Source organism: Paramisgurnus dabryanus, chromosome 6, assembly GCF_030506205.2.
Source record: "Paramisgurnus dabryanus chromosome 6, PD_genome_1.1, whole genome shotgun sequence".
Taxonomy (NCBI): Eukaryota; Metazoa; Chordata; class Actinopteri; order Cypriniformes; family Cobitidae; genus Paramisgurnus; species Paramisgurnus dabryanus.
Window position 1 is genome coordinate 41,505,246 of NC_133342.1, and position 72,089 is coordinate 41,577,334.

At 38.1% G+C, this 72,089-nt stretch overlaps 1 protein-coding gene and 3 long non-coding RNA genes across 4 annotated transcripts; 3 read left to right on the top strand and 1 right to left on the bottom strand.

Moving 5' to 3' along the window:
• The first annotated feature begins 7,141 nt into the window (after positions 1-7,141).
• LOC135765141 (macrophage mannose receptor 1-like) lies at positions 7,142-58,233 on the top strand. Its single transcript, XM_065275791.1, has 6 exons — positions 7,142-7,218; positions 34,554-34,645; positions 34,725-35,087; positions 35,173-35,502; positions 52,678-52,766; positions 58,007-58,233. The coding sequence occupies exons 2-6, from the start codon at positions 34,609-34,611 to the stop codon at positions 58,142-58,144; spliced, it is 957 nt and encodes a 318-aa protein (XP_065131863.1). The 5' UTR covers positions 7,142-7,218; positions 34,554-34,608; the 3' UTR covers positions 58,145-58,233.
• LOC135767168 (uncharacterized) lies at positions 28,029-34,008 on the top strand. The gene is made up of 3 exons (XR_010541916.2): positions 28,029-28,304; positions 30,039-30,088; positions 33,270-34,008. It is a non-coding gene; the product is annotated as an uncharacterized lncRNA (long non-coding RNA).
• Positions 31,243-33,273, bottom strand: LOC135767167 (uncharacterized). The gene is made up of 3 exons (XR_010541915.2): positions 32,607-33,273; positions 32,025-32,099; positions 31,243-31,868 (listed from the first exon to the last, which is right to left on the bottom strand). It is a non-coding gene; the product is annotated as an uncharacterized lncRNA (long non-coding RNA).
• On the top strand, positions 46,427-47,264 carry LOC135765130 (uncharacterized). The gene is made up of 3 exons (XR_010540473.2): positions 46,427-46,850; positions 46,949-47,080; positions 47,163-47,264. It is a non-coding gene; the product is annotated as an uncharacterized lncRNA (long non-coding RNA).
• Positions 58,234-72,089: the final 13,856 nt, after the last annotated feature.

A 72,089-nucleotide genomic window follows, 5' to 3' on the forward strand; every position in this document is an offset into this window, starting at 1 on the left:
CAGCAATATTTTAAAGGTCCCGTTTTCCTGATCCCATTTTCCAAACTTTAGTTAGTGTGTAATGTTGCTGTTAGAGCATAAATAATACCTGCAAAATTATAAAGCTCAAAGTCAACTGCCAGACTTTTCTTTAACAGAAGTCTCCTTTTTAAGCCTGTAGCATAGCCACATATGGAGATGACTATTTATACGCTGTTAATATTAGCGTGTTGTTAAATGTCTTTATTGTCTCCAACTGTACTGTTTTTTGTCCCTTCCGTTTGTGTTTTGTCCCATCACTCGCTATCGCGAGGTGATCTCATGTCACGTGTGAGGTTGTGGGAGACTTCCGTTATGTACATATATGGCGCCGGTTTCGGTGTGCGGGACAGCGTGTTTGATGGTTGGCAGGCGATCGCTAGTGAATACTGTATACATTTGCTGTCATTTGTGAAGATACCTTTCCTTGAGGAATAATTTTTTGGGATTATTCAACTTGGAGGACACCTTCACACTCACTATTTTGGATTATGCTGCTGGTTGCTATCATCCGCACTTGTAAATATACTGAACTTGAGACTTTCACCCACACACATTCACGCACATTCACGGTATTAATCGTTGTTTGTCTTGTATATATTTTTGTTATTGTATATGTCACAGGCCGGAGCGGACCCGAAATCTCTAAAGGGTCGCGCCCTTCTCTAATTGCCACCTCGAGGAGTTTCCCAAGACCACCCCAATGACCAGACAGACAAGTATACTATAATTAAAATATAACTTTATTTAAATATTTAAAAGCAAGGGGGAAAGGGGAAAGGGCGGTTTAAAACAGATATCTCTTTCTCGCCTCCAGGGCGGTTTGGACCATGAAACGGGGGCTGGGACTCCTTCCTGGTTTTGCCCTTTGACTTGTGGCGCCCTCCGCTTCTTCCTGGAGGCAGAACACTATTAGTGGCTTATTACGGTACTCAGTTGCTACTTGCCTAATTTCTTCGGTCTCCTGTTCACCCTACAGGTTTCCTTGGCTGGACGTCCTGGTCCCTCGGGGAACTCTCTCGCCCCACGGGTGCGAACCAGTGGCCAGAGGTAGATACTCACACTACAAAGGTGGCTCGTTTCTCGTTCGGGGATTGCTGTGGACAAAGGTAGGTTACACACCCGGCAGGTAAGTTACTCACGGAACTTGGGATCTTCGTTCGCTCTGGGGCATTCACTGAAGCAAGGTAGGTTACACACCACTAAGGTAAGCACTCACGAGGCTTGGGCTCTCCATTCACTTCGGGGCGTTCACTGGGGCACAGGTAAGTGGTTCACACTATTGACACGGTTCGTTCCTCCTTAAGACGTTGCTATAAGCAAAGGTAGGTAACACATCACAATGGTAAGTTACTCACAAGACTTAGACTTTTCGTTGCTTTTACAGGCAGTGGGTTTTCGCAGCAGCGTCCATACACAGTATACCTCCACCCGTCACCTAAACTTCCTGGGTGTCGTGGGGACTGAGGAGTCGGGTGGCACAGAGCCGAACGCTTCCCTAGCTCCCCCTTCTGTTGTAGTAACCGGGGTCGCGAGCTGGGGCGAACTCTCGACGAGGCTCCGCCCACACCCGGGGTTTCTGTTGGATAGATCTACACACAACTACGACCCTCCGTCCGTACAGTGCACGTTGGCTGCTACTCACTCTGATGTACCGCCGGGCTTCGCCACTGTCTGCTGGCTGGGGTGGTGTGACTCTTGCTAACGCACAGGAAGGCAAACAAAAGAAGTTTAATTTCCCCTTCTCATAGGGCTCAAACCACAGAGTGTTCTCTCCTTCTCACGACCCGTCCGGGGCCAGGGCAGCTTTGGTCGCTACAAGCAGAGCATACACAGCAAGCTTTAGTGTAAACACAAATGATAATCACAACTCACCCACAGCACTCTGCACACACACTTTACGTGAATTTATGGACTGGAGCCGCCTGGCTTTGACTACCTCGTGAGGCGAGTAGAGCGTTGTTCTTTCCCCAGAGAAGACGGGTTAGTACACAATTTTGATCAATGCAGCCCCTGTATGTTCACAGTTACCTCTTCGGCTCACCCACGCTTCCTTCCTCCGCAGGGCCAGATAACAAACACCACACGTTTCCCCAGTTGAGTTTCTTTCCCGTGTTTCCGGTCGATCCGCGGCTCGCCCACGCTCCTCTCTTCAGTGGGGCCAGGGACCTTCAACACACTTCAAATGTACACCAAGCAGCTCTTCTTATAAATACTTCATCAACACACATCAGCTGTTACTCACTCTTTGTTGTCAACACAATCCTACAACAATGTACTCGCTGACTCGATAGTAGCCCAGTCACACGTGAAATCGCCCAATGATCTCTTCGCCCGATCGTCTTATACCTCCTTCTTCCCCAAGGGATCGATGTAGGTCGATAAAGCGGGTCTGCACAGCAGCAACACAGCGCACACAAAGTACACCAAAAGCACGCTCGGTGTGGTGTCCCTTTAATTTTCACAGCCCCGTCCTTTTCGTCTCTTTTGGCAGCCACACTCTTTCTTAACACCATAAGTGATTCACGGATCAACGGCGCCCTTCGGCTCCTCCAGGGACGGAGCATGTGGTTAGGTTTGCCCAAGGCATAAAGGGACTCACGCCCAAAAACAACTCTTCTCCTTTGTGCTTCTTTGGACCTTTTTATGTGGCTTGTCTTCACTCCCTCCTCCAATCATGGGTTGCTCCACTGATTCGCCCCACCTGTTGCTCATTCCTCATAATTTTCGTTGTCAGGGAGACCAGGAAGTAAATTGGTGTTTTAAAATCGGGTCCGGGCGGAAACAATCTTCAACGGAACCTTTCTTCGCCACTTTTGGTTCCCGCCCTACCATAGTCACCTGGTGACATATATATCTGTGTCTTTTGTATAATACACTTGGGCAAGTTAAATGTTATTGGAGGCTTTGTCAGTATATTCTGCCGTCATATTTTACTGTTTTAAAGGAGAGCATCTTTCCCTTTATTATATTTTGTACACTCCGTGACTTAAAATAGTTGCGGAGTGTTACAAGCCTACAGCGAATGGCCGGTTTGGACTTCAGCCTTCTACTTCCTGGTTGAATGACATCAAAGTAAGAGTGTTTGACTACACTCCCCCCATAGAACAAGGAAGACATCAGACCATTTTTAGGACAGTGAAATCAGTGCTATACAGATAAGTCAATTGTGTGAAAAATTATATTGCACATCATAGCTATATATATATATATATATATATATATATATATATATATATATATATATATATATATATATATATATATATATATATATATATATATATAAATCTATCATAACATTATATTGGCAATCATAGCTTCAAAAAAACAAAAACAAAAAAACAGGAAAAACGTGACCTTTAAAATGTAAGCGATACTTGTAGAGATGCAAAAATTGGTCTGGAAGACTGCTGATAAAGCTATCTTAAGTAGTGGAGTTTCCATCCTTGATTCTGATTGGTTAATAGGTGTGCTTTATTCACGATAAAAGACGGCTATGACCGCTTCACACCCAACGGTTCTGTTTATCACTGCGCCCTTAGCAACAGTCTTAGCAACCACACATATCAGTTTGTTGTTTTTATTTGAGCTTTCATGCATATTACACATTGGAACACATTTTTGTTCATGGTCAGGGACTATTTTTTGTAGCGGAAGGAATGCTTTTTATTGATTTAACTTCATGAAAGTTGCACATTTTTTTTTTTACTTTAATATTGTGTGGTAACCGTTTTATAAAAGCAATAAGGTACTTGAGGCAAGTGCTGTATCTTGAATAAGTAACGGCTGAAGGGCGTTGTTACAGCACAGCCTCTCATACCTTATTGCTTATATATAGATTAGTGATGTTACGTTCGTGAACGAATCGTTCTCGTTCACGCCATCCACTGACTCATATTTCTCGTTCACTGTAATTTCCATCCTTTCTTGAGGAGCACGGACAAATGAAGCGCGGCTTTCTTACTGCCTTCAAAGAGTGACAAAAGTACGAGCCAATGGCAATCGAATATGAGCTGTGGCCGAGCATATGATTGGCTTAACGTACTGAATGACTACACCCTTCACTGACCGAGCCGCTGTTTTGAGTCTGAACGAACGAGAGAGAGATCGCGTTCTTAAACAAACTGAATGACTGGTACAAGTTACAACCTAATGAATGAGAGGGATCGTACAGAAAGCGAGTGCAATGTAAACAATCTTGTGAAAGAATCATGTGGTTTTATTTAAGTAAAGTTATAGTAACCATGTTTAGGCGGACTATTTACCTTAATACAAATGATTATCAAGGTAATTACTGTAGAAAAACTTGGTATTTCTGTTTAAAGCTCACGTAACACACGCTGTTTCTGCATTTCTGATATTAATCTGGAGTACCTATGGAGTAGTATGACATCCTTTATATCTCTGAAGAGTCTTTAGTTTAATCAGATTTATAAAAGAAAGATTAGCTTTACCGAATCTTTCCGATAACGTACGAAAAAATGAAGAAGGAGGAGTTATAACACGGGAGGAGCGAGTACGAGTCATGCAACACTATACAACACTGTTTTAACTTATGATTCACTACATGTTCGTGTCATTTATATAATATACACGCGCCTATTTCCAACATAAGACAGAAGTCTTACTTACCGCGTGTAACTCGTCATGAAAATCCACCGCATCAAACACACACACACAAAACTCCGCTGCTAATCCGGATAATAAACTATATCCATTGTTTCCATAAGGCTGGATGTCTTCTCCTTACATCCAAAAACACACTTCTTGTTGTGCCATTGTTGACTTTTGAAATTAAACAAAGCTGAGTGGCGTGATAAGCTGTTAGCAAGCTCTAGCGTCTCCCGCTGACTGACGGCTGGGCGGGGTTTTCCAGGGGAAGTTTTCCGGCGGATGCCCATATAAAGAAGTGATACGTATCGAAAACCCCTGAAACGTCAGTTAGAACCGTAATCGAAAAAAATTAGCCGAAACTTGTACGAACCCTGGCGAAGTGCATTCGGCACAGAAATACTCTGAAACACGCCCAACTGCATTTTTGACACTTTGCCTAAGTTTAGCATGAGGAAACAACTCTATAACTGTGTTAATAAGTCAGAATGCTTGAAATACCATTAAACCCCCCCTTTAATATAGTTTTACTACAACTATCTTGGTCACTCTGGTTACTGTGGTAAAAATAAATTAAATGTGTGGCAGCTGTTGTTCTGTTAGCATGAGCCAATCATCTCTGAGTTTGGGCTGTTAGTAAGAATAATTGGTTTGAGCTGCTGAACGAATCCACCCTTGCACTGAACTTTAACGTTAGTCAGTCATCTGTGTCTGAACGAATTCTTGAACGACATGACCGAAACTATATGATTCGTGAACGAGGATCTGATGACTGACTTAACCAGAGGAGGCATGCCAATCACTCACAGCACAGGAGTCTTTATTTACAAAAAATCCAGATTAGATGTACTATAAATGTACTTGTGTCTTAATATATTCTGTAGTTTGATAAAATTATGCTTAGTATTTCACAATTTGAGCTTTATTAAAAACTAATGAGTTTTTGCAAAAAGTCTTTCATTGTCTTATAACACATAATGACACACATCTTCGCCACCTATTGCCATATTTAAGAAAGGGATAATGTAGAGGCAGCCGGTAGTTATCGGGAAATAAGCCCCGACAGTGTGATCAGGACCCGACGCGAAGCGGCTTATTACACGGCTACTTCTCACATAAGAAAAAACCCGGACATGAATATGAATTTGAAACATTTTATTGGCATATTTGTTTTAAATTAACATTTTTATCCTTCCGCGAAACTTTGCACAGATGCATAAAATGATCGTAATACCTTATTAAGATCCTCTGCTTCATACTTGTCTGTCTCCATTTTTTCTCTTTAACCAGTCTTTGAGAAGTTTTAATGCCCATTCTGTATTTTTTTGTGTGTTGGGTTCGTAGCTGTTATGCTCTATTTTGTCAAGTTCAGTCTCAGTAAGCTCTCTGTGTCTTGTCGTGGTTGTCCAGTGTTTGTCACAAGATGGCGCCAAACAGTAATCTTTATTGATCTTTATTGGCGCGGAGCGATTTTACTCGTACAAGTAGTACCGGCTATGCGTTATTACTTTGGAGCGGTTATTATTTGAAAAGAACGAATCTGCAAATGTCTCAACTGACCAATCAGAATCAAGCATTCCAGAGAGCCGTGTAATAAGTTAACTTAAGAAATGGTCACTGAACGAATCAGCGAACAAATCATTTTAGTGAACAAACTGAAAATGAATGAGTCACCTAAATGAACGAAAATTTTCATCACTAATATAGATGACAGCAGTAGAGCTCTTCAGATTACAAACTATTTAAATACCAAAACAAGAGCCCTACAGTGACGCAATGGGTTTCAATGTGCAAAATCTTTGTGCCCCTGGATATGATTAAGTCATTTCTTTTGATGCCGCTTTATTTGTCTTTTAAATGTCTTTTATAACACACATTGTTCAGGTGACTCAGTCCCTATTTTATTTTCCTCAGGGGCTTTTATGTTGGTGGTGCAATTTCTACTTACAAGGTAATATACTGTAAGTCAGACATAGTTACATTGCAAATATAGGCTATCACATATACACGTCGTGTTGATGTGCATTAATGTTTTGTTTTCTGAATCGGTTAAAGCATCACGTCGGCAATGCAAAGGTCATGGGTTTGATCCAAAAAACACATATACTGATAAAATATGCATATAGATTGATTGCACTGGAAGTTGACAAAAACCTCTGTCAAATGTTCAAATGATAAAGTTTAATGGGGTTAAAGTCAAGACTGCGTGGTGGTCTTCTTGTTTACTGTGCAGGCCAATCATTTATCCTTTCTGAAATGGTAGCGCCTTTTCCATGAACACTAAAAAGTTTTACAGCATTTATTTTTAATCAGTTAGGGTTAAAGGAATTGTTAAATTAACATTCATATTAACCATTACAAAAGTGATCCAAAACATAGGCTGATCATGTACAGGTGCTTGATTTCATGATGTTCAGGGGGCTGGGTTATCCAAAACAGATGAGGCAGGGAGACCTGGGAGTGTTAAGTACTGGGTAACAATATCAGATTTACAAATTAGAAATTGCAAAGAGGGATGAAATCATTATAACATTTGCTCTCTCGATTGTCTCTACAGCATAAACATAAAAGATAGAAGGACAAAGGGTAAGAATTTTATTTCTGACATTGTTAATAAATCAAGTTTCACCTCACAAGATACTGTAACAAACTGTATATACACAAGCTTTTTCTAAAGAAAAAATTTAACCACAACCAAACCAGATTGGCTTTAACACTAGTTTTCATTTGACTTTTATTAGCTTTAACACTAGTTTGCACAAACCGGGACAGTAGCAGTTCATTTAACTGTGAGAGTGACATATACATAAATGCCTGTAGTGTTTTGAGTAATGTTTGCCTATGCATTTAATGTAAACTTTATATTTGTTTCAAATTTTATTCTCTGTTTAATTACTGCACATTGTATTTCTGCATGGGTTAGTGTTTTTTACTACACATATTTTCTTATCAATTAACTCTTTATTAGCTTGGAATTTATTTTACAAATTGGCTAATTCATATTAATTTGTGCAAAGTGAATCATACAAAAACAATAATAATAATACTTATAATAAATAATGATATCCCATTAATCCAACGTCACAGGGACGAAAGCAAATCTTACAAGAACGTAGGAATTTTGTCATACAAATTCATGCACTCTTAGAAAGGATGTGGTTTTTTTTACACATCTTTGTGCATTAAGCTTTTATCATATTTTAAGTTGTGTTAAAAGGAACACAAAATGTGTTGTTTTAATAATAACACAGAGATGGTGGATTCTGGGACAACACATTTAGTGGTTTGTCCCAGAATCAACACTTATGTGTTGTTTTTAACACATTCATTCTAAGAGTGTTTGAACCTTCAGATTGTGTTGGTATTGTCAGTGTTAAAATTTGATGAAGACTGATGAAGATATCTTCAAACGATCTGTTGTCACTCAACTGGAAAACTTGCAAATGCAACCAAATGACCCATTGTATTAACCTGGTATACCTTTTAAACGTGTAAAACCCTCGGTTGTAATATTACAACATCAGTTTAAAATCTAAAAGAGTATACCTGTACATGGTTTTTTTCTTTAAAAGCACATTTACACAACTTAAACCCCAGGGGTCCAAAATCGCGGTGCCGCGTTTTGACATGTTTTCTCCTTATCATAGCAGAATCATCTTAAAATACTCCATCATTAATAATCTTACACTTACGTGTTTGACATCATTTGAAACTCTGAAGGGTCTTCTTTAGTTTGTGTACATTCACAATAACAACAGATCTTTGTGTTTTTGTCAAATAAAGAAAATAAACAGGGTGCGCATCCAGACATTTCTGTCTCCGCCAGCTGTCTCTCAAAACACGTTACAAAAATCAATTGAAACTCCGCGAATACTCGTCACACAAACATGATACACATATCCAAAGAAAGCCTGAAAACAATTGCAATAATTGCACTGAAGTAAAGAGAGTACTGTTTTTTCTGGCTGACTTCATTATCTTTAATGCGGTCATGCCCACAGGCGGTACCTGCTGTTGACATGGTAATAGCAATTCAAAACATCAGATCTAAAGACTTTACCGCATGTTTGGATGATAAACTTTAAACACACACGTGAGGAAAATCTTAATTTATGTCTGGACATTGAGGAAGAAAAACGTTTATCTGTGACGTTAACGTTACCTAAGAAGAAAAACAATGGAGGATGCACTGGAGGAGGATATATACTTGAAGTAAGTAAGAGTTAATTTATCCTCATTTATATTTGCTATCATGTAACAGCTTATGGCTTGTGCCGTTCAGCCTACATAAGCGACCTCGGCAGACTGCATGCTTCGGATTAAAAAACTTTCGCATTATTTACAAACGAGGACGCGCAAATTCAATGGCGGATAGCTGTTACATGCTGTAAAGTGTTAAACACAGTTATTCACTTTCATATCCTTCATGGCAACTTTGAGTAAGGCTGCACAGCAGGATCTTTTAAGTGTGTGCTGTAATATGATTCCATATATTGTTTCCATGCAACCAATTCCATACATTGCGCTTTACACACGACACAGTTTTTATGAGGGCTGCGTTGTTTACACGGAGACGCGAGCTTGCACACATGGACGCCATATGCGATATGTTTTTAAAGTTCATACGTGCTTACAGAAACGCATTTAAAACAGAAGCTAGATGATAAGGGGATGGGCATCTGAAATGTTCTGGATTTAGTTTATGTACATGATAGTTTATCTGAATCTAGTGCTATTATTTACCCATCAGTTATGTATGTAAGGGTATTTCTGTGGACAATTTATGCTAACAGCTGTTTATACCTCTCTTACAGGTCTGCATCCCTTTCATCAGTACAAAACTATGAAGTGGAAAAACATATTCACACTTTTTGGACATAAAGTTATATGGTAACATGAGCCACATGAAGTTTACAGCTCTGTTGTTTAGCAGTTTCTTAGTTTATACAAGTTAAGTTTTTAAATAGGGTTTGTTTCCAAATAAACTGAAAATGTCCAACTGACCTTCATTTCTATTTTGATTATATTGTTAACTTCTTAATAAACCTCAAACAAACATGTATACATTTGTCCTCACATTCTTTACTGTAGTTCCCTCCTGCCTCATTATGCAGCTCATTATGCAAGGCTTTGTTTGCTAGCTGTCAATCAATGCTTCTCGCATATGGCCCCTCTAAACAAAAAGTGTCTTACAATTTCTAAATCAAAATATTGTTTAATGTGAATGAGTAGGCAGGATGATTTTCACATCATTTAAAAGAAAAAAACTCTAGACTACTAGATCCTGTTTAGAAAAGTCTTGTGAAAACATGTTTAGTATGGGTTTTGTGGTCTCATATCAGTGACTTAAAAATGTAGCTTTTTTAAAAACCACGCATAAACATTTTTCTCTCAAAAATACAAACATGTACATACATGTAGCTCATATAATATTTTAGGCCAGTTTATGCTGAACGCAGTGTTATGAGACAATTGCCATTAATGGCAGGATAGGCAGGAATTATCGAAAAAAAAAACTTTTTTTACAAATTTGCTTAAACTGTTTTTATATACCAATACATAATTAAAATGTAAGTAATCTGAAAAAGAGAGAATAAAACTCGAGTGTCTGTAGACCTCTCACGACTGTTTTAAACAGAGCTAATTATTTCCATTCGGGAAGAAACAAATGATTGGATTGCGCGACTATCACTCTCTTTCTTGACCATGGCAACACCCCTGTTGCTATGGGATCTGCCCACACATTTGCAAACCCGATTGATTTGAACGTGCATGAGGCACTTTAGGAAGAGCAAAAGTACGGCAGAGAAAGAGCATTCAGAACTCACAGTACCTGCATATCCAGTCAGCGAAGGCAAACCAGGCAAAAAAAGGAATAAACGAATCAAATGAGAGTAAATATCGCGTGGCTTTTCCTCGAGTCAACGATGCCGTAGCGGTATTGTCTCCGGAGTGTAGTCCTCATCAGAGTCACGGAAACTCTTACATGCAAACACCTTGTTATGAATCTTCCACAAAATTCACCTTCATCACAGTGTAACTGATGGTAATAAAAAAAACTTTTATCAATGCAATCTGTTTTAGCTTTGTCTTACTAGCTCGTTTGTTACCGAATCAAACAAAATATATTTTAAACTTTACCAGTATCGATATGGTAGCTTAATAGTGAGTACTAAAAGCCATCCTATTTGTTTATATTTATAGTGATAAAGTTAGGTGTGTTATTACATGTGATTGTGACATGATGTTACTACATGCACCGCGCTCCTTCCTCTTCGCTCGTCTGAGGTAAATGCTCTCCCAGCAGAGCAGGTAGTCGTCGCGCTTTCATGTGTTTTGGGGGCGTGGCTTTAGAAGAAACCCAGAAGGGAGGGGGTGGAGTGAATGGAAAAATGAGGTCGTGAGAGGTCTACAGACACTCGATTTTTATACTCTCTTTTTCAGAGTACTTACATTTTACTTATGTATTGGTATATAAAGAGAGTTTCAACAAATTTGTAAAAAAAGTTTTTTAGATAATTCCTGCCTATCCTGCCTTTAATATGTTTAAAGCAACTGAAAAAATTCCAAATGTAAGAGCATGTCAGAACCTCTGAGAGTGTCCCAAAATGATCGGACCCTAGAGGGTTAAAAAGTCCTAATGTTTTACCCTGCAATGGTTTTGCATGGTAGACCTTGTAAGTATGTTTGTTTGCCGATTAACCGGTGGGAAAATTCTGTCACCGCGGCAACCCTACCCCACCCCCAAATCCTTCTTTTTGTTTATTGGCTGGAACACTTTGTTTTGTTGCTAGGTTTGGCCACTGTGTTTATATTGAAGTTTATATATGTCTACAGAGATCGCGTTTTTTACAGTTTGATCAGCGGACAGGCAGCAAGCAGATAGTGAGGAGATGTTTGCTGTATGTAACAAAAAATGTTTTATGGTCTAAAACGCATGAATTCGCTTAGAGCACCTTTAAATGTCTTTGATACTATTGAGTTTTAATCTAAGTTTTAAGATTATGCCATTTCCTTTCATGTACCACTAGAGTACCTCAGAAGGTTTGTGTCAAGGCATGATCACAGCTCTGACAGATAAAACCAACGTGTAAAGTTTATAAAAGAGAGGAGTTTTCATAAACAACCAAATGGGATTACTATCATTGAATGTGTCTGTAAACACAGCTACTGTAAACACAGTAAATACCTTTTTTTACCAATTATCTGGTTTTGTAAATACAAATTAAGCATATTTTTATAATAAATGATTTTTCATATTTTTTTTGTCTGGTTATTATGTATTGTGTGATTATTTATATGGTTATATAGGATACTACTATTGGGGTACATAAGCAGTATATCCTGCAGAGTAACTCTTAGATGTTATTAAAATTTCTTGAGACAGTGAGTGAAAGCACGGCAATTCTGCTACACCAAAGGCCCGATGCTGTAATATTACAATATTTCCATAAAAACTTTAAAAAAAAGTACAAACCCATAGTTTTTTTTCTATATTTGGGTCTTACAGGGTTTTAAATAACTTTTGTTTTTTATGGGCCAATTTCAGTTTTATGTGTGGACTGCATTAGACTGACACAGAACAGACTCTGGGTGCTGCAGGGCTGCATGTAGACTAAATTGAGCAGCTATGTATTTAAAAAGGGGGGCAAATTCAGTCTATATAGACGTGACATATGTGGTCAAAAGTTGAAATATAAATTCTCAGAGAATGCATTTGAAGAGATTCGTTGCAAAACGAGATAACTCCGTTTTTAACATTTTTGTCAAAACATATTTATTATTATGTTATCATGTTATTATTTTGTTTTATGGTGCTACTTAAAACAAAACAAACCAACTGCAGTTGAATTGATATTAATTGGAATGCACAACCAAAAAAAAACGAGATTTCTGAAAAAAAAACCCTTCATTTGTTACCTATATAATGAACCATGTTTATATTTTCCTAAAACCTCTGATAAAAGAGTCCAGACATCACCCTGCTGAAAAAAAAACTATAAAACCATTACAGAAAATTCTAATGGTTTCCATTAAAATACCAATAGGAACCATTAGCTTTTACTATTAAAACCACTACACTGTAGTGTGTTTTGGGCCATATTCCATTAGAACCAATTAGGGGTGACCCCGAATAGTCGAAGATTCGATGCATCGATAGGAGAAGCCTGATTCGACTACCAATCTCACAGTCGAATCGTCGCAGATGTGTTATGAAATGAGGATCATTCAATTTTGGCCGTATATGGGTGCACACATTATATGATTTCACATATAACAGCTTTCTCACAATATATTAATATACTGCATATTATGATAATGCTGCAAATAATATGTGAAGTAGCAGCTTTCAATAAATATTTTTTAAATGCGTTAATAAATCCAACAACCCCTGTGACCTGTCTACACGTCCATAAGAGGTTTATATGTTAATAAACCATTGCCTCTTTGTTTCTACATTTAAAAGACAAAGCTGGCAAATTATATTATGCCTTTCGTTCTTTTAATAATTTCTATATTTTATTTTATTTATAAATCACTTTATCTGATTTGGCTATAACTATTAGTTATAGTATTAGTAACTATTTGGCTTGTGTTTTGTTTCCGTGCATATTTGTTCTGCACTTTGTTACTTCTGACCTTATTTTATGAAAAAAATTGTATTTATTATAAACGTAAATTCTGATCTAATTTAAGTATGTAAATTTTGGATAGCTTTTCATTGTATCGATGTTGCGCTATTGTGTGCTGGCCATGCTTGCGCATGTAATTTAGCCGAACAGGCTAGGTGCTCTGCGTCTCATATTTAGGAGTTCATCAAACTAAACATTAAAAAAACGGATGTTTCTCGACGAGTATAAGTTTTTAAAATGTATTTAAAACAGACTGGTTGTCTTGTCAAAAGTTACACTACAAAACAGGTAAGCCGTTTTTTTTATTTCGTTGATGAAACGGAAACTAGTATCTGCACCGAACCTATTTCTGCCTGACACGAATGTCTTTTGATTTAATATTATGGTTGGTCGGTGTTCACTTTCAAATGATAGCAAAGAGATTCCTGAAATAAATAATATCATCAGGTTTTTCTGTATCTAAATTGAATACAGAGATGATCAAAGCAAGCAAGCAGGTATTTCTGTGCTAAATAATAACGCGTAAAATCATTAATTTCAGTGTTTTTCTTGTTATAAATTAACGTTTAATGAATTGTATATAAAGCTTAGTTTTTATCATTTATAGTCACAATCACTAATTATTTGTCATTTCCCATTTGTTGGTTTTTTTTGGTCATGACTGCTTTGACGCGCTATCTCCATATTAAATAAAAACACTTAATTGTAGCCGGAGTTTCCAAGGCAGGATCACTTGTTATTTTTGTAGGTTTAGTTATCAAAATGTATTTTTGTGTGATGTTCTGTAGATAGTGGCTTTAAAATGTTATGAGGAATAATTAAACAAATGTTGCCTTACATTTTACCTTAAAATATATATATATATATATGCATCGTCAGTTTTGTCTTCGTTTATTACTTGAAAGACAGTTTTGTTCACTTTATCAGAAAGTTGTTTATGTGTGCTGCTTGTGAAAGAAAATAAAAGTTACCAATTTGTACCTGGTCTGGCTGGCCCCCTCCCAACCCATGCACACAAACATAGATGATTCGACTATCGGTCGACTATGGAAAGATTCGACAATTCTGATTCGAATATGTAAATCCTTAGTCGAGGACACCCCTAGAACCAACACATGTTCCATTAGAACCAATACATAGAACCAATACATACCATTAGAGACCAACAAAAACCAATACACTGTAGTGTGTTTTGGGTCATATTCCATTAGAACCAATACAATTTGTAATAAAACCAATAAAACCATTAGAATTTTCTGTAATGGTTTTATTGTTTTTTTCAGCAGTGCAGAAAAATCCTCTCATTGGGAGTATAAAGTTTTGGGGAGACAACATAATTTGTGGAAATTTTGTGAATTAAAATGCACAAACAAGAATCAATAACACCCAATAAATTGAGGGGGAAGGCATTTCAAAGAACAGTTAATAATAATTTTTATTTTTTATGAGCATTTATGAGAAAGAAACATTGTGGAAGTGAGATTTCACCAATCAAATTATTCTGAATTATGTATGTACATGGGAAAATTTTAAAGTGTAACTATTTTTTTTTTAGTTAAAGGGACACTTCACCCATTTGCAGTAAGCTTTGCATAGTTAGAACCCCAGTCATGTTTTTGAATGATCATGCATCATTTTCTCAGTTGTCGCTGAGTCAGGAGAAATACAGATTTCAGTGTTGCACTTCCTTCTTTCAATGATGCAAAATGATGCTTTTACATCATTGAAAGAAGGAAGTCCAATATCTTTGTTGAGGGAGTGAGACTACAAACACCCCTTTTCTCAGTCAAATAGGCACCAAATTCTAAATGTGTTACATTTTGACTACAAATATGACACACTTTCAATAAAGATTAATGTTTCTACGGGTGAAATGCTCCTTTAATGATCTGTAAGAATGGGGCTTTATTAGTGCTGTTCATTGATTTTAGTAAGTTTTTTGACATTTGGATATAAAGTGTTTCAATACTACAATATATAATAATAATAATAATAATAATAATACATTTTATTTATAAAGCACTTTTCATAAAAGAATCTAAAAGTGCTACAGAGTACATATAAAGCTAAGTTAAAAAGAAAAACAGTAAAAACACATACATAAATAAAAACAAGTCCTAAGGACAATTTAAAAAAGCCTGTCTGAACAAGACAGTTTTAAGTTCTTTTTTAAAATTGTCCACCGATTGGGGTTTTCGCAAATGTTCAGGCAGGGAGTTCCAGATACGAGGGGCGGCTGAGCAGAATGCTCGATCTCCCATGGTGCGTAGTCTTGACCGGGGCTGATGAAGAAGGTTTGTGCTTTGAGACCGAAGGTTGCGGGTGGAGGAGTGAGGAGTAAGGAGGTCTTTGAGGTATTGCGGAGCATTGTTATAGATGCAGAGGTGGGTGATGAGAGAAATCTTATATTGAATTCTTGAGGTTATGGGGAGCCAGTGAAGATTTTGAAGAATGGGAGTGATGTGTTCGTATTTGCGGGTTTTCATGAGAGTGCGGGCAGCACAGTTCTGAATGAATTGAAGTGTAAAAACGTCTGAGAGCTGCCCTCTTCAGGTTGAACGGTGGCTATTTTCCTATTGGATGTTGGGTCCAAAAAATGCCTTGTGACGTAAGCAGGTTCAAGCTCACTTGTTACGATCTCACCACACACTTACTTCGTCCCCTCTATCACCGTTTGGATCTGCCCACTTTTTTTTTGCATATTTCAAATATTGCCAGTGGGTGAAGTCAGGCTCTGACCGGGGCTGGGTTTCCCGATAACGATTGAACTTAGCACTTAAGAGCACTTTCTACGAGCTACTTAACAAACATTCGTTGTTCATTTACATGCGTTTCCCAAAAATGCACGTGAAACGATCGCTCGCAGCTGGGTTTAAGTGCTACTTACGAGTCGCTATCCGTTTGTCAAGTGCTGAAATGTCACCAATAGAATGACTCGAATTTGTAGCAGAAGCTTGTTTAGGCTAATGATCTTCAGCCAATGTGCACTAATATTTTTTATAATATTGTTTATTATTGTTCAATGACTGTTTAAATGTTTTAAAACTGTTCATAATGAAATATTATTTTATCCGTATTTAGTTAGGACTCATCCCACTGCAAAATGCCTTCTGCATTTTATATTACAGTTTAGATTAACCTATAATTGGATACAGTACAAAATGGCCTCGCGCATTAAGTTCGCACAGGACCTTTTTGTGTTTTTGTGTGATGTGAACAAATCCCTCACACTCAATTTTTCAAAACTCGCCTGTTTGTACTTATAAACCAATAAAATCATTTGGCGCAAGGTCACGGCATTTGGGTTCTGGCGCGAGGTCACAGCGTTTGGTTTCGTGCACTTACACGAAATTTGAAAAACATTTAATCAAAGCAACAGTCTCAGACTTGAAAAAAATTGCTGAACATCTAAACCAATTTTCTGCATATTCCACCATCTTTTAATGAAATAAAGAAAGTCCTCCTTCTGTTAACTTATATTTATGCATATTCCAGTATAATAAAAATATTTTTTGTAAAATCCAGCAATAAAATAATTAAAACGAAAGTCTTTCCTGGTTGTATTCCAAATTATTAACATTTACGTATTTTAACAGTGAAGTGCAGGTTAAGTTTTGTTTTATAATATACATATAACATATGTTTTATAATTTTATATTATACGTAGGGCTGGGCGGTATGACGGTATATTCCGTTACCGCGGAATAAAATGTCAGACGAAACAAATTTTTCTATTCCGTCTATTCCGCGGAATGCAAATAAGTGGGCGTGGCTAACTCTGCCTCCAGCATGTTAGACTGAGTGTGACGGAGAAACATGTAAAATAGTTCACTTATAAAAAATGAACGAGTTATTTGTGTAATTTTTATAATAAGTGCCAGTGAATCCACCGCGGGTCACGCAGCGAGACTCTTGCTTGCTCGCTCTCGCACTCTCTCTCTCTCGCGCGCGCTCTCTCTCTCCTCATGCAGCAGCCGGCCGGTCTCTCGCGTGCAGAGGTCAGAGGAGAATGCTAGGGCCAAAAAATTCTAAAAGATGTTTTAGAAAGCGAGGAGGTATATGATCTAAGGTAGTATATGACAGTTTCATGTTTCTAATCATATCCGCCAGTGCTGGAAGAGAGACCAGGTCAAAATGATCAAAAGTACAGGAGTTTTGGTAGATGCTGCTAAAACACAATACGAAGGCACAATATTTTCCTTGATTAAATCAATCTTCCTTTAAAAAAAGGTAAAAAAAATCCTCAAGTATAAAGAAGTCACTAAAAGTAGCTATAGCTGGATTAAGTACTGAATTTATTGTGCTAAACAAAGTTTTGGGACACTGAGGGGATCTATTTATTAACTCTGAAACATATTTTGTTTTAGCAGCTTTAACAACATACTGATATTTCTTAAAGGATACCTGTAATATTTCAAAAGAAATCTGTAATTTATTACTCTTTAATCTACGTTCAGCTTGTCTGTTGGCCCATCTAAGAGCCCTTGTATCATTATAAAACCAAGGCTGAGGCAAAGATTTAAGCTTTTTCTTCTTAATTGGAACAATATCATTTATAATGTCCAACCAAACAGAAGGTTTCAAAGGTCCTGCAGTTTCTAGTAACAATGAAATAGGGCTATTTGCATATGCCTTAGCAAAATGATTTGCTGTTGACTCAGTCATCGGTTAAAAATAAATATTCGTAAATGATCTCTTTAGTGGGGCAACAGCCTAAAAAACACTGGTCTATACGATGATATTGTCCTATGTAACCAGATCCTTAATAGGTACCCCAGTGGATAAAACCAGATCAAGAGTATGCCCCTGACTGTGTGTGGCATCAAGAACAAATTGGGCCCTATCTTGCACCCAGCGCAATTGACTTTGTCAGTGACGCATGTATCATTCGTATTTTGCACCGGCGCACAGCGGGTTTTTCCCTCCACAGACGCACGTCGGCAAACTAGGGAATGAACCTGCGCTCCCTGGGCGGTTCAGCGCAAAAAAAGAGGCGTGTTCCGTCGGAAACCATCCCTGATGCTATTTTGCAGTTTCAAAAAAACAATTGCTCCACTGACCAGAAAAAAGTTTAAAGTCAGTGGCGCGTTGTTCATTATGCTATTTTAAGGGCGCATGCTTGACCATAATGTATAGAGTGCACAACGCGCATACACTTTGCATCTAATCTACACAGATGCAACAGTTATTTTTGGAAATCATAAATTGTTACATAAAAAAATATTAATATACGAGATAAGGGGAATCATAGTGGTGAGCATTGCGGTGATAGTTTTTATTTATTGTGTGGCTGAGTTAAAAAATTCTCATGCAAATAAAGATTAAAATATTTTCATAAGTTTGTTGTGTGGCTGTATTACGTTTATTTTATGTAAATAATAATTAAAATGTTTTCATAAGAAACCTTAATGTATATGAACTTGATTTGTAAGAGTACTTTGGGGTTGGACCTTGCTTACGTTTCTTGGGTCCGATTTCAAAGCCCCCAAACCCTTTCAGCGGTGAGGGTGGACGCAGCGATGTCCTCTGCTGGCGTCAGGTCCTGAGGCAGATCCACCTCCCGTTACACAGCGTGCCCGATTTATGCTGGCAAGCTTGGGATTCCTCGTCTCCTGACATCATTGTAGCGCTTGGCGCAACGATGGGGATGACAGCTGATGAGACTGTGGCTATTTCCTCTCACGCCTGTTTAACCTACGCTGATTTGGGCGGGTTTCTCCCATCCCCATACAAAACAACTTCTCTGTCTTTGACTGCTCTTACAAGAATGTCAGTCTCCTCGGCTGTGAACCGCTCCTGGCGTGCGCCTGGTAAATCCGTCATAATAATAGCAACCCGCCATGGAACTTGCGCCCTTGCGTTTAAAGGGAATGTTGGATAGCGTTCTGATTGGTTTATTTGACGTTACGCCCAAACCACACCTATGAATAATGAACCTACTTCAGACCAACCCCTTATTGATTTGCGCCCGGCGCAAGAGTTATTTCTCACGCTGGGAAAATAGCAACAGCGCCCAAGATCCGCCCACAAACTCACTTGCTCGTTGCGCTTCGCACTTGCGTTTCAGATCATTAAAATAGGGCCCATTGTGTTAAATTAAAAGAGTCAATAAGATCAGTGAACTGCTGACCGAAAGGGTTTGACGAGCAGCACACATGAATATTAAAATCCCCAAAGATTAAGAAGTTATCCGTAATTGGTATGATGTGTAAGCGAAAAGTCCCGAGTGACGTCCTTGTTATATTTAGGAGGACGATAAATAAGAGTGCAGTATAGGGTCTGTGCCAGGTTAAAGTCCAATGTATAGTTGTGCCTCAGGTCTACGCCGTAGATTATCCGTTGCCACTGCTTAGCTTTGCGGAACCTGATGTGCACCTCGCCAAAATTTTTACAGTGCGCCAGTTCTACGCAGACCGCAAGCGCTGTGATTGGTCCACTAGAGCCCCTCATGTCAGGTAAAAAAACTGCGTCATAGGCAGGGGCGTAGGCAGAAATTGTATTTTGGGCAGGCCGGAGCAAAAATGAGTGGGCCTATAGTTTATCAGAATAAAATCACTTAAATAATAATTAAACCTTAGAGTGGAAAAAAGAATAGACAAACTGCAAAAACAGTGACATCTTTACTTTCAATAGTCAATAATAAAACACTGTCTAAACATGTTCAACCAACAGAGCTCAAAAAAGGCTGGACAAACCAGACTTATTCAGGCTAGTCAGCAGTGCAAACACTGTTCACCTGAAATAAAGTAGGCTAAAAATAAATTGAAATAACGAAAACTCTCAGCAGAGCACGGTTTGAAATAAATAACAACACACTGCCAACGTTGTGTTAAATCAACCATATACAGTGCAATCAGCCTGTTGGAATTTGGAAATGAAGCTTTTGTGCCAAAAATAGCAACTCATTTAAATTAAACAATGTAAGTTTAACCTATAAGGCTGGCATACATCTATACACAACACACCACTTATTTAAATCACTTATCGAGCAAAACATAAGGAAATTAGTTAAACAACATGCCTACCTTTGTTGTTTTCATTCTACAAAACAAGACGCAAACGCATGGGTTTAATGTTGAAAACAGAAATGATCTCATTATAGTCACAGAGTTCTTTTTCAAAAAAACAAAAGGTTGTTGAGGCGGGTAGTAACTCATGGATGCAAATTGGGTTGTGAAGGTGGTTCATCAATTGCAGTTAGATCAGCGGGTAACCTGTTTCAGACTGACCGGGAGAGAGCACTGGAACTGCCGCCAGGGAGCAAGCGGCAGCCGGCGCCACCAGCGCCTGACTAGCCTTCTTGTGAGTCTGAAGAACTGGGCTGGTAAGACTCGGTAGATGGAGGCAGTGGCGTATCTTCTTCATCAACTCTTGCTTTTTTAAATAACACAATAAAGAAACTTTATCCATTATTGTGGCAATGTTAATATTAGCTAAAAAAGCAGTTAGCAAAGTTAGCTGGCAGACTGCCAGGGCCTGCCAGCCGCCGCCCCCATAGAGTCTATCTGTCAGAACTCCTAGCAACCAAGCAACCAATTACGTTTCGGAGGCTTCCTACAACTTGCTTCAACAATTGCATTTTATTGAGAAAGCAAATTAAACACACACCAGTCAACAATAAATCCGGTTTATATTAATATATTTTCTTAAATACTTTTCATTTTCTTAAGTATATATGAAAACCAACGTGTATCCTTAGCCGTCGTGGCTACGCTGTAGGTTGTACGCACAACTATAATGATCCCTTAAGATTGAACAGCTGTACCTCAAAGAAAGAATATCCCCCTGCTGCCCACGACGTAACATGTGACGTATCTGCTCCGCGCGCGCGGCCGCGATCATACATGTGGACTGCACCGGCCGCTGCTGTGCCATTCATCTGAAGCTTTAGTAGTGCTGTGACGGATCCGCGGTTCGGCTCGCATGCGATTCGCGGATTAATATGCAATTTAAATAGGGTTAGTTTATCATTAACGTGTTTCTAAGGCTTGCAATTGTTTAAATGGTTAAACAATTTAACCGCAAAAAGGCGCTCAAGTGAGCAGATTTCTGTACATACATGCGGTTAAATGTGTCTGGTCCAGCTCCAGTCAGGTCCAGAGTTGCGCTTCTTTGTGTCATACTGTAGTCCATTAACATACATTTTCTGAATAGAGCCATGAAAAACAACGCTCTCCGCCTGTGTTTGAGCACGCTTTTAAGTGCCCTCAGTAGTGCACATACAGAGAGAAGTGTTTCAAAAGTTAAGCCAACATAAAATCTTTATTTTCTTGACAGGGCACATACACACAAAATGATCTCACAGTATTGTTTTTCTAACATTTGTTTATGTCTTAAGAAACCAGTCAGAAACCAGTCTGGGCTTATTTGTTCTTAAAGAGACACCTCAATTAACCTACTTAAGTCTGTGCCATTTATGTTAATCAAACAACCCAAGACAAACAGAAAATCACTTATATTGCTCTAAAAATAATAATAATATTTAATTTGTTCAATAAAGACAGAGTTATTATCCATTTAATTTAATTTCTGCACCTAATGCTAATTTTAGACCCTACTTAATGTGCAACTTTGTTCTTTTTTATAAATGTTTGTCATTTCTTTATTTGTTATTAGAGTTTTATTTGTTACAACGAGACTTGAGACTTGACTTGGACTCAAACTCAAAGACTTCAGACTTGACTTGGACTCGAGCTCAAAGACTTGAGACTTGACTTGGACTCAAGCTCAGAGACTTGTGAGCATCCCTGATGTATACTGGAACTGATAAAGGTGATTGCTAGAAGGTGAGGATGATTGAAGACAAGACACAGGTGAGGGAGCTTGGAGGATCATGGGAAATGGATTACAAGTGACGACATGGAAAAGGGAAACAGGCAGAGAAAGCGAGCAAGTTTAACACATTCACTGATGTTGTGCTTTTAAAAAGATTAGAGCTAGTGTGGTTTAGTCATCTTTATTTTGGGGGATTAATTTTTGCAGGGCTTAATGCTAAGGATTTTTTCCTACTGGCCCGGTCACTTGTCCCACCATAAAAAAGTTCTACATAAAACAGGCCCGATTATTGTTTCAATTGTTTTTCACCTGTGTGATCTTAATATAGCCTGGTTCTACCAGACTAGGGTGGCCATTCGTGCCAGTTCCGCCGGACACGTCCCGAACATGTTTTCGGGTTCGTTCTCCGGAAGTCACGTTGGTCGACCGCATATGTCATCAAGGTTTAATATTAAAAAAGCAACTGTTACATTTCAAGGTAAGAATGAAACTACAATGATTGTTTGTCTTAAAATAAATAAATCTTAATTTTCTAATGTATTTTAACGTGTCCGGCGGAACTGGCACGAATGGCCACCCTATACCAGACTCTCATACATTTCATTTGTAAAGAGAGTCTGGCCTCTCTCCATTGAGAAACATTTACTTCCTTGTAGGTGGGTTCTCTGTTAAAGTTCAACACTATTGGATCTGCCCAGAGTCACTCAGGATCTGCCATAGCCAATCGCTAACGTGTAATTAACAAAATGCCGCTCCAGTCGTTGACGCACAACGACACACAACATCAACGTCATCACATCGTTCTCAGCCACTCCCTCGGTTCGCTGATTGGTCCTACAGAAATTTGATTTCTCAAAACGCTAGAATAGACCGAAATCCCAGACGTAGTACTGAAGGAAAATTAAATTGAGCGTGAGTGCTTAGGAGGGCCCAGCCAGGCTAATCTTAATAGGGTTACGACACCAAAATCTAGTTTGTATACATTTCAAATATTGTTAAAAACAAGTTAATGGTAACATAAGAATAAATAATCAAATTATGAGCAACAATACAAATAATACAACAGAACAAACATACAAATGAAGTAAAACTGCTGTTCAGGTACAGAAACTGAATTCAAAGTTATAAAGAGTAAACCCAGATAGCAAAATTGCTGTGGCCCAGATCTGGCACACATCTGACACTCTCATCTGGCCCACATGGCATGGAATGATGGCACTTGAGTGGTCCACCCTTTTTTCCAGATCTTTACCACAAGCAAACCACAGAAATGCCACATGTCAGCAAAGCACAAAGCAAATAATGCAGATCTGGCCCAAATCTGTGTAATAGTTGATTTAAATTTTGGGCCAGATTCAGCCCAGTTCCAACACCTTTCTCCGGCCCACACCTGGCATAGATTGATGGCACGTGTGTGGTCCACCCTTACAAAAATTAACCATGGTTTTACTACGGTAAAAAAAAAACATGGTTGCTGTAGTAAAACCTTAGTAACTACAAAAGAACCATGGTTTTGACAATCATGGTTTTCAAAAACCATAGTTAAACCATAGTTAGTGTAGTAAAACCATGGTTTTGCTAATAGCAATCAATACAGCAAAAAACCATGGTTACTACACTTTTACCACAATATAACCATGGTTAATTTTCGTAAGGGCACTCCTGTTTGACACATCTCAACCACGAGCAAGCCAGAGTGATGCCACAATCAGAGTATGAATCTTAACCATGGTGACAATTAAATGAAAAACGTCATGCTACAATGCATGCTGGGTATTAACACATTACAAATCTCATCCAGGACTCCCAGCATGCACTGCGACATGGATAAACAATTAACTTTTTACAATGTTCTTTGTCACCATGGTTGAGAATCATAGTCTGATTCTTGATGTTTGTACATCCCAAATATAAATCAGTTATTTTTTTTTCAAAACTTCTTAACAAATCAGATAAGATAATTAATTAGATGATGATGATACATAACAAGCAAACAAGTCAATATAAAAAATAGTTGTTGTTTTAAACATTGTGTGAACATTAAAACAAGGACATAACTAGTCATAACATTTGAAAATGGTAAAATGTAACATTCCTCTAACGTTCAGACAACACAGAAACGTTCTTAGAACGTCAAGAAAACTGGACACTTTCTATGTTGGCAGAACATTTTTGGGAACTTTCAGGGAACGTTCTTGGAACTTTTCTCTTTTAGCTGGGTATGTGGGCCACTTCAGATTCACACCCACATGAGCCAGTGCTTAGTGTGCCATATCTTTGCCAAAACTGGCCCGGACATGTTTGTAAAGAACTGGGCCACATTTGGTTTATTTCAAGATTAAACCATGTCTGTTGTGCAGCATCTTTGCCAAAGGTGGCCCATATTTGTTGTTTGATATTTCCCTTACAGAAAAAGCACATGTATTTCACATGTGCAAAACACATGTGCTCACATGTGCAAAACACATCTGCTCACATGTGCAATACACATGTGGGCACATGTGCAATACACATGCTCACATGTGCAATACACATGTGGCCACATGTGCAATACACATGCTCAAATGAAAACATGTTAAAATCACATGTAGAACATGTGTTTTGCACATGGGAAATGTGTGCTTTTGGAACACTTTTGTGTGAATCACATGTGAATTCCCATGTGAAACACATGAGATCACATGTGAAACACATGCAAAATCCCATGTGAAACACATGCAAAATCCCATGTGAAACACATGCAGATTCACATGTGAAACACATGCAAATTCACATGTGAAACACATGCAAATTCTCATGTGAAACACATGCAAATTCACATGTGAAACACATGCAAATTCTCATGTGAAACACATGCAAATTCTCATGTGAAACACATGCAAATTCACATGTGAAACACATGGGCTCACATGTGAAACACATGCAAATTCACATGTGAAACACATGCAAATTCTCATGTGAAACACATGCAAATTCACATGTGAAACACATGCAAATTCTCATGTGAAACACATGCAAATTCACATGTGAAACACATGAGCTCACATGTGAAGCACATGCAAATTCACATGTGAAGCACATACAAATTCACATGTGAAACACATGCAAATTCACATGTGAAACACATGCAAATTCACATGTGAATCACATGGGCTCACATGTGAAACACATGGGCTCACATGTGAAGCACATGCAAATTCACATGTGAAGCACATGCAAATTCACATGTGAAACACATGCAAATTCACATGTGAAACACATGGGCTCACATGTAAAACACATGGGCTCACATGTGAAGCACATGCAAATTCACATGTGAAATACATGCAAATTCCCTTTCAATTTCACATGTGAAATGTGTGCTTTTGGAACATTTTTGTGTGAATCCCATGTGAAACACATGTGAAATTAGTGGATCACATGTGGCACATGTAAAAAAAAATGGTCACCACATTATGCACATGTGATCACATGTGTTTCACATGGGATTCACACAAAAATGTTCCAAAAGCACATATTTCACATGTGAAATTTATTGTGTGAAAACATGTTAAAATCACATGTGACACATGAAAACATGTTAGAATCACATGCAGAACATGTGTTTTGCACATGGGAAATGTGTGCTTTTGGAACACTTTTGTGTGAATCACATGTGAATTTCCATGTGAAGCACAAAAAATTGTCATCACATTATGCACATGTGATCACATGGGTTTCTCATGTGATCACGTATTTTTTTTACATGTGAACTTGAGAGTTAAAGTATATAAAGTAGGCCATACAATTGCTTATCATAACCCAGGACTCAAACTCACCCTTTGACCCCAAGGGTAAGCTATAATCTTGCTAAGATGTCGGTGTTATAAAATAAAGGCACCATGATGTGACTTTGACATAAGACACATTTTACTGTAAGGAAAAACTGATTCAAATGGAGAATTTATTTGCAAACATACAGAAAATTATAAGAAGTATCCAAACATATTCATAAAAAAACAAGTATCAATAAAATGCTGTCCATACAACAACAACTGTATATCTGAGTGTGTGTGTATGTGGGAGAGAGAGAGAGAGAGAGAGAGAGAGAGAGAGAGAGAAATGTGTCTTTATGCATGTCCATTGTTAGAGATGTGTCTTTATGCATGTCCATTGTTATATGTGTATCAGTCCTCAGATTCTCTTCCAGCAGGCTCCCTGTTTTAGGATAATAAAAATAAATAAAGATTAGAGCAATACAAGCATCAGTCTCTCTTGATAGCATTTACTTTTTCTTTTTGAATTTCAGGATTAGCTGTTTTTAGTTGTATGGTCTTTGTAGGAATGGCCACTCGAATGTGGCATCGACGATCGATTATGAAACCATGATCGTGTGGGTTTATTTATTTTTTGTGGTTATGGCAGCATTTGGTTAGCATTACAACTTTTAAATATTGATTATGATGAACTATGCATGTGCATAATGAAACACCTGTTCTTGTCGCAGGTCCTGGCATATACAGGTAGATACAACAATAAAATGCTCACTACTGTTTCACCATGCGAGAATGCATGAGAAAAGTCAGGAATCGATCAAAAGAATCAAAATGCGTGCATCGTAACGAATCCCCGGTTCTTTAAAGTTTTAATCGGTTCTAAAATGAAACTGATTCTTCATACCCAACCCTAGTAAGTATTGTTATTTGTATTGGTGTATGATCTTACTCTGCACTTATGGCGCTTTTCCATTGCATAGTACCCCACGGTTTAGTTTAGTTTGGGTCGGGTCAGCTCACCTCACTTTGGCGTGGTTAGCTTTTCCATCGAGTTTAGTATCACTTCCTAGTGGGAGGGATTATAGGGGTGTCGTTATATTTGCGCTGCAGACTGTGACATCATACAAGTGAGAGCATCATTGTACATTTCCATACATTTATTATTTTCTCAGTCCGCCACAAAATTAAAATTGGCCACCACAAATAGATGTTTGCACATCGCGTTTATCACTAACGTTACCTCTGTCTCACATGACAGTTTCTGTTCAAACACCGCGGCGTCAGTCGATGGCGCTCCGCTGAGCCTCAATGAAGTTGCATTTAAGCATATAATGCTGAAGTGCTCGATGTGAATGTTCTGCCAAAAACTGCAAGTTTGGAAAAAACTGTTATGGTGTTCCTGATTCTCAACTTGTGGATGTTTTTCATCGCTAAAAGGGAGTTTGGGAACTTATAGCAGAGCACAGATGACAACATGTTTGCTCGAGACAGCGCAAGCTAGCACAGGTAAAGCTAATCTACATTATAGGATGACGCGATTTTCTCAGACCAATCAGTGATCTACAGTGTTTTCGCATCACGTTTGGTATCAGCTCGGGTCGCTTTGAACCCCAACCGAGGTGGTACGAAAAAAAGTATCGGGTACTATGTACTGCACCCAATGGAAAAGCTCCAAAAAGTAAGCAGACCCGACCCAAACTAAACCAAACCAAACCGTGGGGTACTATGCAATAGGGCTGTCACTTTTTATTCGATATTCGAATATGCATTCGGACATGACGTGAAATATCCGTATTCGAACTATAAATAAACCATCCGGTTCTTAAAATGCCATGGGTTGCTAGATATTCTAATATATTCGGATACATTGCATGATATTCGAAACCGTTCGAATTTGATTTTTCTCAAAAGTGACAGCCCTACTATGCAATGGAAAAGCAACATTAGAATAGGAATGTAATAGTTAAAAAGAATAATATTTGTGTAAACAAGTTGGTAAACTATAATTTGCCCAAAACTCACAATATTGTAACATCCTTACCTATTACTAGCTTCACTTTCTCTGTCAGGACTCTGTCTTTGTTTACCAGTGGTCCCTTTTTTCCCTGTGACGGAGCATGTTGTCATTTTTTCTAAGGTGGAAATGGAGTCCATCACAGTTCTGGTGAGTTTCTTGTAATTCTCACACTTTTGGGCATAATCCAAGGTGACTGGGTTCAATTTAGTGACAGATGTGTTCTGTAAAGATAAAAAAAACATAATCCTATATTAACAGGCCAGCCCACCTTGGAAAAATATTTTAAATACAATAGTGTAACAACTAAAGGGACAGATGACCCCAAAATAAACATTATTTACCAATTTACCATTATGTCAATCTTCAATATTGTGAGTAAAACCTTACATTCTGTTCATCTTTCAATCTGTTTATATTACTAGGTATTATAGAAATACCTTTCTTTGTGTTCCACAGAGTAACATAAGTGTATGGAATTGAAACGACATAAGGGTGAGTAAATGACAACAGAATTTTCTTGTAAGGGTGGACTTTGCCCTTAAAGGCCTGGAGAACTTTGTAGAATCTTTTGTTGCCCTGAAAGTAATAAGAACAAAACCTATGCTTCTTTAATTTTGCTCAGTACAACTAAGAGACAAACAAAGAATTGTGTTTTGTTTTCTCTTAACTTTTACTGCCTGTCTAAAATATACTTTTTTGCACATTAAAGCAGGGGTGCCCAAACTTTTTTCTACCAAGGGCCAAAAATCCAACCTGACTAAGAGCCGAGAGTTTAAAGTAAATGTTGCTGTGTTATATATTAAAATTAAAGTTGCCCTGATTCTCCTAATTTATAAATTTCTAATATTTAAAAAATAAATAAGCAAACATTACTTTGTTGCCAACAATTTCCCGATACGGTACATATCCAGATACAAGGCCACGATACGATGCACATCACAATACTATAATATTTTGAATTACATTTTGTTCAGAATTTAGTTACATTATTATTATTATTATCTGTTTATTATACATTGAATAAGCAGTGTTGTAACTGTTGTGTGTTTGACATTCATTTATTAGCTTTTGGGGTAATTCGTAGAAATACTTTAAGTAATACTTAAATAAAGTTTTTTTTAAAGCAGATTTACAAATATAGTGCCTTACTCTAAGCATTATATTTGTCTCTCATTTAATTATTCTATATCTATGAATATATGTATACAAATGCAGTCAAACCTAATACTACTGTATTTAATAGAAGTTTGCAAGTTGTGCAGACCCGTGCGCCCTTTAACTTTAACTCTACATATTCCGCGAGTCATATGCGTATTTTCGATCAACAGCGATTCGTCATGCTACCTTCAAAAGTGCATCCGAATCGATACGGAAGGTGAGGTATATATGCGAGCATCATCAGGCGTTCATGACGATGTATCTTCGTATCAATATTTTGAACACAGCACTACTGTTTATGCATAACTAATACAGTTTTATTTTCAAAGGTAACTGAGAAAATAATTTTGCCAATCATTTTTACATTTACATTTTCCTTTGTCTGTGTGCCACTCCCTCGACCTCCCCATTATTAGCCTATAGTGCAGGGTACCTGAGTTCGTTGAGTTTCGTGATGCACACCTTCAAGTATCCATGTACATTAAAAATAAATGTATTCATTTTAATTCCTTGCATTTAATTTCAATTTACATTTTTGTAATGTACAAATAAAACAAAAAAAATTACATTTTAAAAACTGTTTAATTAGAAATATGAACATCTGCGTCAATGATGTTTCCTTATCTCACGTGGCATGACATGCCAAATTAAAGGTCATTGGCCCTAGTTTGGGCACCTCTAAATTAAAGGGATAGTTCCCCCCAAAATGGTCATAATTTACTCACTTTAATGTTGTTACAAACCTGGATACATTTCTTTGTTCTGATGAACACAAAGGAAGATATTTTGAGTAATGTTTGTAACCAAACTGATCAGAGGCCCCATTGACTTCTAGTATTCTTTTTCCTATTATGGAAGTCAATGGGGCCTCTGATCAGTTTGGTTACAAACATTACTCAAGATATCTTCCTTTGTGTTCATCAGCACAAATAAATGATGCAAGTTTGTAACAACAGGAGAGTTGGTCAATTTCCCTAATTTTATTTTTGGGTGAACTATCCCTTTAAGCAAGTGAATGTAAACAAAACAGGTTCTGTTTTATTTGGCTTACCTTTCATTGCTTTGCAGTTGAGTGTGAATCATCCACTATCTGAAAAAGAAGTGTATGGAGTGTTGAGGTCAGCAGTATTTTAAATAATGATTATGAAAAATTGCACATCTATCAGCTGTTTACAAACCCAGGTATTGCTAGTGCAGGAGTTTTTTAACGGTATGATAGCTAGTACCCCATATGATAAAGTTTTAGCGAGAGACCCGTTTCCTAAAGTTTTTATCCATATTTTGTAAAGAAACATTGTAATTATGTTTTCAGCAATTTTTTTACAAACTCAAATACTTTGCTACTACTGTGTATACGTTTACCATTTTTGATTTGTCTTTTCCCTTGAAATTTGCTGGGGAATCTCTTACTGTACGTTCACACCGCCGCCGACTTGAGCTTCCAAAGTTACCGGAAGTCATTCATTTACAATGAAAGCTGACTTCTATCAGCTGCAAGGAGCGTCAAATCCATCGGCGTCGCGTTTTGAGCGACCAGAGCATCAATCAAAAAGTTGAAAGAAGCTCAACTTTATGGTAATGAGGTATGACGGGGTTCAGCGGCAAGCAGCAGCAAAACACCAGCAACCAATCGGAATATAGCCTAGACATTCTTCGCTAGCTGATTCCGAAGAAACATTTCATGGTGACAAAGACTTCATAGCGGCCAAAGCGTCAACAAGCTTCCGCGTACTTATTGACAAATGTCCTTGACCAGGCGGCCTGAGCTTTTTTGGAAGCTCAAGTCGGCAGCAGTGTTAACGTACAGTTAGACCACAACCTGAGGGACCCCAGTTTGAAAAAACCGTGCTCTAGTGGACCAAACTGTCTATTACACAATGGCTCTGTTTACATGCACAAAATTTTGTCAATCCGACAATACGATTGAAAGTTACGACGATACAGTTTACATGCACCCTAAACACTGCAATCTTATTTAAATGTTCGTTTACATGTACATTATATAGAATCCGAACCGACAGTCTGCACAAGCACACCGCCAGCGTTGCCAGACTCGCATATCAAAACCATCCGAATGGATGTTCAAAACTAGCCCAAAAGCCCACTGACTATTCGCAGCCCAAATACCAAGAACTAAGCAACTAAATAATTTAATCTTTAACCCGCAGAAAAAACAACTGCTGGAAACAGTTTAGACAGTAGCCCAAATCTAAACTCGAAAAAAAGCAGAGGACTTGGCCACGCCACGCTGCGGACAGCATCTCTCGTCGAGTTCACGCTTTATCTCTGGATAAAAGTTAAAACTGAGTTAGAAAGTTGTTCTTAAGAAGTTTTCAGATATAGGTAATGAAAACACACATTTTAAAAGGCACAACGCTATATTAATTACTTTAAGTAGCCTAATGTTTTAAAAGTACACATAAACGCTGCAGAATTTAGTACATTGCGTGCACAGCGTGTGACCCTATTAACGTTACGTGATGCATTACCTTGTTGTTGCATGTTTCTGTGACGAGAATCATGTGATATAAGAGGTAAATATAATACGTGAACTTGGAGCACAAATGTTCAGCGCATTTGCACAATGTATTTTTGCATCCGATTTAGAAAATACTATGATTCACGCGTTTACATGCATACTTTTCTCCTGCTGATTGGATCACAGATCGGAGTACACCACTTCAATACGATCCAATTTGCATCCGATCGTCCTCAATCATATTGATTAAGGTGTTTACGACTTTTCAATACGATTGAGCCATCAATATGATTACAAACGGATTATTTGGTTGCATGTAAACGTACCTAATTTGGGGTGATACCGGGTTGCATATTCACCTTTTGGTTTGAAGGAGTCTCATCCTCTTCGTTATCATCTTCCTCACGAGCAAATGTAGCCTTACAAAACACCAAAGCACATTTAAAAGGACAGAGGACACATGAGAGTAATATATGAAAAGATATAAGAAAAGAGACAAAATGAGAGCATGACAAAGGAAATGTATTAAATATTTGATTTGAAGGACAATATCTCTCAATTATAGCATAACATACCATTTGTTTTGATGTCCACATTTTGTGTGTCTTTAACCACTGACTGGTACTCTGCCTTTTTTTACCCAAGGCTCTCTGTATTGAAGTAAAGCAAAAGTGATTATACAACAGTATCTTGCGGAGTATAAAATAATAACATAAATGAAAGCATCAAAATATTTATAGACTTTCCTTTTTAATAAAGGAAATTTATTTGTTAAAAATAAGTTAGCTGATTAACTTAAACCTATTTCTGTCAGATGAACTTTCCTGTCAGTAAGGAATCACCTCAAAAATACATTGTTGTAGATATTTTTGCTATCAAACGACATAGTTTTTTTACAACTTTACTCACAGGTTGTGGTTTTATCACGTGTATCAATTCGGAGATCGGTCCTATCAGACTGCTGTGCAAGCGCTGGTCTGAGTTCAGTTTAAGGCGCGAGGCGCGTTTTGTTATATTTCCCATTTATGTTAGCTCAACATTTAAAAATAGCAGTCTGCGTAGCATGTTAAACATGACTTATCAAATAAACATGTTTACCATGAGGCGACTTAAAACCTATAAAAGTTATATAAACGAATTAAATGAAATTCACTTACCGTTCACGTTGAGTATTTGTGCTGGAAACGCTTTCCAACCGCCTTTAGGCGGTTTGTTCCTCGTTGTCCACAAGACCAACCGTCTTTGGGTCACTTAACATTTATTGTCCTTCGCATATTTATCCAAACCAACTCTTACATGGTTTTCTTTTATCCATTTAATGAGCAAGGTTCAACTTTCTCGTCTTATTTACCTCAGACAGCAAGTTGCAACGGATAAAGAGCGCGAATCACATTAAACCAGATCAACTGACAGACGTCAAAGTTCCGCGAGAGCGATTTGAAAGCAGACTCCTCGAATCGCTTTCGCGATACTTTGACGTCATCGTCAGCCTGTCAGTTCTTTTGGCGCCGTATGAAGTCGAAAAAGCCTTTTGACTGGATGATCTGGATGAATGAATACGACAGACTGTAAAAAAAAGATGAATACACAGAACAGATTGGAACCGCCTAGAAAAAAAGAGGAGTGTGTGCGCGTGTGTGCCTGCGTGCGTGTGTGCTTGCGCATGCTCACTGGGATTGGTTAAATGCGGATCAATATACCCCTTATTTGCACAGCAGAGCCATCAAATAATTCTGTGTTCCTTGGATATGCAAGTTTGCAATTAATGCATATTTTTTTCATGATAATGCACTGTAACTAACAGGGTGGCTTTTTTCCAGGTTGATGATGACAAGGTGATGACACAAAGGAGCTTCCATTGCCTTTATTGCAACTAGGACTGACAATAATGTCTGCAAACCCTTCTCCAAATATTAAGTCTTATTCTATTACAACATTGCCACCTGCCAGCAACCAAATATCTGTTTAAAAATATGTTGTCAATTTTTGTAAATAGATCATTTTGTCAAAATAAAGATTAAAAAAATCTGCCACCACATTTGTGTGTATATTGCCTTTATGCAGATTTCAAATGTATTTATATAATTTATCATTGGAACCAAAGTACACATTATCACACTTGTTGATGCACAGTAAAGCCAAAAGTTGATGTTTACGCAAACATTAGCCTACTTGTGGTTTGGTAACATGTGATCCACATGTTGAAACTATTGCATTATATAAGACATTTCTCACATGTGCTTTATGTTATAACATGTTCCACATGTGCGCTATTATGTTGCAGCATGTGGTGAGATGTTGTTCACACGTGGTAATATTGTCCACATGTGAGCACATATTTTCCACATGTGAGCATAAATTGTCCACATGTGAGCACATATTGTCCACATGTGAGCACATATTGTACACATGTGAGCACATATTTTCCACATGTGAGCATAAATTGTCCACGTGTGAGCACATGTTGTCCACATGTGATAACATGTGATAACATGTGGTCACATGTGACCACATGTGAACAACATGTGAAAAACATGTGAAATGCATGTGCTTTTTCTGTAAGGGTTGGGCCATATTCACTATTTGTCGGATGGGCCACTTTTGGTTCATATTCAGATGACATGTTGCCGTGGGCACCGCATTTTGCCTAAAAACAACTTTAGGATCACATCCCTTTTATTTGGGCCATAAGAAGGCCAGCAGTGCCGCATCTTTGCCTGAAGTGGCCCACATGTGCTTGCTATCTGGGAAGTATAATACTGCATTCACTGTAAATTAAATGTAGATTTATCCCTAATAAAAACAGTTAATCAGTCCATTGTTGGTTAAATTAATCTTAACCAACATTAGTTTTAAGGTTTATCTGATCAGCTGTCTCTTTAAGATCTACTATAATGCACAGATACAATATACTGTTTCACATGCATTTTATTTCTGAACTGTACTTAAGACATAATTGACAGTGTTAACAAGGATAAATGTGTCACTGAGATAATTTTGGGTAAGGGCAAGAAGATGTGACCTCCAGATGTGGACACGAAACCTCTTAAACAGCGCATAAGTAGCGTATTAAAATCTTTGTCACATTGTCTTTGCTTGAATAGTTGGTTGCTCGTACCAGTGATTGTGAAAAATCAGAGAGGAGCTGTGCCTGCAGTTATGAACATGAGTTTGTTTGTGCTGCTTCTGCTGTCAGGTTGGTGTCATCATTTAAATCTTTTTTTCTCAAGTATATGTGTGCACATGCATATATTTAGACATGTCCATTTTAACAGGACTTCTGTTCAGTGCTTCTGGTCTTTTGCGAAATTATCAATACATAAACATAAGCATGACATGGACAGACGCTCAGAGTTACTGTAGAAAGAGATACACTGATCTGGCTACTGTAGACTCGATGGATGATGTGAACAGGATAATGAATACAGTGAATGATGGATACAGAGGATCAGTGTGGATTGGACTGCAGACAGCAATCCAAAGCCGTTGGGTTTGGTCAAATGGAGAAGATACCATTTCAGAGTACAATGCATGGAACAAAGGAGCACCTTATGGAACTGGAGATTGTGTTTCAAATTACAATAATGCTTGGTACTCTAATCGGTGTGAATCCTTCTATAATTTGGCGTGTTACAATGGTAAGTAGTCAGCTTATTGAGTTTGTTAACATTCAATTTATCTAAGAGGAGCTGAAATGTGTTTTTATTTTGCATCTCTCAATAGCAAGAACTGGATATGTCAAAATAAATTCTTTGAAAAACTGGACAGATGCTCAGAGTTACTGCAGACGGTATTACACTGATCTGGCCACTGTCCACAACTCTCAAGAGCAGCAAAAGCTACATGCAGTTCTTGGAAGTTCTCCTAGCTTCTGGATCGGTCTGTACTCAGACTCTTGGCAGTGGTCTGATCAGTGGAACCTCACCTTTAAAAACTGGGCAGCAGGACATCCAATGGGGAAATATGGTAACTGTGTTGCTATGTCAACAACTGACTCTGGGAAATGGGTCCGATACAGCTGTGACCAAAAATACTATTTCATCTGCAATGGAGGTGAGTTTAACAAATGAACTTTTCAGCAGCACAAAGGCCATGGGTTAAAATAACAATGAATACACATAATAATTAAAAAAAGTTAAACTTAAATACACAAAAGATAAAAGTGTGAAAACTTCACAGTGTTAAACTTCCCTTCTCTGTGTTCATTTATATATCTACGTTCAAGATGTATATGATCTTAAACTTCTGCGAGGAAATTCATGTCTGCGTTGATGTTCAGTTCAGACATACAAATTAAAGATAATTTTCTTCACTTGGTTTTGATGTCTAATATTAGGCTTCATGATGGTCTTGTAATAATAATTAAGTAAAAGCCTATTTTCATTTTTAGACAATGCTTATATTATATGCAAAAAACAAGCTTTTTATATCAATGACTATGCAAATTAGAGTTAATTCATGGTCATCTTAAATGTGTATTAATTAAAAACATTTACACAATTAAATAACACATTGTAATCTTATCAATAGTTATGCATGTGTTAGCCACGAATTGAAGATTGTAAACAGTTTATTTAATTTTAATCAACAGTTGAGTAAGTTTTGGCCACGAGTTAGATGTTGATTAACACTAAACCAGTCTAAAAATCAGCCCAGTTTCCCCAGCTGTAAACCCACTGGCTGTTAAACTCTTTTTTTTCTTATAATAAACTGACATGTTGATAACACATTCAGTTTATGTGTTTATGAGTACACTTTCAGAATGCTCTGTTACATGAAGATCCATACTGTATGCATCTGTGAGTGTGGTGGTGCGTTGCGCGGGGACGAGTGAGCATAGGGTGAGAGGGGAAAAATCACAGTATACTCACTACAAAAATCTAGACTACACCACTGCCCACACAAAATATTTTGGCTCCATATACATACACATATACACACATATACAACTGAATTGCTCGAAATGGATTAAGTAAAAAAAAAAAACACAGCCAAAAGTGGCAATTATACTGTAGGATAACAGACAGAACAATGCATCATGTTCTATAAGATTATAATGTTTGTAGCGGTATATAGGGGATTAATATGTACAAAATATATTTCATACCTAGTGGAGTTGGTAACTAATAATAGTAGTAAATATGTAAAGTAGCATAAAATAGAGTTACATAATAAAGCAAGAAAAAAATACCTCAAATGTGTATCTATTTAATGATTGGATTCCACAACTGATAACAACAACAAATCAACACATACATACAAGACAATACAGCGTTTCGTGTAGGTGTAGCAAGTGAACAAAATTTTAATTTAAGAAACTTACTATTGCGCTTCTGATTTGGCTGTGAGATTCGCTGAGAATGAATTGAGAATGAATTGGCTGTGAGAATTTTCATTCCAAAATGGCGGCCGCGCTACTGAAGAGCCACCTAGTGACTGTTGCCAAAAACGAATGAGAGTTTCCCCTCTTGTACTTCTATACTCTTTGAGGAAACGTAACATCGCCTATAGGTCAGGGGATAAAGAGCAGTACAGCTCTGCTAGAGCTGATCTAAAGAGGGGCATTAAGGTGGCAAAGCAGACGTATAAGAGGAGAATGGAAGATTACCTAGCGAATAGTGATTAGCGCTGTGGAGTGTGGCAGGGAATATAACAACTGACTAATTACAAAGGCAGCACTGTCAGTAGGACAACCAATACTGACACCTCACTAGCTGAGAAGCTGAACCACTTCTTTGCCAGGTTTGACGTTAAAAGATCTGAAATAGATCTACTGTCTCTACAAGACATTACCAGTCATACTCTTACTTTGCAAGAACATGATGTGAGATGTTCACTAAAGACCATCAATCCACAAAAGGCTACTGGACCTGATGGAGTGCTGGGTAAAGTCCTCAGATCCTGTGCTGACCAGCTAGCAGGAGTTTTTAACAGAATTTTTAATTGCTCACTGTTAAAGGCCATTGTTCCAGCTTGTCTAAAATCAGCAATCATTATCCCTTTGCCAAAAAAGCCAGCTCCAGAGGACCTTAACAGCTTTAGGCCAGTTGCACTGACACCATTCATTAAGAAATGCCTAGAGAGACTTGTTTTACGACATATTAAATCTAGCTTGCAAACCTCGTTTGATCCATATCAGTTTGCTTATTGTTCAAATAGGTCTACAGAGGATGCTGTTGCCATAACAACACACGTGGCTTTGGGCCATTTAGAACACCAAAACACCTAAGTGAGGATGCTCTTTGTGGATTTTACCTCGGCATTCAACACCATTATTCCAGATATTCTCATCAACAAGCTGCTCCATCTGGGTCTGTCAATCCCCATCTGCACTTCGATAAGAGACTTTCTCACTAACCGTTCACAAGCTGTACGACTGGGCCCACATCTCTCTTCCACCATCAAACTCAGCACGGGGGCACCACAAGGGTGCGTTCTCAGCCCTCTGCTATACTCTCTGTACACCAGTGACTGTTCCCCAGCTCATTCAAACAATACCATCATCAAATTTGCAGATGATATCACAGTTTTCTGGCAAATTGTAAGGGGGGATGATATGCACTATAGCAGTGGTTTTCAATCTTGTCCTAGGGGACCCACAGCTCTGCATATTTTGTATGTCTCCCTTAACTGACACACCCAGTTCTGTTCATGGATCTCTCCCTTAATGAGCTGATGATCTGAATCAGGTGTGTTAGATAAGGGAGACATGCAAAACGTGCAGGACAGTGGGTCCCCTAGGACAAGATTGAAAACCACTGCACTATAGGGCTGAGATAGAGAGGTTAACAGGATTGTGCTATAATAACAACCTCAAGCTTAATTACATTAAAGACCAAAGAATTCTGGACTTTAGGAGAAAGCGACAAATGGACCCACCGCCACTCCTTATAACCGGGCCTATTGTTGAGAGGGTCAACACATTAAAATACCTAGGAGTCCATATCAGTAAGGATCTATCCTGGTCTGTTAACACAACTACCATAATCAAAAAAGCACAGCAGCGCCTCTACTTCCTGAGACTGCTAAAGAGAAACAACTTAAGCGAGACGCTGCTGGTGGGCTTCTACCGCTCTGCCATAGAGAGCACATTGACGTACTGTTTCACAGTGTGGTACACAAGCTGCATGGTGGCACAGAAAAATCCCTTCAGAGGGTTGTCCGTTCTGCAGAAAAAAATTATTGGTTGCCCTCAACCCACATTGGACAGTATTGCCTCATCCCATTACCTCAGCAGAGCAGAAAATATGATTGATGACCCCACCCACTCAGGTCATGAACACTTTCAATTACTTCCCTCTGGAAAGTGTTATAGCTTGGTCAGAACACACACATTCAGATTCAGAGACAGTTTTTTCCTGCAGCCATTACAACTCTAAACACTCACTTACTGAAATATGAATAGTTCATGATTAATGGTGTATTATTTATTGTATTGTATTTGCACTTTCTATTATGTGACCTGTCTTATTATGTGTATAAGTGGGTATGATTCTGTGTGAGGGCATGATTTGAGGAATGGTATGAAAGTATTTGTTATATATGTACCAGGAGTAGCACTTTAAATTTTGTTGGAACAACATTTGTAATGTTTTTATTATGACAATAAATGATGATGATGATGATAAAACTATGAAAAGGACTGAGTTCCCACTATGGTTTGCTTGCATGACAAATGGAGACACTAAATGATAAAATTAAGTACTAAACTGTTTGTTTTAAACAAGATGAAGGTTATCAGGACGTCCCAGCCAACAATTTGATCTCTCAGTGAAGTCACCATGAGCTCACAAGATCCTCATAATGTGGTCACAATGTGTGGGTCACAGTGATCTAAAAGTGTAACCACACTGCACACTCACCGTGAGCTCATACTACCCATAAAGCACATGATATACAAAGTTCGAGATGCCGCTTAAAGAGCTTATATGGGTTTCCTAATTGATAATTCTCAAAACCAATTAATTGGAAATTATATCCAGCAAATAAAAAAAGTGAGAGAGACATGAATGTCTCTGCATTTAACCTATCGACTGAGAAATCCATCCACTGCAAGTCATGAACACACACAAGTACACACGGCAACCATCACTGCAACACCCCAACATTTCAATCACTTCCTGTCAGTTGTGGGAATCAAACTACCAACTTCTGGGTTACAAAGAAGTCTGACTCTTTAACCACTAGGCCATGATGCTTAGAAAACAAAAATCTGTGATTCCCGGTCACTTTACCGCCAATCTTTGTGAGCTTTCTAGAACCTTTATTTATAGGCATCTTGATGCCATAACCTTGATGTTGACATTTTATATGGTATACACACCATGTATGGGGGTATAAAATGCTGTGTAGAAAGTGTCCTAAATTTGATCCTATGATCATTCCTATACTATTTCTTAGAAATTATAGGTAAGAAGGGTGACATTCTACTCTTGGGTCAACATTTTCCAGACATATATGTGTTGTCCATCTATGACAGAATGAGTTGGCAATGCCCTTATATTATGACCATGGTATGCAGCGGAACCCAAAATGGCGGAAATACTTCCGCCTGGACCGTTTTCACTGTAACACCCGGCCGGTTCCAGCAACTCTGGGCAAACAAATTTGGGATTATTAGGAACAGGTGTGCGAAGCGAATGTGGTGATTGGTCAATGGGCATTTCAGAGAAGAGGAGGCACATAAATAAGGTGTCAGGAAAACAGAACGGGGAAGTTTATTGCAGCAAGCGCTGTAGGTGAGACAGAAGCGTTTGGTGTGTTGGAGAGACGTGTTGATGTAGATTTGCAGGCTGGGCGAAATCAAACGGAGGATTGGGCTGAAACAGAGACAAAGCTGAGTGTGCAAGTATTCATTCTGAAGTAATTGTTACTGAACTGACTGTGTATCTTGAAGAGATTGTGTACGTTGGAAGGACACAGGAAACTGATCTAAGGGGAGAAATTGGCAACGGAAACCATGAAGTCATTGGTGTAAATGAGGCCTCGGATGCATGGGACATCTGCAAGAAAGAGGGAAGTATTAAATCGTTAAAGGAAAAGTGTGTTACGTTGGAATTCGTCTTGCTGTTTGCCTTGCCATTTGCACCATTGCTAATACTGTTACCCCAGTTATCTCTAGTTATTGAATGAGTGTGTGGGCTGCCCCATTCGTGTTGAGGATCTGTGGGCGTGCTGGAACTGGCTGAGAAGAGGAAGGAGGAGCTCAAGGATTGTGGCCTTGACGTTCACATTTGGTTGTCCTCTGCCCTAGTCTCTCGACTATTCAGGACCACAAATCCGGCCCAGCATTGTGACTCTGAGCCTATATCACTGTGAGTGAGTGGTGTGCTGTGGGTGAGTCTTTTTGAAGTGTGTGCACTTGGACAATTGTAGTGATGTGCTGTTGTCAGTGATCACCTCCTAGGCTGAAGAAAGAGCCCTGTGTTAGAAGAGTGGAATGGTGGCGTTGGCGGCTGCTTTATATACAAACATGACTGAGACCTGTTAACCTCCTACCCCGCCTGGTGGTGGAGCTTCGACTGTATGAAGTAAGGATTGGCTGTGAACATTGTGTTTATATCGAAAGAAGGAGAGCTTGTGATTGCCTGCTGTGTGGGAAAAGTATACTCGCTGTCTTTGTGTATAACTATACACTTGTTGAGTGTTTCCAGATGTCAGCCCCTGTCTAAATCTCTTGCCCGGCTGTCTGAATGAAAGGAGATTTGAAGTGGTTGGCCCGACTCTGGCAGTACACTGCATGGTACAACTCTTTTCCTCAACTTACCTACTTCTGTGATACCATCTGTGGATGTGTTAGCCCAAATACTGAAGCAGCATCGACCTGTGTCTCCATTCGCCCCTTTCCTGCCTGAAACAAAGAGGTGTTGTATCTCTCCCTGTATGTTCACTGGAGTATAATATTGTTGAAGGAAATTTAGGTTCTCTGTTGCCAGTCTGCAGATTTGAGCCAAGGGCTCTGTGTCGTCGTGGGACTGTTCCACTATATGCTGGGAAATCAACGTCTAAGTGTTCATCAGAAGTCTGTCCTAGTGAGGAAGACTAGAAGTTGTTGGTGCCTAAACGTCTTCTCCAACCACCTGAGTCTCAAAGAGCTAAAAGCCCTGTGCATGCGCCCATCCACTTGTCTGTAAGTCAAACCCATTCGAAGCTAAAAGCCCAGTGTACTCACCTGTGTACCTCTCTGTATGCCAAGAGCCCAGTGTACTCACCTGTATACCCTCCTGTACGCCTAAAGCTAAAAGCCCAATGTACTTACCTGTATACATCACTGTATGCCCAAAGCTAAAAGTCCAGTGTACTCACCTGTATACCCTCCTGTACACCTAAAGCTAAAAGCCCAGTGTACTCACCTGTATACTCTCCTGTACGCCTAAAGCTAAAAGCCCAGTTTACTCACCTGTATACCTTCTGAACGCCCCAAGCTATAAGCCCAGTGTACTTACCCGTATACCTACTGGACATCCCAAAGCTACAAGCCCAGTGTACTTACCAGAATACCTTCTGGACGCCCCAAGCTCCAAGCCTAGTGTATTCACATGCATACCTTCTTGATGCCCAAAGCTCCCAGCCCCTTGTACTTACCTTATACCTTCTGGACGCCCAAAGCTCCACGCCCAGAGTACCCCCTGCACGCCCAAGGCCGCCAGTTCAAGGTACTTACCTATCTACTTACCAGTGTGCTTATCTGTATCTGTCCCTTGCGTCCAGGAAGAGAGGCTGAACGTGTTCACCAGCAGTTCACCTGGGAGACACAAAGAGAGGAAGCTGAGAATACTCGCCTGTAATTCGCGTGTGGATAAAGAGAGGAAGTTAGGAAGACTTACCTGCAAGTCCCCGTAAGAGTCAGAAGCGACTAGGACTAAAGCTCCCCAGTTCCAGAGAGCTTGCTTATTTAAAAAAACCTGTCCCTTTTCCCCTCATTCTTTTAAATTTAAATAAACTGTTTTATTTTACTTGTCTCGTCCGTCTGGTCATTGGGGTGTTCTTGGGACCTCCTCGGGGTGGAAACTGAGGGAGGAGCGCGACGCACAATAGTGGTGGTCCGCTCCGACCTGTGACATGAGCACACAGTGAGTGTATCATGACCTCACATTGTGACCATAGTATGAGTGCACAGTGAGTGTGGTACGACCTCGCAATGTGAGTTCACTCATACTATTGTCCCGGTACACTCACTGTACGCTTATATCATGGTCACAATGTGAGGTCACAGTACACTCACTTTGACCTCATATTTTGGTCAAGATGTAAGGTCACAGTACACTCATTGTGTGCTCATATAATGCTCAAGATTTGAGGTCACTGTACCTGTGTACACAACCTTGTGTTGCATTGCCTCCTCTTAATCTGCTCAAACTTTTTGAAATCCCAATGAGCTCACATATACTGTAGCTCACACTGTGATGATCACAGTGACATCACACCATTCTCATACGGTGATAATCATGAGATCTCACATGTTGACTGGTATATTATTGTTTGTTGTTCCTTACTGTTAAAATTCTGAAGTTTTTGGGGATTACTATAGTTGTGAAGTGTGTGTGTTTCACTTAGGTTTAGAATGAGCATTACCATTCTGGCATGTATGCAGTTTTACTCAATAAGTAATCATGTGCAAATAGTCATACAGTAAACTCATTGGTGTGTCCTGTCAGCACCATTCATCATATATGTTAAAAAATTAAGATTTTTTTTTTAATTGTCCAACAAAAGCAAGTAAAGTTAAATGGCTCAACACAAATTTAGTTTTTAACATGAATTAAAACAAATGCTTGTGAGGTTTCTCTTACATACACGTAACGTTACATACCAAAGTTATATGATAAAAAGAGTGTAAGAGAGTTGAGTGTTGGACCTTTCAAACGCAACTTGCCTAAATTACCATATACAACACAGTAAGCGGGCATCAGAATCTAAATTGCCGCTGGTTATTCCTTCCTTATCACTAACTTTGTATATTTCTATTGTTATATTACATATCGCCGTTTAAAGTTTTTAGTAAATTAAAACACTCAAACATACGTGTTTAGACACGGATGTTACAACAGAACATATCAAGCGGGCTCTAACAAAGCAATAGTAAAACGCAGTAGCTTAAATAAAGTAAAATGTTTTTTACCTACTATGTATAATGCTGTGTCATTTTTGTCAGATCCAATATTAGTGGTCCTTTTAATCACAGTCTCTCTGCAAATCCAGCATCGACTTGTCTTAAATGAATCCGCGGTACACAAAGTAAACAAACACTCCCCACACAAGCTAGAACTTCTTTAAAAACAAACTTTAACCATGCATTCCTAATGTTATGTTCCGAGCCTCCGAGTTAAGGTTATCCAGCATCTGTGTTCTTCCTGCTAACTTCCTAAAATTAAATGAAAATAAAACGGAACTTATTCTTTTCGGACCTACTAAAAGTAGTTCAAACCAGCTTCCTGATGCATATTCACTTTCTTTACCAGTAAATACTTGTGTGAAAAATCTTGGAGTTTTACTAGATAGTTCTCTGAATCTGGATAAGCAAGTAAATTCTGTTGTCAGATCTTGCTTTTTTCATTTACGCATGCTGACAAAAGTGAAGCCTTTTTTTATGCCCCCCCCCCAAGCTTTTGAATGGGTGATACACGCATTCTTATCATCTAGACTGGACTATTGTAATTCCTTATATTATGGAATAAACTCAACAACTCTTACTCGTCTTCAAATAGTCCAAAATGCAGCAGTGCGGCTTTTAACAGGCACTCGCAAACGTGAACATATTACTCCGATTTTAGCATCCCTTCACTGGTTGCCGGTCCGTTTTAGAGTTGATTTTAAAGTTCTTTTATTTGTTTATAAGAGTCTAAATAACTTAGCCCCCCTTTATCTATCTGAGCTTTTAGAGCAGTACAATCCTCCCAGAAATCTCAGGTCAGGTGCACAGCAACTTTTAACTATACCACGGTACAGATTAAAACATAAAGGTCACCTTGCCTTTGCCACTGCGGGCCCGACATTATGGAATAGTCTGCCTAACCACGTACGTTCTGCATCTTCCCTGTCAGTTTTTAAATCTTGCTTGAAAACATATTTTTACTCAGTTGCTTTTAATAATCTGTAACCTGTTTCTTAACTTTCCTTGTTTAATTTATTGTGTGATATTTTATTGTTTTGTAAAGCACATTGGTCAGCTTGGCTGTATAAATGGTGCTGTATAAATAAATTTTGACTTGACTTGACTTGACTTCTTCCCAGACGGTTCTTCCACAACCAAAAACTCAGTTTCCATGGGTCCTCATAACAGATCAGTAGGCTTGCCGCGATAGTCGGTGAAACGGTGATAACCGGTGCTTCAGCCTCTCACCGGTTATATCACTTGCCCACCGCGACACCGTCTTTCACCGTCGTTTTGATATTTTCGTGTAATTAAATCATTTAGTTTCGTTAGAGAGAGCAAACACTTACAACTGAATGTGTCTGTTGTCTGAATTCAGCGGGGCTGAACGCGCGTCAAGTCACAGAGCAGCCGCAGGTGTCAGATTTCATTTATTTCTGTTAGAGTTTGCAAGGCGAGCTGACTGACCAGATGATGACAGAAGCCGCGTGCTTTGCTCGTTTTTGTATAATATACATATATGATGTTTAATATAAGCGAGATCGTTTTGTTGTTGTGTTTTTCATCAAGAAAAATGTTAAACCCATCATTCAAGCAGCGCTTTTATGGAGAAGTAGCCGGTTGCTCTGCTTGGGACTGGTGGGTTCTGTGAGAATTACCTGCGCACATTGACTCAAGCACTTAAGTAAACCAGCTGTTGCACTCACATTGCACGCAAATTCATAGGCGATTTAACGCAGCTTACGCAAGCGATGCATTTAAACAGTTGCGTAATTTAAAAGTGAAAGTAAAATGTGCACGTCTGCATGCGCATTTATAAGCCCCTCCCACTCGGTGATACCGGGATCACCGAGTTTGTGACGCGCTGATTAACCGGTGGGAAAATTACGTCACCGCGGCAACCCTACAGATCAGTGCGTCAAAATAAAAGTCTCTCAGGAAAAATTTATTTAAAAGTAATTTTTGGTTACATTTGGCAATCTTTAAAGGTGACATAGAATGATTGAACAGGGTATTTATCCTTGTTCTGTGATGTGACATGAACACAAAAAAACTTTTGTTTGGGTCTGTAATGCCTTAGAAGCTTCCTAAAAACCTCTCTTAGATTATTACTATTAGGGTGGGGGATTTTAAAGAGCACCTATTATGGGATACACGTTTTTAAACATCATTTTGTGTGTAAGTGTGTATTAGTACATGCTAACGATATTCAAAAAGTACATACCTCAAAGAAAACGATGACGCGAGTTATCGTCTCTAACGTTCGAGGACTACAAAAAACACTCGGATTGTAGGCAACAGTTTACTTCCTGGGATTAGTGACGTAGATAAGACCAACATTATCATAGTTCAGCCCTCTCTGCTTTGCTTGGGTACGCCCTCAAAGACGAGGGTGGGGAGCGCCGAGTCAGAAGAGAGCTAAAATGGCGGAGGTTGTGAGTCCCTGCTTTGACTCTGTTTGCAAACTCTTGTTTCATTGTTTAAGCGATTAAATCTCTCGAGTAGACGCTGTCTCTTTAGATGCGAGGGCAAAATAGCACTTTATGGACTTACACAGAGGACATCATGTTTAATACGGTTCCGGAAAAATCCAGTCAGAAGTTGTTCACGGAGTTTTCACAATAACTGCTTCTCATGAACCAAAGCTGGACGTCTCCTTCTGAAAGTTGGATTACTGTGCACTTCTGGATCACAGGCTGTAAGTATTCACGTTTATTATTTGCCTTTTACTGTACATTACGTAACCGGTAACCGGAGATTAACATAATGTGCGTGTAGAGCTAAGCTTGCAAGCGAACTGTTTTGTGTTGTAATACTGTATTTCATAAACAACGTACCATATTTACACACGTGTATGTTGAATTATGCAGACTATCGTTTTTATCGATGTTGGTTAAGACATGTTTACAAACTTGCTAAGTTACCAGCTAAACTGTTACCGGTAAAATTTGTTCTCATGATCAAACTCAAGAAACTCTTAAGTACAGATGATTTGTTTAAAGTTATATGTATTTTACTGTTGTTTTTACTTGAAGCTTTCTTAGATTTTGAAACGAAGTAAACACGTAATGTGTGTTGCTAATGTTGGGCCATGTAACATGTAATACATTTACGTTTTAATGAATAGTCTAACGAGTTATAGTCGTTGTACTCTATTGTTATAATATGTCTTTTTGACTGAATACATGTTTGTTTTATTTGTCTATATCTTAGATTCGCAGCTGGACACATCCTTCTACACTGTATGCAAACATGCAACATCATAACACACAGTACAAGGAGTCAGACTGGCATATGAGGAGCAAAGGTGTGTAACACAAATTATGTTTTTAGCTAATGAAACCACTACCAGTCTTAAATGTATAACTGATGATGACAAAGTTTTTTTTCTCTGCATAATCATAGGAACCCAGACAGTAGCATCGTTTCACAATGTTTCCATCATCATCATCAGTGGATGCCTTTGCCGTCCGTAGCCTGAGATTTCAGATTTGCAGCAAAAAAATTGATTTTCTCATTTATTGGAATGCTATGCAGGTATTTAAGTATTTTAGTAACTGTGTTAAATAAAGTAGTATTTACTTTTACAATAAATTTATGCTTGCTTATATTTTTACAGGTTTTACCTTGCAGCCATCCATTACAATGTCACCAAGCCGTAACAAAAGCAGGAGAGGGAAAGTACAAGGCTATATTCCCAAAACACACAAATGACATACCGTAAGCAGTAATGTTTTATTTCAAATACATTCATAATTAAAAACTTAATGTATGAAGCAGGGAAATAAATGATCAAAACAAAAGATTTATTGACCGCAATATTTCTACAGTTATGTGGATGATGTGATCAGGCTTGTGTTTGCTGAGGTATTTGATGATAAGCTGAAGGAAACCCCGATTCCAATGGACCTGGCATCACAGTTTGAGAGACCTTCAAAGGAGGACGTGATTGCATGCCATCTTCAGTGCAGGGGTCGTCGGAAGCCAACATTCCGATCAGGAAGCTCAAATCATATCTGGAGAACAACACACGACAGGATGATAACCCTAAAGTGTCATCTTAGATAGCATCAGCTGACAAAGCTTTGATATGCCATTTATCTGAATAGATAGCTGTAAGAAATGAATTGAACAATTTTTGAAAGAAGAGCACAATATGGTTACTAAAGTATGTTTATTTGTATATTGTTTAACATTTAAATATATATTTGTAATAAATAAACTTTTGACTGACTACTATATTTTCTTTAAAGTTACATCTTTTGTTCTTTTGGGTACTTTGTTACTATAATAATACTTTAGTGTTATTGGTTTAAAAATGTAATAAAACTTACTCTAGTCCTGCGCCTCAAAGGCTTATAGTCGGTACAATAAATGTTCTGTGTGTAGGGATTTAGACAATTTGTGCAAAACCTGGATGATGAATCACGCAGGTAAGAGTCCCTGGAACCTGTTGCATTCTCCTTAAAACCTAGTAAGTAAAAACATAGCACAGTCTTTCATAATAAAGTTCACCATAGTAAAATAATGTAGAACTAACATTCATTTCAATTAATACTTTCTTTGTGCTACATTTGGTGTTTCCATATAGTTTGCACAGTAAAATAGTATGTAAGCAGTATTTTATAATTAAGTTTACTATAGTAAAATAATGTAGAAATTACCAAGTGAAATCGTTTTATAATCATTTCAACAAATACTTTATATGTGCTACATTTGGTGTTTCCATATAGTTTGCACAGTAATACAGTATGTAAGCAGTCTTATAATAAATTTTACTAGAGTAAAATAATGTAGAAATTACCAAGTGAAATCGTTTTATAATCATTTCAACAAATACTTTCTATGTGCTACATTTGGTGTTTCCATATAGTTATGTAGTACGTTATAATTACCTTTTGGATGTCTTTGCAACACATTTTCGTCTTCGTTTAGCATTCTGGCAGAGCTAAGGACACCTAAAAAAGTTAAATCCAATCGCGTTCATTGACGGAGATCGTTTATATCGTAACGGCCTTCTGAACTCTCTGGATCGAGCTCGAAGTGGTAAGGCAGTACAGACACCATCGTTTATAGAGAAATATAACGCTTGTTTACGATGCCTCTGAGGCTGTGACTCTCAGTCAGAATCTGTGTCAACCCACGCGTAGTCAGGGGCGTAACCTTTCAAACACACGCCGAACCCAGCTGACCAATAACAGTTGAGTAGTTATCTGACCAATCCGATTACACTAGACATTTTGGGAGGCGGAGACAGGAACTAAACCGAGCGTTTTCCAGACAGTGGGAAATCGGTGAGGTATGTAAGCAATTTATAAGACTCACTATGCATTAGTTCAAGTTTTAATAACATGTATGTACTATGGGATATTGCAATAACGTGCTAACGTGCCAATTTATTAGCATAATTGGTGCTCTTTAAACAAGTGGTTTTGCACCTATTGGCTCCCCCTACTGGCTTAACTTGCAATCTGATTACTGATTGGCTGACTTTGCTGCCACTCAAAAAATGTAGCCAATTATTTTAAAGTGGAGGGGCAGAGAGATGCATGTGATGTCATAAGCATCAGTTTTTCAGATTCGGCCGTTTTCTGGCTGACATTTCTAAAAGAGGAATTTCTATGAGACAGAGATGTTTAGCATGTCTAGCACTTTTTGTATGTTTGTGAATGTGGGTAGATTACCATTATTCAACAAAGACAAGGTAAAAATGGTTTTCATTCTCTGTCCCCTTTAAAGACATGTTTACTGATTGTTGAGACACTGCATGGTTTGCTTTGCCCCTGGCCCACGCATGTGTCACACAAAATTTCAGCTTAAGACTTCCAATGGTGATTCACTAATGTGTTAGTGCAAGCATGATGAAGTCACTGCTGAGGCAGTGAGCAAAGTTTTACAGAATAATGCAGTGCGAAATTTCAGTTTATGACTTCTGCGGAAATAAACAGAAAGCATGTGGCCTGAGGGTTCTGCGGAAGCGATGGTGATTCACTTATGCGTTAGTGCAAGCGTGATGAAGTCACTGCTAAGGCAGTGAGCAAAGTTTTACAGAATAATGCTGTGTGACTTTTGCGGGAGTTGATGGGAAGTGTATGACGAATCCAATGTTGGGAAAGTTCACTTTCTACATGAACTAGTTCAGTTCACAGTTCACAAATTTTAAAATGAACTAATTCAGTTCATAGTTCATATTTCAAAATATTTAACTAGTTCACAGTTCCAAAAATGAACTAATTTATAGTTCTTTTTCCCCATATTATTATTTTTTAAATTATTGCCATTATAGCCCATATAGAACCACAGACAGCAATTATTTTATCAGTTTTAACACTGAGGCTAAATGCGTCAGATTTCATCTTCATATCCAACTTTAAATCCTTATCCAACCAGGGTTTACATTAGCATTGACTGTCTTTTAAGTTTTGTATTTGATTGCACATACCTTGAAAGGCTAGCCGGGTGCTTCAAGGGGGTTTTTCCGGGCGAGAAGCGGTGCGAGGCATCGCGTGTAGGACAACTCGCACGTGCACGTTAAATAGCGTGAGGTTAGTCAGAGTCTATCAAGATCCAGAATATGCGTTAGCAGCCTATGTTAATCCTTAACCGTTTAGGACAAATATGATGTTTTTTAATGTTAAACTATGTGAGCAGCGTCTAGTGCGTCACCTCCATGCTGCTCTTTGTTTTGATGACGCATGCAGCAATAAAACGCGGGTGTTGCCAGATTGGGTGTTTTTTCCACTACACATTAAGGCCTGTTTACGGTGTGTTTTAGTCGGGTTTTCGCCTGGAAGACTCTATAGAAATCTGGCACCCTATTGAAAAACGTTAAACTGAAAGAGCGTGTCGTTCACAAGCCCCAGAATGAACGCGTTCACAGTAACATTCATCAGCCAGTAATACAGTACGTTCAGTTCACGTACGCCCAAAATGTACAGGCCCAACACTGGGCGAATCACTACTTTGGTAGTGCAAATGGGATAAGATCGCTGTTGCAGTGGCAAGAGAATGTTGTGATGACTGTTGAATGAGATCGCAAGCCGCTAGGATCACTACAGCGGTAGTGTGAGTGGGACAAAATCACTAAAAGGGGTTAATAACTAGCCAATGTATTCCTTTGATTTTGCAGAATTTTTTATGATGTATGCTGATTGGTCCGCGTGGCAGCGCATGAATTCCACGCACGTAAGAATTTCAACATTCAACTGTTAATAATGCATAATGGAGGTTAAAGTCCAAAGACTTCTTCACTTAGCTTTACGGCTATCACAGCAGTGTTATTTGCTTGAAATAGCACCCCTGGACACCCAGATAGCACGGTTACATCTGTAAGAAGCGTTTTAAGGATCTGGAGCCCTGGAAAAAACACCTGCTGAGTAAAAACATCTAAGAAAGGTCTTAGAATAAATTCTAAATCAACATCTCGCAGATGTATTGCAGATGTGTAAACAATCAAAAATTACATCTTGCAAATGAAAAAGTAGACATCAAATAGACATGTCAGATATATATGTGTGCTATCAGCATTAGCTGAGTGGCAATCGGGAGAGTCGGGACTTTTGCCGGTGGGCCGGTACTGTTTTGAGGCTGCGAGGGCCGGTCTGACACTAGTTATACATTGCAAGTGATCATCTTGTGGCCTGATGTGTGGCCTGTTGTGTTTTCACACATACACCTTTCGCTGTGTGCAGATGACCGCTGATTCTGTGTATAAAATGATCATATGATTGACATTTCCTGCGGAACAAGTGCATAAACAATATAATAAAGCATCCAGATTATTACAATCGCAAAAGCAAATCACATTTTCCAACTGCATATTGACAGGTATGCGAGGGGCACACACGAACATGAATAGTGCAGATCAACCATTGTTGTAAGATTGACTGTGCCCTTGTTTGGGAGCGCAAGGCACATCTGTGTTTTTTTCGTTTGCTGTTTGTAATCTTTGCTCTGTGATCGGTTCTCACAGGTAAACTTTTAGCAAAAATTGGTCGAAGAAAGTCAAAGTACGGAGCCAGAAGTTTATAAATTAATGCCGAGCCTGTCGATGACCTCTGTGTTTAATATTACCCAAGAAGTTGACATTGGAAAACTGCGCACACTCAAGATTTGGATTTAGTAAAAAAATTCAACAAGTTGGCTAGCAAAGTTTGCCCTCTTGTAACAGAAGGCTTTTAAACTAAATGCAAGAAGGAAATTGGCTGATAAAACCTACGAAGAGCGCACAGATTATCTGTCAATCAAAGGCGCATGGGGGTTGCGTCCATGACTTCATTTTTTGTCCAGGTGCGGGAGTGGAACGGATACGAGGTAATGGTCAACGGTTTACCGAGAGCGGGTGGGATTGGGAAAACAGCTAGCCAGCACAGGGCTCTACTATATGCTTTATAAAGATTACATTCGGTCCATAGGCAACCTTAATGTAAATTACTTAATTAAGGCATGTTAAGCGTTTTTACTATGCTGTTTTGATGCATCTACTGACTCAGAAACGGCCATTCAAATGTTGAACAAAAACACATTCCATATTCCTTTAAATTCATTTAAGCTTGTTTGATGGTGAACTAACTTCTTGTACAATGGCTGTTACACTCGTTTCAGTTAAACATTCATGAAATAATGACAAAATTGCTAATGGCTACAGTAAAATATCATGATTAAAACTGAAAGTAACAGATGCGCATGACGTTGCCATTGTCAAACAGCATTTAAGTTTTTTCCTAACCCAAACAAGTTGACATTAAAAAGTCTTAACTAAATAAAAAGTTGTGAACACTACCTCTGACATCACTACTGCGGTAATGAGAGCGGGGACTAAAATTAATGCTGAGGCATTATCCCAGGTTGATGGGAGTGCTGTAGATCATCATGTGGAGACATGATTCTGGGAAAGGGCAGGGCCAAATGCCGGCAAAATTGCAGCTGGACCCGGAGGCCTGAAGGCTGCCTTATATACGCCCATAATGATGATTGACAGACCTGATTGTTTAGGCTCCTCTCAAACCTACATTTAGGACTACAATTCAGTTCTGTGGAAACATGTGTCCCAATATTATTAAGTTAAACCAACAAGCTACTTTGTGAGTGTATACATGTGTACATATATAAAACTTCCCTTTGTATTTCTGTAGCTAATAGACAGATTGTCAGACTGAACTTCTCCAATATTGGGAAACACAACTTCAATGATCCTTTGGTACAGGCTGCCATTCTTAATGAGGTTTGTCCCTGTCTTGTCATCAGATTCATGTTAATGTGTTGGATGCCCAAAATTATGATTAGTGTAGCTTGCAAAGACAGGTATTGATTATCTCCCTCTGCCCATAACCTCAAAAGAAGATGATAACTCTGTAATTTAACAATGGTCCCGTACACACTACATATTGATTCTGTTGTCACTTCACCTTTTAATACCTAATCCTGTTCTGTACACACAGAGTTCAATAATTTACAGGACTGACAACCGCATTCTACAACCGCATTAACTCCCGCAAAATGCAGGTAGTGCCAACCGCATTTACTGAAATTCTGCTTAGTGTGTACATAACCGAACTGAACAACTATTAGTTAATCAAGTGTTTAAACGTGCATCATAAACAGGACAGGTCTCTCCTCTGAAAAAAATAATTCCTAGAAGGGGAAAAAGTCTTCTGTATGCGCGTTTCAGAAAATGACAGAGGCACAAGCGTTTGCTAACTAGTGTTGCCAAATCTTGCACTAAAAAAAGTCTAAATGCTTTACCTCAAAGATCAAAATATTGGGACCGGCACCTTCACACTTTATTAACATCAAAAACATGATCCCTTCATGAGCCAAAAGCCATAAACGGTTAAGAACCAAAACGGTATTTACGTACAAAAAAGACAAGGACCTGGCAAAACTGCAAGACAGCGTGCTGTGTAGCAGCCTCACAAAAGCGTACAAAACACAACGCCAAGATGGAGGTTTATTTCAAAACACAACACTGTTAAATTATTTTGGTCAAAGCTGTGAGTGATAAGCACGCGAGACGGCAGAACGTTGCTATGGTTATTGCTGTGTCAATCATCACATTTTCGGGAGTGAGTCTTGTTCCGTACAGCCATGAAACGAACATTTAGGGGATTCACTCCCGCATTTAAATGCGTTTTTCACTCCCGAAAGTTTGCAGTGTGTACGAGACCAATAAGAGTTTAAATAACCAGCCAGGGCTTGACATAATGGAGAGATAAATGGTAAAAAAAATTATGGTTTATTAATTTTTTTTAATTAAGCAAATTTTTGAGTTATTGTGTAAATGGCAAACACCCATTTTTAATAATTTGACCACTGTATCAATATGTCTGAAAATTGCTGTGACTGTCATTCTTTTTAGTTTATTACTATTAGTGTGTGATGGCACACAACTTATTCTGCCAAATGTTTAAATGTAAGTTTTATCCACAGTAGGGATGGGCATGATTAATCAACGATCGATAATTGATCGTTAAGAATTTCGTCGATGACGTCAATTTGTTATCGATTCATCTAATACTTTTTTTATCTAATGCAGGTTGCGTTGCTTAGCGTAGTGTGTGTCTTGAACCAATTAAATGAATTTCACTGTGTGGAAGCAGTTCAACATTTTACCACCAGGGTGCAATAGTTGACACCATACTCCGTTATCTGTGAACTTCCGTTTTGATTTAAAAAGAATAATCATGAAGAGGTCACGGCGAAGTGTGGCGTGGGACCATTTTGATTTAAAAAACGAAACAGTTCACTGCAAACATTGCGATGCCGTGTATAAGTACAACACAGCCACGACTCAAATGATGTACCACTTGAATAAAGTGCATCCGTCCCTGGTTAATGTCGGTGGAGGTGCATCGTGCTCTCAGTCTCAACCTAGCATCAAGTCGGCGTTAGCACGGACTCGGAGCTGTGATGCACAATGAGCAGAGAAAATTACCCAAACGATCGGCAAGTTCATTGAGATGGATATGCTGCCCTTAAGTATTGTTGAGGGCAATGGTTTTTAAGAACTTATTCATTTATTGGAACCAGCATATCAAATTCCATCACGACGTACCATCACCAGACTGGTAGAAACTCACTACGAAGAACGAAAGCAGCAGCTGTTTAAAGAATTGAGCAAAGCTGAGAGAGTTGCTCTAACTACAGACTGCTGGACCGCTTTAACAGCTGAGAGCTACATCACCATAACCTGCAACTTCATCAGTGATGACTGGCAAATTAACTCAGCTGTCCTCCTCACAGAAAGCCTGCCAGGCCGGCATACAGCTGACCACCTTGCTGAGAAAATGATTGAAGCTGTAGATCAGTGGGGACTTAAAGGCCGAGTTATTGCATGCGTACATGACAATGCGGCCAATATTGTAGCTGCCAACAGTACCACCAGAGTGCCCTGGATTTCCGTTGCCTGCTTCGCACACACCCTCCAATTGGCAATAAATGATGGATTTGCACTGTATCTTTATCGGGTAATATCAGCGGCTAGTAAACTCGTAAGCCACTTTAATCACAGCACTATAGCAACCAAAGCGCTGCAAAAGAAACAGGAGCAAATGGGCCTCGCAACGCACCGGCTTACCCAGTCGTGTAAAACACGGTGGAACTCTGTGTGCGAGATGTTCGATTGGCTGGTGGAGCAGCGATGGGCTGTTGTTGCTGTGCTGTCGGACCGAACCGTCACCAAGCTTCAAGATGCCAGGATCCTGGAGTTGAAGGATGAGTACTGGCAGCTGATGGAGGACACACAGCCCGTCCTGTCAGCACTTAAATGTGCCACCACGGTTATGTCTGCAGAGAAAGACGTCTCCATCTCAAACACTTATCCCGTCACCTTTGGCCTCATCAATATTCACCTCATGCACAGCGAAGGAGACGGGCCCAGACTCGTCGAATTCAAGGCAAAAGTGCGTCCCTCTCTAATCCAACGAATGAATGTAAGCTAAATTTTTTATCTTATACATAACATATACATTACATGGATAATGTCCTGTTATCTGCGTGATACCTTTTTAGATTTAAGCAATAAGCCCTGAGAAGAATAAAACTATTGCTACATAAAAAAAGATTCATTTTGGTATTTATTTTATTCATAAAATAAACACTAAAAATATAACGTAATTATAACACATGTATTCGTTTATTCATTAACTTTTTAGATTTAAGCAATAAGCCCCGCAAAGAATAAAACTATTGCTACGTAAAAAAAAGATTCATTTTAGTATTTATTTTATTCATAAAATAAACACTAAAAATATAACGTTATTATAACACATGTATTCGTTTATTTGTTATCTGTTTAGATTTAAGCAATAAGCCCCGCAAAGAATAAAACTATTGCTACATAAAAAAAGATTCATTTTGGTATTTATTTTATTCATAAAATAAACACTAAAAACATAACGTTACTATAACACATGTATTCGTTTATTCGTTATCTATTTAGATTTAAGCAATAAGCCCCGCAAAGAATAAAACTATTGCTACATAAAAAAAGATTCATTTTGGTATTTATTTTATTCATAAAATAAACACTAAAAATATAACGTTATATTATAACACATGTATTTGTTTATTCGTTATCTACTTAGATTTAAGCAATAAGCCCCACAAAGAATAAAATTATTACTAAGATTCATTTCGGTATTTATTTTATTCATAAAATAAACACTAAAAATATAACGTTATTATAACACATGAATTCGTTTATTCGTTACCTATTTAGATTTAAGCAATAAGCCCCGCGAAGAATAAAACAGTTACTCTTACTCCATAAAAATATTCATTTTAATATTTTATTCATAAAATAAACAACAACAAAAAACACAAGGTTTTCTGATTATTGATTCCCCATCATATATTTATATAGATTGAATCTGGTGATGAGTTTTTGTCATTCGCCCCCATAATCTCATCAATGCTGGACCCTCGTCACAAACACCTGGGCTTTCTTACACCAACACAGAGACTGGCTGCTAATGCGAAACTGGTTGAACTGGGAGAGGCGGTGGAGGCTGATAGGGCGGCTATCCAACAGGCTGGGGGAGTCGATGCTGCGTTGTCTGACACGGACGAGGGGAGCGCAAACATTGAAGTCGCGACCTCCCAGTCATCTGCTATGGCACAACTTCTTGGGGATCACTATACCACTCAACGCGAGGCTGGCATTGAAGCAGAACTTCAGACCTTTCTGAGGGAAACTCCCCCACCCCTGAATTGCCCGGGCTGGCCAAGTTAGCGCTGAGGTACCTGTGCATCCCGGCAACGTCAGTCCCCTCAGAGCGTGTGTTTTCAGCGGCTGGACTGACGGTCACCAGGTTGCGGTCGCGTCTGACACCAGATCATGTCAACATGCTTATTTTTCTTAACAAAAATCAGTAGACTGTGCAAAAGTTGTATGCGAGTTAATAAAGTTATTTTTCATGAGGCTTAAAGTAAAGTTAGCCTAATTTGTTGAGTTAGCCTAAAGTTAAGAAGGCTAATATCCTTTCTTCTGGCTTGGATAGTTTGAGTTTTTGACAAACCCTGTCAGATCCAAGTATTATGGTTTTTTTTAAGTTATTGTTTAAGTTATTGTTTAACATGATTCTTTTTTATTTTTATTTTGGAACAAAAGAGGTCTCTGTTTCAGAACGCAGCTCGCAGCTGCAGGTTCCGCTGCTTTAGAGCACCGCATATTTAAGCGCACACATATGTTCCGTTTGTCTAACTAAATGTTGTTTAACTGTCTGCCACACGTTGATTTTGTAATAAAGGTCTCGTGGAGGAAAACATGCTGTATTTTTGTATTGAACATTTTTTAATTATAAAAGTTAAATAATTATTTTTATTATAAAAATATTAATGATTAATCGATAGTCGATCGTTAATTCTCCCGACGATCGACTAAGAAAACTTAATCGAATGCCCATCCCTAATCCACAGACCTCTTAAAGACAGAATCATTGTGGAAATGTCACTTCAGTCAAGTGCTTCAAAAAAACTTTTAACTCCCTTACTTAATTGAGACCTGTTACTCTAACATGATTTACTTTTCATCATGTTAAATCTACTAACTAAGTACAGTAGCATAAATTCTTCACGTAGTCCTAACTGGAATAATTTGAGTTGTATTAAAAATCAGTTCTAATGCTGATGATGAACTCTGCAGGACATTGGCCCTCTAGGACCCAGGATTCCCTAATCCTGGCGTAGATAGCAGTTAGCCATGAATGATTCGGTCAAGTTTATTTAACATGTATTATTCTGTTAAGCTTATCTGATTCTTTTAGGATTCCTCTGTGTGAACTATAAGTAAATAAGTAGAGTTTACATGTTTATTTAATTTTAAGAGAACTTGTTTCAATCACATGGAACCAATGTACACTATTGAATCATGTAAATCCATTATCATTATTATTCGTATGTGATGTGTAGCCTATTGTGTCATGATTATTTAAGTTTTGATTTTTTTTTCTTGCTGGTCTTCAGATAAATATAAAGCTAAAGAGCCTTGGACTGGAGAATGCACAGATAAACTGGAGAAAGGATGAAGATGGAGAGGTGTTTCATCTGAGCAAACGTACAGTCACCGTCAATTCAAGTACTACATGTGATAAACACCCCTGAACTTTGTTTTTTAATGTAAAGAACAGCCTCAAGAGAATATAAAACACACATATTTCAAATTTAAGGTGTGTTTTTAATAGAGTTTTCCTAGTGATGCACCGATGTATCGGCCGCCGATATGTATCTGCCGATTTTTGATGAATTTGAAACCATCGGCATATCAGCAATAGCACGAGAAAGGCTGATACCGATTGTTTATTAATTAACTGCATAAAGAAATCCATTATATGTAAAAAAAAAAAAAAGTTAATATTGTTATAAAATAAATGCTGAATAGCAAAAACCACCTTTGAAGGTTGTCATGCTTTCTTATTATATTTGTTTTAGCTTATTTTGTGCCTCTCTTATTAGGTTGGTCAGTTGAATGTTAATTAGATAAAATCCATGTTCAGTAAAAATAATTTGATGCAGAAATAAACTAGCTAATAGACCAACTGTATAGTAATTGTATACAAGTGTTTAATATCGGTATCGGCCAGAAGTTGTCTGTTTAAATCGGTATCGGCAAAATAATAATAATAATATCGGTGCATCCCTAATTTTTACTAAAGATTGATGTGACCATGTTGTCATACTGTCCAGTACACTAACTTTTCTTATTTTCTAAGCTATTTTATGCCACTGTTAATGATTTTGGTGTATACAGTAGCATAATGCAAATATTAAATAATGATAGAAATTATCAGGTGAATCTTAGACATCTGTGCATTGCTGTGTGTGTAATATACAATGCTCTTTTTATTCTGAGGATTAATGTAAAACTAAACATAATGTAGATTTATATTTTAGAATGAAATAAAATTTGCATTGCAAAATTAGGAAAATATTAGTTACATTTTAGTTATTCTTGTTAAGTATATAGCATGAAAGTAGCCATTGTATACTGTTATATTTAGAGTAGCAATTTTGACAAAAGTTATTTGTTCATTGAAAACAAGTTACTGTGCTTATGGAAAAAATCTCTTGTGCTCTCTCTCTCTCTTCTGAAAAAGAAAACAAATGAAAATAAATGTTGGCTGTTTAATAAAAGAATCGGTCAGCTGTCTGTCTCTCATTATTGGTATAAAACAGGTAAATGGTTGGTTTGATGTGAACAGTAAAGAACTCAGTGTGCTTAACCTCTTAAGCGTCGTCCTATCCTTTAGAGTGGGGGGGGGGAATTGATGTGCATCTTCAAATGAATATAACTCTGGCATTTTTTGGTCTAGAAGCCTAATCTTTATCTTGTTAACAATTCAAGGTTTTTGACTGAAGTGTAAGCAGGTGAAAATATTTAACAGAAAAATTGTTATAGCAGTTTAAATATATTTTAATAAATAAAAATAATCCAATAAAATATTAATTTTATTAATAAAAATATAAAAAGGTAAATTTCTCAAAAAAGTAATAATGTAAACATGAAGCCATATGTCTCAAGCAGTTGTGATCCAAATTTCAAGTTAAAATCACAAAAAATGAGGTTTGTGTCACAGCTTTAGTGGTTTTACCAACAACGGCCAGTAAGTGTCAAGGGTTTGCTGCATACTCTTGTCATAAATGAATCAAATACTGTCACTGCATTAATATTACTGCTAAAACATTTTGAAATATGAAAACTACATTCTAAGAGCTTTCCAATGATATATAGTTTGTCAACATTTTTGAAGATTTATACTAGGATATAGTGTTATGAAGCTGACATCTCAGCGTACAGGAATTCAAGATCCAACCTGAAGTGGTAAGTCACAGTAATGTATATTTGAACACTGGTCATTTCACACACTGTCCGAGTTTTTTTGCCATATGCACTCTTGTGCAAGCGATGACCAAACCTAGTGTAAGTTCAACCATACAAACAGCACGGTCACATTTGCACATTTCCATATCATTTCCCCACAACTAAACAAACTGAACAGCATAATGTAAGGACGTCTTGCATTTATACAAAATCCGGACACCTCACTAATGTGTAGAAAATACATTCAAATAAAAACGGGATTGTATTTTATTTAAATCCTTCCTAAAGAATGAATGAATAAAAATAAAAGAATAAAGTTTAATTTTAAAGGTACATTCTAAATAAATGTAGAGTATGGCAAGTTCCATATGAAATTCTAAAATGATCATTTTTATTAAGCTTCTGTTTATGTTCAGTAATTGCACTTTAATGGCAATGAAAATAACCTATTAATATAAAAACATGATAACAAACAGACACACACGTTCTTTTTTGTTTACTGTTTGCATGTTTAAAGGCAGATACTGACAAGTTTGTGTTGTGAACATGAAAATAAATACAGAGTTAACTGTCAGAAAAACATCTGTGTGTGTGTTTGAGATTTTTTCTCAAATGACACGTTATGTGATAATGTACCCATTGCAGGACTGAGATAGGCTGCTTTACTTGTATATAAGCAGAACAATGAGACTTTTAAGGAGAGGTTTGTGAAAACCCTCCAAGTGGTCTGAAATTCGGTGCTTTTGCGCTACTTCTCTATCAGATCGGGAGTAACTAACTACTTGAGTAGTTTTTTCATCTAATACTTTTTTACTCTTACTCAAGTAAATAAGATACTTTTACTTGAGTACAGATTTTGGGTACTCTACCCACCTTTGGCTATACATATGTAAAAACAAACTGGGTTCACCTGTGGCCAGGTGACATTTTAGAAACTGACTCTCACTCTCTCATAATTTCTCCAAAGTGGTGATAAAATATTAAAACTACACTCTCAGAGCTTTCCAATGATATATAGTTTGTCAAGATATTTTAGGTTTAGATAGGGTATTCGTGTTACCAATATATAATAACAACATATCAATTCAATGTGCAGCCACAAATCTTCTTGTTGTGACACACACTAAACAAATCAGATTTTTACATATGCCCAACTGTCAAGTTATTCCAAATAGGCCTGGGTTGTATATTCAGTTTTGGTAATATATATCAGTATGTTATCCCAGTAGGATATGGAATGAGACTATAGCGTCTATATCAATATGACCTGACCTGATCCTCCTTTGCAACAGAAGGTCTGCCAGAAATCAGATCAGACATAAGCTGTCCAATCAGCTCGCGTGTTCTGCAGCTGTATATTTTAAAACAGGAAGGAAACCCTTGACTTTGAATTTTATTTTAATCATATGCTGCTTTAATAAGACGATTGTGACACATTCATTTTACTTCTTGAAAATACAGAGATATTATATTTTCATTCAACCCCAAATTGCCAAGATTAAAATTTTGGTCAATATTGCCCAGCCAGCTAGCCTGGGTTTCCCTGCAAGTCTAGCATGGAAACAATGGACCAAATTTTCCCCTGAAATAGGGAACCAATCACAGAACGGGGAGAGGCAGTAAGACGATGACGATGTTAATGGGACACACCGAAGCAATTTTGTTTATCCAACACGGCAGCAGACGCAAGGTTAATTTTTGATGCAGCCTTAGTGTTCGAAGTAGTTTTAAACACAAGTTTATTTTAAAAAAAGAGCAACTTTTGGCGTTAAACAATTTCATATCCAATAAGGATGTTTATTAATATCATATTGTCATTATGCCTGTAGCATACCTACTGTGGTTGTCACAGTGCCACTAAGTTGTGTTGCTTTTCAATATCAATATACAGCTACCGGTTTAGTTGCATAGCTTTTAGCTGTGCACACTTACCCAATAAAAGTTGTTGGCTGTCGGACCTTTTGGGGAAGTCCGCATTTGGTCCTCTTTATAAAGTTTGCAGGCGGTCTTTCCGGATCCATCCATATAAGGGTGTTTCTCCAACGCGAGGATGCGTCCTACAAAGGCTGCATATCTTGGCTGCCACGTCATCACTCATCGTCGAAGGCATCTCAATCCGAAGGATGCTTCGAAGGAAGCCTCTGGTTTGTGCCCATCATTTGACCACTTTTAAAGGAAGCATGAACTTTATCCTTTGTGCCCTCAAATCACCCACAATCCTTTGCACACATTCAAAAAACAAGGTAAGAATCAAATTGCCTTTTTGTTATCCAATTTTATAAAAGCCAAACATTGGTAAAAAACAAGTGGGCACAGAGTTAACAAAATTTTAGTATGCAGTGTAAGACAAAAACATGTTTTAAGCTCAAATACATTTATGTTTTCCTTGATTCTTTTATTAAACTACAAATTCTGTATAATGCGGCTTTCACATAGGATGCAGTGTGCGCTGCACTCGGCGCTGGGTTCCGCGCAGCCAAGCGATTTGTGCTCTGATGGCCAGACCAAAGTAGGGGTTTTCAATAAATTACTACAGTGTTTATATTTGCGTTAAATAGTCGATGAGGAATACAGAGACTGATGTTGCTCGTCTCCATTTCACGTAACTTTAAGCATACCTACAACAAGCTGCTTGACTTAAAACACACCTGACATGCCAACTTGAATTGCTACGTGTTTCCATGACACGGCTTTCCTTCCGATGTCTCTGTACTAGGAACATAAACTTGTATTATAAAGCTCTGAGAATCCCGAATATAAGCTTTCGTCCATTTTGCTTTGTTTGGATGCCCCGTTTCTATTGGCGGCGCGGGTAATCGTCACAGAGCGCAGCACATAAGTTAAACTATTTTGAACTTTGACCGCTGCGCTTGCGCTTTGTTTGGCGCAACAAACACCGCATCCTATGTGAAAGCCGCATAAAACTGGGAGACCACAAACGGTTGATAAGTGATTCTCATTCACAGAACTGTATTTATGGAAAGTAATAACTTTATTTGTGGTAATAAATTGCATTATCTTCAACTTCTCACTTTAAAGTTTTCATGACAAGACCACGTGGGCAGGAACCATTATGACGTTACCATGGACACAGTGTTTAAAGTTGTGGAGGATTCTTAAATCGCACAGAGCTCTCAAGTTTTACCACAAGTTTGGAGTGAGATTACATCAGTTATGCTGCGTTTACACCAACTGCGTTTGAGGCATCAAAATTGTCAAAAATCGTGTCTACCACGCCTAGTTTGCCGCTTCAACAGTTTGAATGCATTTAAAATGCAAGCATTTGACGCGCATCAGAGGCAAAATCCACTTCTTGTGGGAGGGGCAAGTGCAATGCAGTTGTCTGTTTGCAAGATGGCTGATGTTGATTGTGCATTTATCGAGAGAGTTACCAGTTTGTATTTGGTCACCTTACTATAGGGGGGAAATAAACGGGCTGGGTCAATAAACGTGACGTGACTCAAAAGTGATATGTGTATTTACAACTTACCAGGTTGCCCAATTTCCTCCCTGACACTCTTTAAGCGCGGTCCTTTTTATGTCGTATAGCCCCGGGTGACTGCTTACGGACAACACCTCAGGGCCACGATGACCACATTGCCGATAGGTGGTAGCCTATATCATAAATTAAAACATGTTTTTATTAAGAATATTAAGATTTATACCAATGGACATTATAATAAGATATCTGCTATTGAAATCAGTGTGAACACATGCACTCAGTCTCTCACTCACAACTTAAAGGGATAGTTCACCCAAAAATGAAAATTCTGTCATAATTTACTTGGTCTCATGTTGTTACAAACTTTTATAAATGTCTTTGTTCTGATGAACACAAAGGAAGATATTTTGAGAAATGTTTGTAAACAAACCATTCCTGGACGCCATTCACTTCCATAGTAGGAAAAAAGAATACTATGGAAGTAAATGGGGTCCACGAACGGTTTGGTTACAAACATTTTATAAAATATCTTCCTTTGTGTTCATTAGAAGAAAGAAATGTATACAGGTTTGTAACAACATGAGAGCGAGTAAATTATGACAGAATTTTCATTTTTGGGTGAACTATCCCTTTAAGTGGTCATATTGAATACACAGCTATGACAATAATAAACATAAGCCAACAAAGTGTGACTGAGACCACAAAAAATAAGCGTTTGGAAGACCTTGTGAGATGTGAACCATATTTTATTAACTTATTAAATTAGGAGATCCATAACTTAGTATTTATAAATTAAACAAATGGTTTGATACTCAAAAAAGTATATTGGGAAAAAAATATATATATATATACAGGGCTCTCAAGTCTTACGCATTTACTGTGAGACACACGCATTTCAGTCAGTTCACATGCTCACACGCCACACCTTGTATTTCTTACGCTGACAACTTTTCCTGCTATATACAATTAATGGATGAGGCGCAGGGAAGTTCTCTGCCAAGTTCGTAGCTGTCTCAAGTTTTTCCTCACGCTCCTCTGATGTCCTTCACTTGTGTATTGTGTAAATGAATAATGATTAATTGTGTAAATGAATTATGATTAAAAATTCCCGCAACAGCCTAGATCTGTAATGGTTAATAAGTTACATTTGGGATGCTAATTAAAAAAATATCCTGACTGTAACCTATTTGAAGTGGCCGATCTAGACTAAGTTTTCTGTGCACTATACTGAATGTTCAACCCAATTAAACTATGAATTATGACCAAATAACATAATTTCCAGCAACAGCCTACATTGGCCGCATAAAATAATGTACAACTGGACAAAATTTGGTGTTTGGTATCCCACCTGTAAAACGGTTTATAAAGCATTTTACTGTACTCCACAGGCTCCCTAAGTCTTTTGCACCCACCCTGATATCAAAACACTTAAATCCACAGACTTTTTATGGAATAAGTTACAGGTGTACAGTGCAATATCTCAGTTCTGGAATGTCCTAAAAAAACAGAAACACTCATGTTTAAGTCGCAGGAATCTTGAGCTTAATTTGAGGAAGAGAAAAAGTTAAAAAATCAACATACTTATAAATTTATGAAATACTCTACTGTTGCATGGCCGATCAGTACCAATTATATACTATAATTAGTATCACTAAGTTTTCTTTCAACAATGTAAGGACCAGAAAACACCTGATAGTTTTGTACAGTATACAGTTATGCCATTCGGAATGTGTAATGAACCTACTACATTTCAATGTTTAGTTAACATTGTGTTTGATGACGTGCCCAACTGTACAGCTTACCTTGACGACATAGTAATACACTCACCCACGTGGGTTGAGCACCTTTCCAAGTGGAAAATGCTTCGTTAATCCTCAACTTGGCTAAATGGGAATTTGGCAAAGCTACTGTAACATATCTGGGAAAACAGGTGGGTTGTGGTCAAGTTTGTCCCATTGCTAGCAAGGTGGATGCTGTAGCTAGCTATCCTGTTCCTAAAACGCACCGGGTTGTTGGGCTCCCCTCCCTTTGGGGCATTAGTAGATCACCCGCACGTGAGGATCATCAGCTCTGCTTATTTGCGACAATGAACTATTTTCCACAGTAGTCTTAGCAGATTGTTTGTGGTAGGGGTTGTAATGGCCATGTTGCCCACTTTTTCAATATCAAACCCTGGGCGAGGCCTGCTTTCTTTTGTCCCAAGTCTGAAAAACTGTCTGCTGTGAAATGGCCAGAGTAAGCAAACAACTTTAGATTGAACTGCTAAGGTATCCGGTTGTGTTATCAGCCACAACCGGATACCGGAGCAATTCAATCTAAATAACATAGCAATTGTTAAACTGAGAAATTTTACAATTGTTTGCACAAAATGGGCTAATTTCAAATTTGATTTCTACTACAGGTCTCAAAATAGTTGGAACGGGGCATGTCGTAGCATCTCCTTTTCTTTTCAAAACAGTTTGAAGACGTCTGAGCATTGAGGCTATGAGTTTCTGGAGTTTTGGTGTTGGAATTTGGTCCCATTTTTGCCTTATATAGATTTCCAGCTTCTGAAGAGTTTGTGGTGGTCTTTGACGTATTTTTCGTTTATTGATGCACCAAATGTTCTCTATAGGTGAAAGATCTGGACTGCAGGCAGGCCAATTCAGGGTTCTTGCTGGTTTCAGCAAGTTAAATTTAAGACCTTTTTAACCCCGGATTTCCACCGACTGCGGAACGGCTGCGGATCCGTTGCGGAACGGCGGCGGAGTCAATCGGTTTCCATTCAAGTCAATGTGTGTATTTCCACTGACTGCGATCCGAATCCATCACAGCTCCGGCCATCCGCAGCCCTCCGGCACAAATACGCAGAGCTTCTATTTTTGACGGATGCCGGACAGCTCCGCAGGGCGGAGCCATGACTTTATCATACCTGAATTCACGAGAACTCGTGTTTTTTTATTAAATCTTTGCAATACAAACATTACAAACACACACAAATAAAGTCATTAATACAGAAACAACAAATAATAGACAGGAACAGAGCCAGGGGAGTTTCAAATAAATACATTAAAGATAAAGCATATATAAATGTTTTAGCAGCCTTCTTATTTTTTGAATTTTGGATGGATTTGATGTACTGCTCTGTCTACGCGAGATCTCGTGTTGTGATCTGAGCTGGTTTGTAAAAACGTCATAATTCAACGGCATAATGGGCAGAGACCGAGACAGAACTAGGTATCGCGCGATCATCACGTGAATTTGCGAGACCTCGTCACTTCAGCACGCAGCCGCTCTGCAACAAAAACGGAACTGGTGGGTATTGGCGGACGGCAGAGTGCGGAGACGTAACGCAGCGGAGCTGATCTGCAGCCGCTCCGCAGTCGGTGGAAATCCGGGGTAAGACCTTTTAAGACCATTGGGTCTCATTCATGAAACATTCGTAAATATATGAGTAAATATGTGAGTGATTTGCACGTAAACAGACCTTCCCGAAAACTCTCCTCCTGATTCACAAATACTTCGTAAACGTCAGATTTGATAGTTAAATGTGTGTATGTGTTAATTAATTCCTATCAATCGTACATGGGATGCGCGTGCACGCTTATTCTCAATTACCATAAATACTGCCCATTAAATCCGACTGAAAACTATATATGGGCATCATATTATGACACCAAACGAAGAATTTCAACATGTCTTCTTAAAAGCAAATTAAAAAGAAAAATTTATCAGATGCAGAAATTGAAGTTTTTTTTATCAGAAGTTAATTCAAAAAGTCAAATTTTATTTTCAAGCATACATAGTGGCGTCTCAGGTCCTAAAAAAAAGGAAGCTTGGCAGCACATTACAGATGCTGTTAATGAAATTTCATCTGTTAATCAAACAGTTCCACATTAGTTAACTATGAATTAGTTAACTTCATAAAAATCTTATTCAAAATAAAAAAATATAATTTTAGAGAAAATACACAAGCAGTTTACATTTGAGCAGATTTAACTTTTCACAAAAGAACTGGTCCGGGTAGCCTGAAACAACTCATTAACCAGTCTTCATTCTCGGAAAGTAAGTCTGCGCGTCTCTGAAAATACGCCTTTTGCGCAGCGCTCTGCCAAATCTATATATTAGCCATCGTAAATGTGTTATGCCTGATTTTGGCCATTTTATAGGAAACAATTTCGTTTGCCCAGCCCTATTGAAATCAATAATGTATTTGATTAAAGTGTTCCGTTTGCAGATGCTATTACTGGAGCTTAAGTTAAAAGAAAAAAACGTATATAATTACTGTATAATATTTTTTGCAAAATGCTGTGTAATATGTACATGATTATGGTGAATTAAAATACAGCCTTCTTGATGAGCAAAACGTTCGGATGTTAAACGCACCATTTACGCGTGGCTTGGAGCAGGTGTAGATCTTTCCTACCAACTAACATTTGGAAAATACGCACATTTTCATGAATCCGAAAATGTACGCCAAAAGGACTTTACGAACGATTTACACAAAAATTCGTTATGCTCGTGTTTCATGAATGAGACCCAATATGAGTAAAATTTAAGACCAACACGGTAGTTTACTAGAAGCATTCGAATGATCTCAGAAATTCTTAAAACGTTGTATTTTTATTGATTCAGTTATAGAAAAATATAAAATAAACACACTATTAAAACAGATACTCAAAATACATGGAAATACATTATGATTAACCCTATAAGACCGCGGGTGTTGGCGCTGACAAATTCTACCCTTTAGGGAGAGACTTCTGACAATGGAAGTCCAAAAAGCTCGGCCGTCACGTGATTCATAGAGACTTCAGTTAGTTCCTGTTAGCTCATATTGAGCCATTAAAATACATTGAGTTAGAGGCAAAGAGCTGTGATTTTTCTTAATTAATAGTCAAGAAATGCATGATTTACAATATTTATATATCACACTAATATGTGTAAGTAGTATTTTTATAAAATTCTATCAACAATGTTTTTTGAGACATAAAATCCACTAATATGAGATCAGTTAGTATGGTCAGCTGCTGGTTGGTGCCCAGTTTTACACTGCCTAATACAACTTTAAAGCTTTAAAATGCATCACACTGTAGTACATAAACTTATAGGGGAGTTTCCCAGAAAGTGATTAGACTATTTCTAGACAAAAAAAAAGTAAGAGCTATCCAAACTGAAAATAACTTGCACTGACATATCTTAAAATACATCAAAATACACACAAGTAAGGTTTTTAGTAAGGCGTGTTTGTTAAAAGTAGTTATATTTCCTAATCAAATTAAGGCCTAGTCCTGGCTTAAACTAATCCCTGTCCAGGAAACCACCCCATAATGTTTATGCATGTTTATTTGCATTAAGAAAACGAAATTGACCATTTAAAGGCTGTTCGTGGTTTGTTACAGTATGTGTTGCTAACGTTATCCACAAAGACCGTTTCTCAATCCGAAGGCTGTAGCCGGAGTTCGCATTTCTAGGTCTTATTTCAGAATATTTACATTGAAATTAACTTTAACCCTTATGTGTTGTTGGGGCCATTTTTGGCCATTTTTGCAATTTTTTTGTCTTAATTTGGCCACAACTTTCTCTGTGTTTCAGCAAATGGAATGATTTTTGGTGACAAATCTTATATTTACACATATTTTAAGAAAATGCTTTGAAATTTTTCAAAAACTTAACAATATACCGTGGGCAAATTTACTACCCTTACGTGTTGTTAGCGGCCAAAAAAGGCCACTAAATTAAACTGCTGTAAAAATTTATCGGATGACATTTTTTTCACATTTTTTTTGCATAAATCTGTTAATCAACCTCAGTACTGATCAAAACTACCAAATGTTTGCAAAAATTCCATGATTTTAACTCTTTCATTGCCAAGTTTATAAGTAGTGTCACTGATTTGGGGGAAAAAAACACACAAAATGACAGATTTTCAATATAAAACGTGACTGTGGACTGGATTTTCTTTTACCTTTTTTACAGTCTTGGGCATGCCAAAGATTGGTAAAAACATTGGCTTTGATTCATTTTTAGTTTTTGTGCAGCATCAGATTAAATTTTTTTCTCCCTCATTTATTGTTTGTGGCCATTTTTTCCCCATTGACTTCCATTATAACAACATTTTTTGATTGCTGAGCCATGACACCTTATTACCATGCATTCTTGATTCTTTGTGCCTTTTCCTTTTGCAAAGAGGTAAAATTTGTCATTTTTACTGTTGATCACCATGTGGCACCATTAACCCTTTAGTAGCCTGTGCAAAAAAACAGAGCATAAATTCTGGTCTGTACATTGAGTTATATGGACTATAAAACCATTGTGTGTGTACGAGTGTGTGTGTACGAGTGTGTGTGTGTGTACGAGTGTGCGTGTGTGTGTGTGTGTAGGGTTAGTGTTAGTATTGAGGAGAGAGCACCTCCCTCGCGCACCAGTTAGTGCTGCACTGGTGAGAGGGATTTAGTAGACACAAATCCACAGACACCAGCAGGCACCAGCAGCTCAGGAGTGAAGAGGGGAACATGCAAGTGGTGTACAGAACCAAAAAAAGAACAGTCAGCATTTGTATCCGTTGTGGTAGACACACTTGCAGAGAGCACCAAGTAATATGCTGCAAGTCCTGCTAAAAAGACTGAACACACACACGTACACATATACACACCAAAAAATTAGTTTGATCGTTTAGTTCTCCATCCATCCTCTACTCTTGCTTCATTGTTCAGTTTATTTGAAGTTGTTTTTGCATTTTGGTTCATAATAAATGTTGTTAATAAATCTGATGAAGAGAAGATTTTTTACAGATTTTTCCACACAGACGCACACACATGCAAGCACGCACGCACGCACGCACGCACGCACACACACACACACACACACACACACACACACACACACTCTCTCTCTCTCTCTCTCTCTCGCTCTCTAATATGCTGTTATAGTCCATATAACTCAATGTACAATCCAGAATTCAAGCTCTTTTTTTTGCACAGGCTACTAAAGGGTTAATTGTGCCACATGGTGATCAACAGTAAAAATGACAAATTTTACCTCTTTGCAAAAACTAAAACCACAAAGAATCAAGAATGCATGGTAATAAGGTGTCATGGCTCTGCAATCAAAAAATGTTGTTATAATGGAAGTCAATGGGGAAAAAATGGCCACAAACAATAAATGAGGGAGAAAAAAATTTAATCTGATGCTGCACAAAAACTAAAAATGCATCAAAGCCAATGTTTTTACCAATTTTTGGCATGCCCAAGACTGTGAAAAGGGTGAAAAAAAATTCAGTCCACAATCACTTTTTATATTGAAAATCAGTGATTTTGTGTTTTTTTTTTCTCAAATCAGTGGCATCACTTATGAGCTTGGCAATTAAAGAGTTAAAATCATGAAATTTTTGGAAACATTTGGTAGTTTTGATCAGTTCTGAGGTTGATTAACAGATTTATGCAAAAATCGTTGAATTGGAACAAGGCACAAGGGATAAAATATTTTTAGTTAATCGTAAATTGTTGTAATATGCTTATTATGACTTGCGCATTTTGGAAATATATGGTTTATTACGGTACTTTCTTGCTTTCCGTCCGCCAATCGCTGCTGTTTGTGGAGAGCTGAAGGGGGAGCGCGTTAGGTTCGAGTGCATTGCAGCAGAGAGCAATATTAAAGTCAAAGAAGTAAACGCGCTTTGAGCAGTGAGGTAAACAAAAGCCTCCAAAGTGAAAACTGTGTAACACTAAAGCTGACTCGCTGTTGGTGGCTCGTGACTCAACGGCGCGACTGTTTAAGTTGATTCTCAATAAAGCTGTTGATTTTTTTTCCCTTTTGTGTCCTATATGTTTCAGAACCTGCCAAATTCTCAGGTAATCCACGGTCTAGTCGGTTAAATTAACCCAGAAAAGATTTGTGCTTATACAAAACTAAAATGTAAGGTTTGTTTCTATGGCACGATTTGCGTGGATTACGTCAAAGTGCGGATGGTTTCCTTTAGTGACCCACCAATCTTTCTGCCTCCGCCACTGATTAGTTCTTCAGCATTTTTAATTACTATTTTATTTTCTGCGGACAACGCTTTTGAGGAATGAACGGAGTGTGAAATTTAAGACTTGGGTTAATTACATTTAAGACCTAGGATAAAAATCTGGGCGTTTTTAAGACTTTTAAGGCCTTAAATTTAACATTCTGAATTTAAGACTTTTTAAAACCCCGTGGGAACCCTGCAGTTCAGCACCCGGACTCTTCTACGACGAAGCCATGCTGTTGTAATAGCTGCAGTATGTGGTTTTGTATTGTCCTGCTGAAATATACAAGGCCTTCCCTGAAATAGACGTCGTTTGGAGGGAAGCATATGTTGCTCTAAAACCTTTATATACCTTTCAGCATTCACAGAGCCTTCCAAAACATGCAAAGATTTCTCCAGTTTCTCTGAATCTTTTGATGATGTTATTCACTGTAGATGATGAGATTTGCAAAGGTTTTGCAATTTGATGTTGAGGAACATTGTTTTTAAAGTATTCCATAATCATATTACAGACTTGATATCAATTAACTTAATTAGTCACTAGATGTTCTCCCAATTGAATATTTTCAAAACTGCTTGCTTTTTAGCCATTTGTTGCCCCTGTGTCAACTTTTTTGAGACCTGTAGCAGGCATTACATTTTAAATGAGCTAATTAAGTAGCCTGGTCCAACCAGACTCTCGTACATTCATTTCATTTGTACAGAGAGTCTGGCCACGCTCCATTGCAAAGCGTTACTTCCGTTAAGGAGGGTCCTCTGTTGAAGTTTAAAACTATCGGATCTGCGCAGAGTCACT

Excerpts from the sequence above, each read along its gene's own strand:
- LOC135765141 (XM_065275791.1), top strand. The coding sequence starts at position 34,609 with ATGAACATGAGTTTGTTTGTGCTGCTTCTGCTGTCAG. Across the intron at positions 35,088-35,172 it reads TAATTTGGCGTGTTACAATG|CAAGAACTGGATATGTCAAA; the intron begins GTAAGTAGTCAG and ends ATCTCTCAATAG. Across the intron at positions 52,767-58,006 it reads AGGCTGCCATTCTTAATGAG|ATAAATATAAAGCTAAAGAG; the intron begins GTTTGTCCCTGT and ends GCTGGTCTTCAG.